A 72,089-nucleotide genomic window follows, 5' to 3' on the forward strand; every position below is an offset into this window, starting at 1 on the left:
GAACATTTGAGAACGGAGCCGTGCTTCTGAGACACGTCCCGGCAGGGCAAGGGAGGCAGTGACACCAGATGCAAGAACAGAGCCCCAGTATCACCCAGTTCAGAAAGATGGGGTGCTGCGCCCCCAGGCCCCACAAACGTGTACCATGAACTTGGTTATTTTTACCTCTGGCTTATTCCCACTCTGGCCTCCCTTCCAACTATTAGTACCAGAACATTCTTCGGGTAATTTTTCCTTATAAAGGAGATACTACTCTTACAAAAAAGGTCAACTAGCTAAAAATATTTTGCTTGATTTTCCATGTGCTTTTCTGCATGATTTCTTTGCTTCAAGTCCTGCCTCAGAGAAACTACTAAAACATTTTCCATACGCAGGGAGTCATTTTCCAGTCATTTTCCAGTGCCAAATGTCTCTTGTCCTTCTTCCTTCCCTCTTCACCCCCTTCGGTCTTCTCCGTAACTTCCAGAAGAACCAAAAGAAAGATTTTATTTTTAAAGGAAGAGAGAAACATTCCTTTGACCTTTAAAACCACAGGGCCAAAGTTCCTTTTTAGTAAATCCCTTTATAACAGCAAGGGCAGGGCGCTGTTGCATGCGGGCTGTGGAAATGAGCATTTCCCTTGGGGCAGGGTCTCCAGATGCCCGTGCACCTGACCCCCCGAGGGTAGACATAGCAGCTGAGCGCCCCATTGAGTGATTTGAGGGGGACCCCCAAATAGTACCTGGAGTCCCTACCAGCGGAATTACTTGCTTGAGCCAAGACATGGAAGAACCCCATTCAAAGTTCTCCTCCTCGAATATTCTTGCCTCTGTGTCTCTACTTGGCAAAATTCTGCCCCTTCTTTAGTACACAGCTCAGTTTACCTGCTCAGGGTAAATGCTCCTGTCTTCTGGATTCCCACAGCAGCTGATTCCAACCACCGTTACAGCTCTTAACTTGCCATTTACTTGTTTGCACGCCTGTCTTCCCGTGGAACACTCCCTCTCCCTGTTAGATCCATAAGCACTTCCATCCAAGCTGGGAGCTGTCTCAGCATTTCCATAAAAATAAGACCTGGGACCCAAGGTGTGCTGTTAAGGAGAACATTATTCGGATGCTTGTTAAAATGGTATGAAAGCTTTTCTTTTTCCCCAAGACTATTGCAGAAGGGAGAGCGAGACTGGGCTCCACTCTGAATAAGGCAAGGACACATGAGGATTTATACCCAAGGAAGGAGGGCGGAGGGGAGGGGTGGGTCGATATTACTCAGAGGACATGTCAAGATGAGGGCACTCTTGCCAGATGACCTCGCAGGATTCTTTGCTAAGTCTGGGCTGGGAAGGCCAAATCCAGGAAGGGGGCCAATCTGGAGGCCTAGTCGAAAAGAGGGCTCCGAGGAGCCTAACTGAAGTTTGGTCAAGGTCAGCCTTGGCAGTAAAGGGTGTACAGAGTAAAAGAAGCTAATTGCAGAGAGTAACTCATTCTTGTCATTCAACTCAATTCACATTATTCTTTCTGTAAACCACTGCTGGCCATTTGACAGAAGTTCTCTTGGACCAAACTCAAGTCCAGGTTCTCCTGAACTCTCTTCTCAACTAGGCTTTGACGTTTGGGCTTCTGTGTTTGTCTCTGCACCGTCCAAGTTCAGCAAGAATCCTCCGAAGTCCATGAAGCCAGACCCCACCCCCCCATCCTCATATATTTTCTCCTAAACTACTTGAGGGCAGATTGTACGCATTACGTCCCTTTACCCCCGAGGACACCAGTGTTGGCCCGAGAACAAAGCTACCCTCTTAGGTAACCACAGCGGTTGTCAAATTCAAGAAACTTCCATTGATAGGATACTGTTATCTAAATCTACGGCTCATAACATATGTCTCTAATGGATCCCCAAGGTCTTAGTGCAGCTTTAAGCTGTTTAGTGTTTGTAATAAAACAGAGAAAAATGTTCTGTGCACCTACCGCGGAGACCATTCCTGAGGAACTTTCTACCAGTTTACACTAAAAACAAATGATTTGCTCCGTAAACTATTTATTGATCCAGCTCTGTGTAGTTTGCTTCTTGCCTAGCGTTTGAAGGCCCCTAAATACCTATTTGTAAATCCACGAAGATATTCTAACAATCCCGCTGGTATCGAGTTCATTTGAAAGATCTGATATTTCATTATAAATGCAATTAATCAGTAGGGACGTTGATGAGACAAAATACAGCCTGTAAAATTTTAGCGGGATTTGGGCTTCTGGGGGCACACAAGAATGAAAGTGTTGACTTGAAATGTTCTTTATGAAAGTTACCCCAGGCCCCACAAGACCAGAAAATGCACAGTCAACAGGCATATCAGGGGCCCCCAGAGAGATCACTGAACTAAGCAAGACCCAACCCAAGCTCCAAGGCTCTTCCTTCTTAAAGGCAAAGAGATTGCCATTCTCCACTAGGAGGGTGTGTCTGGTGATTTCCTAATAAGGTGATACAGATATTGTATCAACAGTACCTACTTGCCTGCAGACACACACAGTCTTCTATCCCTTTCTTCCATATCATTGCAAGAGACACCTTATAAGGCCAATGCTTTCTCCCTCTCCCACCATGTGCGACCTTCTAAAGGCTATCTCCTCTCTTTCCTGCTTTCCTTTGAGACTTTGCCCCAACAATCCCTCTCCCTCCCTCCTTTTGTCTCTCTCTCCCTCCCTTCTCTCTCTCTCTCTCCTTCTCTCTCCTCCTTTCCTCTCCCTCCCTCTCTCTCTTTCCTTCTGTCTCTCTCCCTCCTTCCCTCCCCCTCTCCTTCTCTTTCCCTCCTTCTCTGCCTCTCCTTTCTCTCAATCTCTCTTCCTCTCTCCTCTCTCTCTCCTTCTCTCTCCCTCTCTCTCCTCCATTTCTCTCTCTGCCTCCCTTCCTCCCTCTCTCCCTTTCTTTCTCTCTCCCTCCCTTCTTTATCAAGTCTCTTTGGTCCCTTTATCAAGTTCTTTGGTCCCTTGTTCCCGCTCCTGTGTGTCTGACACCCTCCCAGCACGGCACCCAACACTGTAGCCTATGGGCTACACTCTCCCCCTCCCTCACTCTCCCTCCCTCCATCCCCGGCTCTGTCTCTCTTATCTTTCCCTCCTTCTCCGTTGGCTTTTCCCCTATAACTCAGAGCCTACTCAAGTGCCTCAAGACCAAGTCCGGGCACAGCTCCCCTCACCCCATAGGCTACAGTGTTGGGTGCCGTGCTTGGAGGGTGTCAGACACACAGGAGCGGGAACAAGGGACCAAAGAACTTGATAAAGGGACCACAGGGACTTGATAAAGAAGCTACACATGAGGAGAGAGTAAGATGAGGCCTTTAGTTCCAGAAAGTGAGAGTCTGGGGTGAGGGGTTAAAACCAATTTTAGAAAAATCCCGATGGGTGGAGAGACAGGATAAGGACAGAAGGAACGTAAAATGCTGGCCGCTAATAACTACTTACGAAGTGTCTTTTGTTTAAAATAAACCCTCACAGACGAGAGCCTACTTTTACTTATTTGCAACACCTTGGGCCCCAAGTCGTGTCCGGGTGAGAGCTATTACAGACAATTCCCATCCGGCAGTCCCTCCCCCGGCTAACGAACTTCAGAAAAAAGGAAGGGAAAAGCCACGAGGGGATTTCAGTTTTCCAGTTCTCGGCAAAAACTGCCAGGTCGGGGTCAATTGGTTTCACCTCCGTCTGACTGTCTCCTTTGCATGGGAGGTAATTGGGCAGATTGGGTTTTAAGAAGTCCTTCCCCAGAGCCAGCCCAGGTGGCCGCTTTTCTCTTAAGGACAGTTCAGGCTGCCTCTCCTGCTAATGTAGAAAGCAGAGAGTGGAGGGGCTCCTGGGCAACCGCACTAACACAGCAACTCAAGAGGAAAAAAATACCCCAGCAGCAGGATTATCTCTGCCGTGGGCCCTTAGGGCTGTGCGGGCTCAGGGGGTCCCACGGGCCCGCACAGCCCATCGATGTCTCTGGAAAACGGGGCTGTGCAAGCTGCGGACGCTGGCCAGGTGCACAGCTTTCCCAGCTACATCTGTAGCCGTGGTTTATTCCCAGAGCACAGTCCCTTTTCGAGGCCTGAACTCGTCCCCCGGACAAGAACTAGTCCCCAACGAGGTACCTTGAAATCGTTTCACACGTGCGGAAACTGAGGTTCTGAGATAGGAAGTCATTTTCCCAAGACCATACGCTAAGTGACAAAGATATGAAGTCATTTTCCCAAGATCATACGCTAAGTGGCCAAACTAGGAGGGACGCGGTGGAGGGTTTGGACCCAAAGCCCTCGCTTTTGTCATCCAGTAGCTAGAAGCAGACACAGGAAGGATGGGAAGGCGCCAGGACCCCACCCCTCTCCTCCCCTCTCATTGCAGATGGGCTTTTACAGCCGTTCTCAGAACGTTTCCATGGCTCCCTCTGCCTAGAGGATACAATTCAAGTTCATGGGCCCAGTTCAGGGCTCTTCCGTGTGGTGTCCACTAGCCTCCCAGCCCTACCTTCTGCTGCCTCCTGCTTCCCCCGCACCTGTCTGCAACTCTCTTGCACATCCCGATCGCCACCTGGGTTTCCACTCTTCTTCCCCCTGCACTATCCGTGTGCATCCTTTTCCTCCTCGCGAAGCCGCCCCTGACCTTCCCAGCCCCTGGCAACGCTGTGACATTTAGCCTGCCCCCCTCACTTGACATTTGCCAGATGCAACCTTGAATTTTACATGAAGGTCCCATTGAATATGAGTAGGTCACGGAGAGTAAATGCCAGCCAGGGGACTGGGGACAGGGAAGCCCCAGAAGGACATACAAGTTAGGAAGTGCCTGACATGCATCTGGCAAACGTGACATCGTCAGGCCCAGAAGGCACCCACGGCCAGAGACCGGGAGGAGGACCAGGAATCGGAAGGTCAGCATATATCGGAAGCCAGCAAGGAGCGGCACGGGGTGGTGGGGATCAAAAACTTAGGTTAAGACTCAGATATTAAAACTCTACTTCATATTTAGTGTGATTGAGGCAGACATCTTTGGGATGAGCACAGCAGGTAAAAAAAAACTTTTTTATTTAAGTTCTGTTTTTATTTTTGAGAGCGGATGCGTGAGTGGGCGAGGGGCAGAGACAGAGGGAGAATCCCACGAAGGGCAGAGAATCCCATGCAGGCTCCACACCGTCAGCATGGAGCCCCGACCGGGGGGCTGGAACCCACACCCCTCGAGATCATGACCTGAGCCCAAGTCGGATGCTTAACCTACGGAGCCACCCAGGCGCCCCCCACCAGGTAGAAATTTAAAAATGTTTGGAAGTGCTTTCCAGAAGACCACAGAGTCAGCTAGTGAGATTTCTTCTTATTGCCCTAGACACGTTTCAGAACATTCACGGCAACGAGGCAAAGCCAAATAGGGTTCTTAGAGCTTTGCAAAGTCCTTATTTAATATGCTTGTGTGAGTTGTGACTCTGCAAGTCAGGAATACAGAGGCAAAGTTTTATCACTTACTTGTCCAGGGAATTCTTTTTCTCAAGAGCCTCTCCCAATTAGCGATGTTTGGAACACACTTAATAAATGCTATTTATATTTACGTGAAACCCATGTTTCCTTGTGGCTCAAAAAACTGCAAGACTGGGAATTGGGCCTTATTTCACCAAAGTTTTACTGTATGAAAAGCCCAAGTTATAAGAGACGACCAGAAGGGGGGAGGGGAAGGGGGGGAAAAAAAGTTACAGAGAGGGAGGGGGGCAAACCACAAGAGACTCTTAAATATACTGAGGACAAACTGAGGGTTGATGGAGGGGGGGGTTGGGGAGAGGGGAAAATGGGTGATGGGTATTGAGGAGGGCACCTGTTGAGATGAGCACTGGGTGTTGTATGGAAACCAATTTGACAATAAATTACATATTAAATAAATAAATAAATAAATAAATAAATAAATAAATAAATATTTTTTAAAAGCCCAAGTTATTGGTAGCTTTGGACAAAAGAAGTCCAGGCTGAATTATCCACAGCCAAGATAACTACAGAACTCTTTTTGAGGTACACATCCAAAAACTGGAACCTTCCCAAATGATTTGATGTATTTCTGAAGTGGACATCGGATATTTTCTAATAATAAAGACACTAAATGGATAGTTAAGAAAAAAATTCTTAGTTATTTCTAGCTTGATCGTTCTCATTTCAGCATATGGAAGAAGCCCTGATCCTATGACAGAACCTGTTTCTTTCTCTTTTTTTCTAAGTTTATTTTATTTATTTTGGGGGGGGGGGGGAGAGAATGCATGCCCATGAGAGCAGGGGAGCGGGCAGAGAGAGAAGGAGAGAGAGAATCCCAAGCAGGCTCCACACTCAGTGCAGAGCCTGACACGGGGCTCCTCGAACTCATGAGCCGTGAGATCGTGACCTGAGCTGAAATCAAGAGTTAGACGCTTAACCAACTGAGCCATCCAGGCACCCCCATGACAAAACCTATTTCAAGGGCTTATTTTGTAAACTTTTGGGGGCTATTCTTTTGCCAAAAAAATCTTATCTTCTTGATCCATCTCAATTCTGTATTCTGCATGTAAAGAAATCCTTTGACACTGGACCACTTCTGCTCCCCTTCCAGAGACGGCAGCGAGTGAAGACAATTGATGTACATTTGAGAAAGAAACGCTTTAAGAGATAAAATATTTGTAAAGTGGTGCAAATTTCAATGTCAGGCAAAAATTCCTTGGGACTTATTCACTGATTTATGATCTCTGCCTCTTGTTTCCTCCCATGTGAAGGAGCTGACAGAATGTTGAGCCTATCTTTATTTATGGGCACTGTTGTAATCTAAATTTTGGTTCGAGCTTTTCATAATTTTCCCAACGCAATTTCAAATGCCACAAACGGATTCCTGATGTCACGGGTGGATATGTTTTCACTTAATCCTGATTCGTGCTGTCGACTCTTCCTATCAGAGCCAACGAGCCCGCTGCTGACATCCTGCAGGCCCTGATCTAAGGATGTCCCTGGAGCACGGATGTCCCTACTTCCCATCCCTATGATACCCAAACTACACCTTTGTCTTTGTGTCTCTTTTGAACGCAAAATGTCTAGGCAGACTCAATGTTTTGCTTTGACGTGGCAACTTTCCCAGTCCAGGTAATTTGTGGCGTGCAATGAACCCGTTAAGGTGAATCAAGAATCTTTGACAATCACGCCACTTTATTTATGAAAGTCATGGCCTGCTTGGTTGAGCTAACTCTTGGGAAAGCCTTAGTTAAAGATGGCGGCACGTCTACTGACATGAGCGTTCTATCAACACTGGTGTGTGAGTCTTAGGACTAAACACATTCATCGCAAGGGAGATATTTCTGATGGAAGAGAACAGGTTAACTCCCCAATAAGGTCTCGAGTAAACACATATGGGCCTTCTGCATCCTTTCTTAAAATGTCTTAAGCCAAAGCATTGTGGAAGAAGAATGAGCTAGTCGTGGGTTATCCAAGAAGTAATCAGTTTTCAAGGGGATCTCTTTGGGCCTCTGAGGATTACCTGACTCCAGGCAATGAGGATGCTGTGGCCATTCCCAGTCTGCTCTTATCAGCATTTGTCCAAAGAGCTGCCCATAAAATACCTGTGTTTATTCAGGTAAATGGCTTTGACTTAAAAAAAAAAAAATAAGAAGAAGAAGAAGACATTTAAAAAAATTAAAGCATTTTATCTTTTCCTCAAATAAGAGCAAATTATGAGGATAAAGTGAGATCACAGGTGTGAAAAATGGTTTCAGAGTAAAAGTTGAATATCAACATTATTATAAAGCTTACCCTAGGGGCACCTGGGTGGCTCAGTCGGTTGAGCGTCTGACTTCAGCTCAGGTCATGATCTTGAGGTTCATGAGTTCGGGCCCCATGCTGGGCTCTGTGCTGACAGCTCAGAGTCTGAAGCCTGCTTCGGATTCTGTGTCTCCCTCTCCCTGGCCCTCCCCCACTTATGCTCTCTCTCTCTCTCAAAAGTTAGTAAATAAACATCAAAAAAAATGTTTTAAAGATTATCTTATTAATAATAAGGGTTTACGTATTTCCTCCAAATACTTGTAAAAAAATGTTATACTTCAGGTTTAAAAATTTCTTTTTTACAAATGTTTTTTATTTTTATTTATTTATTTATTTTTTATTTTTTTAAATTAATTAATTTATTTTTTTAATGTTTATTTATTTTTGAGACCGAGAAAGACAAAGCATGAACTGGGGAGGGTCAGAGAGAGAGGGAGACGCAGAATCTGAAGCAGGCTCCAGACTCTGAGCTGTCAGCACAGAGCCCGACGCGGGGCTCAAACCCACGGACCGTGAGATCATGACCTGAGCCGAAGTCGGACGCTCAACCGACTGAGCCACCCAAGGCGCCCCGACAAATGTTTTTTATTTTGAGAGAGAGTGCACATGGGCGGGCAGAGGAGGGGCAGAGAGAGAAGATCCCAAGCAGGCTCCCCAGCATGAAGAGCCCGATGCAGGGCTTGATTCCATGAACTGCGAGATCATGAGCTGAGCCAAATTCAAGAGCCAGACGCCTAACTGCCTGAACCACCCAGGTGCCTCTAGATTTGAAAATTTCATCCCTTCTCATTCATCTTGCAAAAAGCCTCCCAAGTTAAACAAGCTCCAAATAAGAAATCTAAAGATGAACTAAAGCTTGGAACTACAACAGATATGATATGGCAAATGTCAAATTCGTGATTCCAAAGTCATCTGGGTCCGTGAAAGTCCGCGAATGATGGATCTATACTGATGCTGTCCCCTTGAAAGTTTCAACCTGCATTTAAGAGAAGACAACAGAAGCTGATCTGTTTCCAGAAGAAACTGGCATAGAGAGATGGGGCCTCATGTGCACAAGGGGTCAGAACTGGGGAGAAGTCCCAGATCTGATCCCTTCCCAGTCAGTCAACATGCACAGAGCTTTCCAAAGTCCCAAGTCTCTCAAAAATGTCCCTCCCTCAGCCCTACATCTCCCACCATCTCTGTCCCTCCTCCTGTTTGCGGCATCAAAGATAACACAAGTGTCTTGTATCCCAAGTTGGGCTCACCCACCAACGCCAATTCCCCTGGAAAAAAAATAAGCAAAGGGAAGGGGAGAAGTGTCTTTTTATGAAAATCTGGTTGGTACCTTCTCTGGTCGCTGAAGTTCAGTCTCGACTTCTCAAGGACTCTGAGCGCAGGGGCATGTTTCTCTGCATGGCTTCTGCAGACCACCCTGTGTAAGGAGGCTTTTTTTTTTTTTTTAAAATATAATTTATTGTCAAATGGGCTAACATAACAGTGTGTAAAGCGTGCTCTTGGTTTGAGGGGTAGATTCCCGTGGTTCACCGCTTCCCTACGACGCCCAGTGCTCATTCCGACAAGGGCCCTCCTCAGTGCCCGTCGCCCATGTTCCCCTCTCCCCTACCTCCCCTCCATCAACCCTCAGTTCCTTTTCTGTATTTAAGAGTCTCTTACGGTTTGCCTCCCTCCCTCTGTGCTCTTAAGGTCTGAAACTCTAGAGCTGAAAAGACCGACACTTCCCTGAGTTTGAACTACAGGCTGTCTCTGCAGAACAATAAACAAAGCCACGAACCCCCGCTCACAACAGGATCTGAGGGCTCTGGGCACAGCTGACAGGAGAGTCACAGCCATCGCCGGGGCGGGGGGGGGGGGGGGGGGGGGGGGGGATTTAATTTATGTTGGCTGCTTTGGCTTCCTCATCTTGTACGTATTTGGTTTGCGGAATGCAAGGAATTTGCTTGCTGGGCAAGTTTAGCCATTCTTTCTTTCTTTCTTTTTTTTTTTTTTTTTCTTCCTAACCAGGCTCTTTGCTACTGAGGTATGTTTCTGAAAAATTCCCTCAGCAGATTGCTGCCAAAGCAGCACACGGTTCCGTGGGACAGTTTAAACGTGAAGGAAGCCCTCTCTGGAAATGCCCTGTGTGTTGTACGCAAACTTTGAAACACATAGCTAGCCGGGCTTACTACCAAAACTCAGCACAAAGTCTAGAAGGACATCCCCTTCCTTGTGCACTCAGTACACAAGAGGGAGAAGCCAATGGCACAGAGTGTCTGCTGAGCACCCATCATGTGCAACATGAGAGAACTAAAGGTCACAGAAGTGAAAACCCTTGGCCAAGTTCAAATACTAAATGGCAGAGCAGGAATTTTAAACCCAGTCTCATGATACAAGGCCCATAGCGTTACGCTGGTGTATTTGCTTTTTTTTTTTTTTTTTTCCAACAAGTTGACCAACCCTGTAACTCTTACTACAATATTGGCTATTAGATTAAAAAAAAAAAAAAACATTTTGTGTTAAGAGTCAGAATAACAAATTTGAGAAAAATACATAAATCAAGGTCCAGACTGATGACTTACCAAAATCGTACAATTAATGTGCTTTTCTGATTTGCAAATAATCCCTGAACGCGATCTTAAACGTTCTCTGGCAAGTTAAATTGGTTGGCGATAACCTGTAGCTCTTGATTGTTCTCATATTTAATTTCCTCACGCGTATTTTTTTCGGAAACAATGAACATCAGATGTATCCTACGGAAAGGAATCCAAAAGCGCCCGTGGAGTTTGCAGGTAATGGCGAAGACAAAAGCAGGGAAAATAAGATAGAACCACTGCGCCACCTAGTGATGAAACTCTCGCTGCGCAAGAAAACCAACTGATGGGATTCCATTTTGCAAATCCGTCCCCAGGATTCTCTGAGCCTGAAAGCTCTTCACAAAACTGGCCGAAAGAAAGATATCTGATAACAACGAATAATGGAGAAATTAATGGCAGATCAACAAGCACAGTGGAATGGGGAAGATTCTTCTGTTAAGATTCCCTTAGAAGCTGGAGGTGAACCCAAATTCTACTCCTCAAAGATCTGTCAACAGGTCCCGCTAAACTTTCTCCCTGTACCTTAAAACCAATTAACAAGGGTTCAACTTTAAAATATCGGTGGCATTAAGTACCTATTCAGTAAGTCTGGGCTAGTCTTCCTCCACAAGTGTGACCCCGACCCATTCTCTGTCATGGAGCTCAGTGCCATAACTGAGCATCCTTCCCCCAGGTTAGCTTTCCTTCTGCTCTTGTTCTGCACCCATGGCAATAAATCTGAAACTGACATTTCCTCTTCCATGCTTGGTAAATAGCAAAATTCCCAAAGATAGTTTACCCATTTATAAAAATACTTCAAGAGCCAAAGATAATAGAATCAAAATGAAAATGTCTTGTATTTTTGGAGACAGAGAGAGAGAGAGAGAGAGAAAGAGAGCACGAGTGGGGGAGAGGGAAGGGGGAGGAGAGAGAAAGAAAGCGAGAGAGAGAGAGAGAGAGACAGAGAAAGAGAGAGAGAGAGAGAGAGAATCCCAAGCAGGCTCCATGCTCCACACAGAGCCCAACATGCGGCTCGATCCCAGGAACCCTGAGCCGAAATCAAGACTTGGCTGCTCAACGGACTGAGTCACCCAAGCGCCCTGAAAATGCCTTTTTAATCTCAAGATTTATACTTAGCTCAAGAACTTTTTTAAGACGGAAGGGAATAATAATTTTATAATTCTTATGGTTGAATGAAAAAGCGATCTAGAAAAAAAGTACATTTCAATTCAGTAATTACATGAATATCTTGGTGTACGTGAAAAAGTTCACCTCCACTTTGCTTGCACAGTTTTTAAATTTTTTTTCAACGCTTATTTATTTTTGAGAGAGAGAGACAGAGCACGAGCGGGGAAGGGGCAGAGAGAGAGGGAGACACAGAATCCGAAGCAGGCTCCAGGCTCTGTCAGCACAGAGCAGGACTCGAACCCATGAACCATAAGATCATGACCTGAGCCGAAGTCGGATGCTTAACCGACTGAGCCACCCAGGCGCCCCTGCTGGCATAGTTTTTCAAGTTAGCTAGCTGTTACTCCCGCGGGGCTCGTAACAATTACAGCGACTGGCTCTGTTGGTCCCGATCTTTTCTCAGGCAGGAGAACAGATGAGCCTAATTGGGTACCTAGCCCTCGCCCCTAGAAATCCCTAACAAAAATTCAAAATATTCATTACATTTGATGATACAAATCCTGAGTCGATAATTTTTCAAATCCCCAGAATGCCATCTGGTCTTGGTCAAGAATGAGATTTTATCTTACTACAGGTAGGAGCTCCCAGAATGCTCTGTAGAAACCGATATAGCACAGTGCAGAAACTATGGGTAATAGAGTAAGAAAACCCCAGCACAGCATTTTTAGCTGTGCGACCTTGAGAAGTTTCTCAAATGCTTTGTCTGTGAAGGACTACCATAGCAAACCTTAGTAATCCACTTAAAGAATCCCCGGAAAGTGTTAAAGAATGAACGTGAAGTATCTGAAGCCATAATAAGCACTCAGTAAGTGGTAGCCATTTATTAACAAAAGCAATAGTGTGCCTTTCAAGACAATCGTTCTTAGACGAAGATGTTTATGTGGCCTCCAACTGGTCCTAGGCAAAACTGTAAAGTCAGCCGAGTTTGTCTTTAGGACCTCTCGCTTACTTTTCGGTGCCCCTCCAAAACCCGCACGCAGAACCGGCCCAGAAGAACTGACAGGAGGGTACGAGAAAACATTCGTGACTACAGGGAGTGAGTTGAAAAGCTCTGTCATCAGCAGTCAAACGCCCCATAAAGCTTTTAAAGACAGGTTTATTTATATATAAGTGCATGAAATTGAATACAGAAATTTTATTAAAATACTGTATATTACAAATTTTTAACCCAGTAAGTTTCATGTAATGACAACACTGAAGTTCTGGAGTTGCTTTTAACAGTTGTTTCATGTGTGTGTCGGGAAAGGGTTCGCCCTGTCGATTACAAAGAGGAGAGACACATGGGCCTCGGAAACGGTCCTGTGATTAGACAGTGGATGATATCAATTGTGCATCTTTTCTTGAAAGCAATGGGCTGGAACCTCGGTCTTGTCTTTGCAGACCAACTTTCTATCGTCACAAATAACTCACATGTTAAGTTTATTGCTGCCCTTTGAAGAAAATGAGTGGTGAGAAAGAATTTAAAACCAAGACCGACATCTCTAAGGCTAACCTGATGCTTACCACAATTGAGATAATTCAAGTTCGCTGCAAAATTTGTGTTGTCCAGGAAATTACGCTATGTACACAATGAGATTTATACATGAATTGGGAAATAAAAAAATTGCTTATATAAAATTAAAAATCAATAGTATACAATATTTACAGCTTGTTAGGTATTATACATAAACACAGTCTTGAAAATAATCCTTCAAAATTAAATGTATTATGTAAACATGCACAATACAAACACATACTCATACAGTGTAGTTTACAGTCTTAACAGAAGGGGGAGACCGTGTTCACATAATGTAGGGTACTTCATCACGTATGCCTTTGTTTTTGCGCGTTACCCCGTTCAACATGTATCCTTCCCGTCTTTGAACTTCACAGTACATTAAGTATTTCTATAGTAAAAATAAATCCCTGATGGTAAACGTATGCCTAAAGGTTACATAAAGTGTCTGCCCTTGAACTACAGTATAAAACTGACACTGCTCACACCAGAATTTCGAGTTTCCAACAAAACTAAATTTTAAAATCCCACGTTAACTTGTCTGGACTACATTTTTCTCCAGCTCAAGCTTTCTTGTAAAAAAGAAAAAGATACAGACCAATAGCACATCACGAAAGCGTAATGAGAAGAACTGTCATCTGTCAGAGTCAACGGCAAAATGGCTGATCTTTACAAACCACGAGGAGTAATTTCGATTACGCCGTCCCTAACCTCTAAGCCTCCAGTGACAGTGTGCCAATCCTGAATCCTGCCACATTCACTTTGCAAACGTGTCTTAACTGCAAGGCACTAACGCATCATTTAGCTTTTAAAAACTGGACCGTTTTGCTAAATGATTCATCGGTGGTCTGAGACTTAACACAATTTGAAAGTGAGTTTTTAATACCTCTCGGGTAAACTATATTTTTGCTATTTAAATCAAGACAGTTTTGTTGGTTAACGTGAAGTTGATCCCCTTGTCCTAGAATGACTAGAGTCAGGGGTTAATACTTCATGGTAGAATCCTACAAATTTTACCAAGTTATAGGACTAAAATGAAAAATACTGTGCACTTTTGTTTGTTCATCTAAATATACAGAGCTCGTGTGTGTGTGTGTGTGTGTGTGTGTGTGTGTGTTGAGAGCCAAAACTGTAAAAAAAAACTCCCCATCGTAGATGCATCTGATATCACAAATACCAAGAAAGTGTAGACCATCAACTCATCCAGTATTGAAAGTAAATCACTTTTAATTACTTTTCCAACAAGTGCCTCTATTTTGCTCTCCGTGGAGAAAACTTTTAAATGTTCCTTCCCCCAAGATACTTAGTGATGATGTGCAAATATTTTCATCTAAAAACAAGAGTAACTTGGCAGCAGCAATACTACCAAGTTCATATTCATTCGTACAGGGCTCTAAAACGAGAGATGATCTTTAGCAATTATCAGTATGTATTTAGGAGAGAACGTGTTACGGTTATGGTAAGTGTGAATTATAGTTCCTCCTTCTATATGTATGTGTGACACTGCTTTCTAGTTTCAGTTGCACACCTAAAGACGTTCCCCAAGAGGGGACAGTTATGTTACCACTGAAGGAACATCTACATAGGTGCAGAGTGTAATCTAAAACAACATGTAAGAGGTTCATGCTCTCTTGGCTTGCCTGTAGCATTTATTTTTCGGTAAGGTTACAGCTGCATACCTACCCATAAGGTGTTAAGAACATTTTCTTCTAAACCAGCGCTTTTGAGTCTATGAACACACCGTACGTATGTTTAAACTACAACACATGACATCTGTATGGAACGGACAGGGAGGTTTTTAAGAAACTCAAAATTAGTTCTCAAAATCCAGAAAGCGTTATTATGTAAGTTCAACATACGTGCAATGGCCGCAAAGAATGTAAAAGTGAGGCCTCTAAACGCGGGAGAGAAGACAGTTACAGCTCAGAGCTCAGTTCACTCAAAGAATGTGGGCGTTCCTGTCCATTAATAAAATATTAACTGGTACATCCCCACATTTACTGAAAATCCTTTATATATTAATCACTACTTCCCCAAACAAATTCACAGATATGTTTTTAGATAACTATTTCAGCAGCCTCCTCAAAAACACTGTATTGCCTACACCGAACAGAGACCCTTTCATGAGAAAGGAAAACCTACCACACACACACACACACACACACACACACACACACACACACACAAATGTACTAGGATTTCAAATGCTCTGTGGCCAGTTAAGCCTCACAAATAAACAGCATGTTTCAACGTGCAGGAGACAGACTCACACAGTGTAGTTTACGACCCTAACACAAGGGGGAGCTGTGTTCACATCACCTAGGGGCCTTCAGCGCGCGCACCCAGGCTTTCCTGCGTTACCTCCCAGCTTTTCTTCCCATCTTTAAACACCCCGCTGCTACAAAATGCTGCCACGTGCTTGAAAAACTTTCTCATCTTTAATCAAATAATGTCCTTTTGCACCTGAAGAGTCTCCCTGCAAGACGTTATAAGAAGGACTGGGAGTTCGGGGACGTTATGAGCCACCTGGTCTGACGGATGACCAGCCAACTGTCAGCACCGAGAGTCTCACCTCCGGTTCTTAGAAGGAACAACTGATGCAGCTGCCCAGCAAGTTTATTGCCAACTTCCCCGTAATTTGGGCCTACCAGAATTTCTTCCTAACTTTCCATGTTCTTCACATCTTACAAGCAGGTAAGGACTCTCTGAAGAGATTCTGATTAAGACTTTTCTGAGAGGAAAGCATTTTAGTAGCAAGAGTGAAGTCGTTTGAGAATATTTCAGACAATATTCTTAGCATCTTGTGACTTCCTGAATTATAAAGTGGACATAAATGAAAAACAGCAGTATTTCCTTGAAGTTGGAAACAAACAGGCTGGGCGTGAGCACCTTTGGTCCGTGGGAGGAAGGACTTGGTGGGCACTGAGGCCCAGTTCTCTTTCCGACACAGGAAGCCCAAAGGCCAGGGCGGCAGCTTGGAAAGATGGGACTCCTAAAGGACACCCTTTCCCGTCCCTACCAGGACAGTAAGCTGCAGGTGGGAGAGATTCAGTGAATGTTGCCTGAATGATCCAAGGGAAGTGAGCAGGATAAGGCAAAGGAGTCAACGCCGGTTACCTCACCCTTTTCCTCTTTTAACTAGTGGTGAACACGACTGGCAATTTAACCCTGCTGGTCCTGGCCATTTCCACCACCACCAACTCCCAGAAGTGGTCTTAGAGGAGTATCTGCTGATTTTCAAAATCAAGAGGGGGAGAGGGGGGTGACTGGGGGACTCAGTTAAGCATCCAACTCTTGGTTTCGGCTCAGGTCATGACCTCGCGGTTTGTGAGTTCGGGCCCCGCATTGGGCCGTGCTGACAGTGTGGAGCCTGCTTGGAATTCTCTCTCTCTGTCTGCCCCTCCCCTGTTCACTCTCTCTGTCTCTCTCTCTCTCTCTCAAAATAAATAAACTTTAAAAACTTTTAAAGAGAGAGAGATGGAGAGGAGGCAAAGGAAGCAAGATTATTAAGAGACACTTTTTAGTTTCCTTCTTAAAGTATATGCATGGAAAAGGTGGAAATTGAAGAAAATAGATGAATTTTATAAAACAACGTATTCAGTTGGTATTAAAAAATGTAATTAAAAAATTCTAATGACTATCTATTGGTCATTTACTACCAGACATGTACTGTTTCGCGTTCACAAACAAAACATCAACAAGTGCTGAGCCCTGGATTCAAATCGATGTTGCTGGCTTGGAGTCTAGTATTCTCTCCACTCTGCCCCAGTAATGAGATCTCAGTTGCAGATATTTCCTTTCGTGGATAAGCTGGGAAAAACAGAATTTGAGGGGAGGGAACAGGACTTGAGCTCTCGAACCGAAACTCGGGAAGCCAAGTGTCCCAACCTTTTTAGGATTTGTAATCATCTTGCCGGCTCTTGGAGGACTCAAGGGCAGGATCCGTCTCGGTCAGCCCTGTACTTACTACAGGAAATACTCAGCACAGCACTTTGAAGATAGCAGATCCACCAAAAAACATTTACAAAATTGAGTCAGTTGGTGAGTGTCGGCTTCACATGGCGGCCCCGCTCATGTCTTCATTAGATGTTCTCTAACAAAGACCTTTTGGACAACACTGATTTTAACTTACCCCTCTTCCTTATATCACAAATGCATGCTATACAGGGCAGCTCATCTCCTTAGCTCTCACTTCAAGTACAAACAGACCCTTACTTTGGGCCGTGGAAACCTACGTTGCAAATACTAAGAAAGTATACTGGGTAATAAACCGTAACACTGGCTAGTATCCACTGAGATCCAGAGTAAGAGAGACTAAGCCGCAAACACCGAACAGGGCCGCCGTCTAGAAATCTCCTCCTCCTAGCAACCAGTGGAGTCACCCCTCAGTGCAGATTCCTTGCACCTCTCGCATTTAAAAGGGTGACTTATTACTTACTAGCTTAGATGGCTCCGCCCCCCGACTAATTCTGCTCTATGGACAGTTCTCATCAGTCTGTTAAATAAGAATTTGTTTGGGCACTGGGCCAGAGGTCTCTTCTTTGGGGAACTGATTTCCCTGTCAGTGGTATTTTAATAAACATTTTTTTTTTAAATAAGGAGTGTAAACGCTGAAGGATTTCCCCCTTCCTTCCCGCATATGTCACATAGAAAGTTTACTGCTAGATCACACATAAATTTTAAGAAGGTGTCACCCAAATACATCAATAAGGGCTTCTGTCATATCACAAACAAGGGTCTCCAGCATGACTAAACCAAGAAAAATTTCCCCAAATTCAAAAATCTCACACATCCTTACCTATTTAAAAGATCACTCAACTGAACAAACATACAAAATTCTCCACTAGAACATGAAAAGCGTTCACTGAACAAAAGCTTCCCAATTAGACTATATTCATATATAGCAGCTTTAGATATATGTATGTAATGATATATACGTGTGTGTAGATACATATCATCAAGCGTCTATTGTCTCTGTAGGAAAACCACCGATTAAAAAAAAATCTCGCCATAGAAATAGCTATTAAGACAATTTCATCAATTCACTCTATTCAGCTGCATTTCAAAACATCAAGAGAGGGACAGTTGCACAAAATCCCAGTGGAAAGAACTAAAAACAGCAAAGAAACCAAAAACTCCCCTAATGTTTCAAAGTACACACACACACACACACACACACACACACACACACTTCATCACGTGAAGCAACCTGATGGGGCAGCTGCAGACTAATTATTCTCCATCCAATTATACTTCCATTCCAGAGTAAAAACAGGAGTTAAAATCTCTTTGGTCCACACCTTGATGGATTTAATGTGGCTAATTTTGGATTCCAAACCATGAGCTCCCTATTCCCTTACCATGATAACTTTCCTAAATCATGAAATAACCATATGTTGAAATAAATACCCATTTTGTAGATAGATCTGAAACAATGTAAACACATTATCAGTAATTCCTCTCAAAGAATATGAACACTTGAAATTATTGACAGAATAGGCAAAGTAAAGAACACAATTCAAGTCTGAAAGAAACGGAGAAATCAAACCGACTTGGGAAATGTATGCCTACATTTAATTTGGGAAAACATCAGGAATAGAAAGAACACATGAACATAATTCTAGGCTTGTACATAATAAAAAGAATCAATTTTAAGATCTACTCCAAAGATCTCTAGGGATGCATAGTTGCTTATTGGTTTTTTTTTTTAAAACAGATTTCCAAGCCACAGCATTAGTAAACCCCCCAAATTGGCCTCCATACTGGTAAAAGTATCCCCTACCCCAACTCCTTACTGGTAAATCATGCATACATATTCTGCTTTTTGGTGGACAGAAGTAGTGTGGGCAATGAAGCTCTTACATTTGAACAGGACCTAATAGAAAACTACTTTTTACCAAATCATTTATAAAACAGTGAGGCTAGAGTATGCAGATTATTTTCTGGATTGCCCTTAAGATATTTTCTGCAGTGGCTTTTTGAGTTAGTACATTTGTAAGAATACCTGGTATTTTTAAAAATCTCAGTAGGAGACAAATTCAACCAGGCTCTGTGTTTTCCCTTATTCCTGTACTCTTAAAAACAATTACATCTTGCCAGAATCTCTTAAAGTGTTGTATGCTCAGGGCTTTTTCATTCTAGTAAATGTAAATAATAGCATAAAACAAGAACTGAACAACAGAATCACTCTACTACATGCTCAGGACTGTACTGATATGCTGAGATTAACTGCCAAATTTTAAAATTATGTACTATATACCCCAATTTTTACTTAGCGAAATCATGTTACCACATGCCCAAAGTAAGATAGTTTGTTACTCTTCGTATATAACTTACTTGTTACTTATCTACAAATGAGGCTTTTTGTTTTCACAGCCTAATTTAGGCCACTCTTTAAATATAGTTAATACTCCAGAATGAAAGATTAAAGATTGTGTATGTTTTGTCAAAAATCAAGATATGTGCAACAAGTAATATAATCCCACCAAGATACTAGTTATAAAGATGTTTTCTCCATGATTCACATGGCAAAAACTTTCTTTAGAAGGGTCAAAGAATGCAACATGCATTTCAGACTTCTTTTCTTACAAAGGTTATAAGAAAATTTCCAAATTATATTTTCATGACACACAAACTACAATCAACGTGTGTGACCCATAAAGTTTCTGAATTCATATCAACAGAATAGTTTCGTAGGAGGGAAACTATTAAAAGAGTGTTATTTAAGTGACTGGAAAGGATGCACCCTACAGGTCTACTTTGAGTCCTTAAAAGAGTTTAGCTAGTTTTCCATTAAGTATTATTTTCCACATAAATTAAAGTAAATAACAATAATGCCTAAACATATTAAAGCCCTAAATCCCAGAAACGCTCAACGTGAAAAATCAAGTAATTTCCCTATCATATTAAATGATCCGGTATTCAGCACTCATACGGGATTTAGCGTTACACGACAAAAATCTCACTAGTTACCTGAATTCATGTCGGATGTGGTTCACAGCACTCGTCTACATCTACACTTGCAAATTGTCACATGATCAATGTTAAAAAACAAAAAAAGAAGAAGAGGAGTTTGGCACATATATCAATTCCTCCAAACGTCCCTGTAACTTAACACGACACTGTTAACAACGATGATTCAACACCAGTGTTAACCTGATTGGCAGCTAAACAAGGTGCTTCCTCTCGTAGCTTCCGGTAGTGTAATGCGCCTGGCCCGGGACGGAGGCACGTAAGGTGCAGTGCGGTAGTGCAATCACTTGAACACCAGAGGGCGATCTTTGCACACAGCTCAAGGCCTTCCTTCGCTTGTGACCCGGCTCCTTCCACGTTCGGGTACCATTTCACTCCCGCTCGTTAACAACGCCGTTTTCTGAGAAGCTGTACATCTGTTTCCTTCGGTGATGTGAGACATTCCCACCGAAACCTCAGAGTGTGGCGAGGATCCTTGAAAAGGAGATGATTAATGTCAATACAGTCTGTCCCACGCCCCACACCAGCGCTTCCAGGGGGGCCATGTTCTTCCCTGCTACTCTGTAGATGCCGGCGACGGCTGCACCTGGAAGAGAGAGGGGCAGAGAAACAAGATCACACACGCATTCCCTCCGTGACCCCCTGCTCCGAGGCGACGTCGGTGTTTGCATTTCAGCAATCGATCATTCTCATTTTGTGAGCCGTCCGCGGAAGTTTCCCGGGGATGGGTAAAAGTCACGCTTTACCACGTCACGTAACTGCAAGACAGGCCTCTTATTTTCCTATTCAACTGTAAATACGTATTTATAGTACACGCTGTCACTAGGCACCGAACAGGTTCATAGAAAAGGAATAATTTGCTATTGGAATCTCTCACCTGGGCGTTGAACTGGCCAGACATCACCACTTTTATCAACATACAATGCAATATATTAATAATTATTAGTGAAAAGAGAAAATTACAAAACTTAATCAAAATTCTAAATTAACTAAGAAATTTTTTAAAAAATTAATTCTTAGGTGTCATATAAGATAATCAGAATAGCAGACTGCTACATTTCAGAATCTACCATATAAAGTAGTTTATTGCAGTTCTTAATAAAGCATACACCTGTAAAGTTATTTAGAGACTAGTATCTTGACATCTAATAAAAATGGAAGATGAACTCAACACCTGTTCTGGGAGAAATGTTTAGATGATGCACACTTCTGAGAATGAAAGAATCCCAGAGGTTCTCCAGGAGAATTCCTGAGAGAACTCCCAGGAGTCGCAGAGCCCATATGATTGAATACTTCACCTTATTAATATAGTACATATAATGAAACATTTAAGTTACAGTATGCCTTCTTACAGATTGAGATGGCCTTAAAACCTTCCTCTAGAAAAAAACCGTCTCTCTATCCTAGAATGACCAAACAAAAAGCAAGACCAGAAGTAGAGGATTCAGAGACACTGAAATGACAATGATTTGAGATAGAAATCTGTTCATAAAAATTAGCTAAGAATTATCTCTGTACTTCTCTTAAAATCTCCCAAATAAAAGGAACCGTATTTCTCTAAAGCGATACACAAGGGAAAAACAAATTATTAATCTAAGCCAAGGACTTTATATGCACATTTTTAAATGTTTGCTTATTTTGAGAGGGAGAGAGAGAGAGAGAGACTAAGCTGGGGAGGGGCAGAGAGAGAGGGAGAGAGAAATCCCACGCAGGCTCTGCACTGTCAGCATAATGCCCGACGCGGGGCTGGAACTCACGAACTGTGAGATCATGACCTGAGCCGAAACCAAGAGTCGGATACTTAACTGACTGAGCCACCCAGGCGCCCCTAGACACATTTTTTAAGAAGGACATTAAAATGTATATCATATTTCCTACATACTATGTTTCTTGATAGTGCCTTTACAAATATTACCTGGTTTAAATATCCACACCACTCCAGAGTATTATTACCTAAAGACAGAAAACAGAGGTTCACAGAGGCTCAGTTACTAGCCCGTGGAAATACTAAGTACAAGAGCTGGAATTTCAATCTAGGTGAGTCTGGCTGTAAATCCCCAAAGCATTTTATCATTTCACATTGACACTGTTTGAAAAAGAGAACAAGGAATTCAGAAAATCATAAAGTGAATAATTATCATCTCAACATTAAATAAAACTTCTAATGGCACCTGCATTTGCTTAATCAAGTAACAAATTTCACTAGTGTAATTGGTGATATGCTCAAATTTTAGAATTGGATAACAGTCTTTAAAAATTGTAAAGATCTGGGGCACCTGGGTGGCTCAGTCGGTTAAGCGTCCGACTTTGGCTCAGGTCATGATCTCACGGTTGGTGCGTTCAAGCCCCGCGTGGGGCTCTGTGCTGCCAGCTCAGAGCCTGGGGCCTGCTTCGGATTCTGTGTCTCCCTCTCTCTCGGCCCCTCCCCCGCTCGTGCTCTGCATCTCAATAATAAACAAACGTTAAAAAATTGTCAAGATCTTATGCTTTCTCTGTTATCAGAAATTATATTAAACCTGAGAAATACTCTGCTTTTATGAGGATTTACCCCAGATTTCCAAGACTATCGTCAATTTTAAAAACACCATTTGGCCTCCATCCTTCCAGCATGAAGTTTTCAAAAATGATCCAAAGGAGAGGAAACACTGAGCACTCAACTAGCTCCAGCGGCCTAGGGAATGGGAAGCAAATCTGTCAAGTCAAACTTCTTCACACCTTTACATGGTGCGAAGAGCATGGGTTCTGGAGCTAGACCTGTGGATTAAAGTCTGCAATCCACCACCTTCCAAATGTGCTACCCACGGCAATCACTTCCCCTCTTGTGTGCCCTGTTTCCTCAGCTGTAAAATGGGCGCGTGTGAAGACGGACAGGTGATGCTTGGTAAGTCTTGGGAGAGTGACCGGTCCTAGGATGCGCTCTCAACTTTGGCTGGTAGTTGCCACAGTAGTGGATGAGACAGGTGTTTCCCATGGGGCATTCGGCATTCGGCAGATGGTGCCGGAACACGTGGCTGCCACCGGACGCCATAAATCTAGGTCCCTACTTCAAACCGCTCCCCAGGATAAATTTCAGATGGGTTAAAGAACAAAATGTTAAAAACGAAACTACGAATGTAAATTTTAAAGTATAAGAGAATATGGGGCGCCTGGGTGGCTCGGTCGGTTGGGTGTCCGACTTCGGCTCAGGTCATGATCTCACAGTCCATGGGTTCAGGCCCCACGTCGGGCTCTGTGCTGACCGTGTAGAGCCTGGAGCTGCTTTGGATTCTGTGTCTCCCTCTCTCTCCCCCTCCCCCGCTCATGTTCTCCCTCTCTCTCTCTTTCTCTCTCTCTCTCAAAAAATAAATAAAAATGCTAAAAAAATTTAAATATAAGAGAATATATTTATGATCTTAGGAAAAGAGGACTGCTGAAAGACTACACAAAAATAAGCAGAACCCATCAAGGGACAGACTAGAACACTTGATTAATATACTTGATTAATGTCCAGAATACAGACACACATATACACACACAAACACACATAGAATAACCGAGGCAGTACTTTTTGTAAAAGCAAACACAACAAAACAAACAAAAAACCAAACAAAAACACAAACAAAAAACCCTAAAACTCCACAAAGTCAAAAGCAAGAACCCAAGTCCATCAGCCTGGAGTGGTTAAACTATACCAAGTCCACACCACGAAACCCATACAATTTCAAAGGAAAAATATAAACTTTATGAACCAACTCAGAAAAGACCTAAGACATGTCATTTATGCAACAAAGACAATGGAACACAAGACTATATATTCTCCACTAGTACATACACCCGCATGTAAGTGCACCTATTATGTAAACATGTCTATAGGAAAATACAAACAAATGTGATAAGTAAATAGAAATCTGGGGAGATACATACCAAACTGAAAGTAGGGATTACGACTGAGCAGAGCACTGATTTGGGGGTGTCGTCAAAAGAGTGTTATGCAGAGAATAAAACAAATGAGAATATAAATTTTCATTTTCTTTCCTGTGGATAATCAGCTAGGGACCAGTTTGGAAGTTACCACCTCGCTCCAAAAGAAGCAGATGTGCAGAAGTCCTGTATGATTTCACACCCAGAAGCACTGGTCAGAAAAGACTGCGTCAGTGGAATTCTCGATCTGAAAGATCTGCAGGCAAACAATTTCGTGTGCCTCTTAAATGGACTTGGGAACACTGCTATTGAATAGTGAGCAGATAGGAAACAGTATTTATAAAACTACGTGTAGGTTATAAAATAACAAATTCCCAAGTACTGTTATCCAGCTGAAGAAAAGAACGTCTCTATTTCCTTTGAAGTTCCCGTGGACTCTGCTCAGTCACGTCCCATTCCCTCCCTGTATTTGTTTTTGTTTTTTATCATTCCTTTGCTTTTCTTTGGCTTTACCACCTTCCTGTGTCCTAAAAATATATATGACTTAGCTTTCTGAATAAACTAATTTTTTGTAAACGGATACTGTATACCTTACAGGTCTGAAAGGTATCGTGCGTGTGGTGTAGGTATAATTCATGCATTTTCGCTACTGCATAGAATTCGACACATGAATATACCACAATTGATCCATTCCACTGCCAATGACCTTTGTTTCCAATACTGAGCAATGACAAACACTGCTTCTGTGAACATCCTTGCGTGCAACCCTTGGCACACATAAGCAGTCAAAAGTTTCTCTTCATCACATGGGTGAAAGTAGGACTGCTCCGTCTCATGTTACGGGCATTTTCAACTTGGCTAAGGTGATGCTAAACTGTCTCCCAAAGAAGTTGTACCAATTTATATTCTAGTTACTCTGGATCTTCAGAAGCAGTTGGTACCTTTTTTTTTTTTTTTTTAAAATCTCTGTCAGTCTGATGGGTAAAAGGTATCTCTGTGATTAATTTGCATTTCCCTGATAATAATTAATGTGACTGAGCTCTTCTTCACGTATCAATGGCCAGTAGGGTTTTCTACTTTTACAAAATGTTTGTCACATCTTTTTTTTTTCTAATTTTTTAAATTACGTTTCTTTCTTTTTGAGAGGCAGAGAGGGACAGACAGAGTGTGAGTGGGGGAGGGGTAGAGAGAGAGAGGGAGACACAGAATCTGAAGCAGGCTCCAGGCTCTGAGCTGTCAGCACAGAGCCTGATGGGGGGCTCAAACTCATGAACCGTGAGATCATGGCCTGAGCCGAAGCCAGACGCTCAACTGACTGAGCCACCTAATCGCCCCATAAAACATTTGTCAAATCTTTTGTCCTTTTTTCTACTGAGTTGTCCTTTTCTTACTTGATTCGTAGGGTTTCTAGAATATAGTTTGGATATTAATCTTTCTATATTTATATATGCTAACAAAGGTCCTCCCCCCAATTTGAGCTTTAGTTTTTTTACTCTCTTTAAGGTCTATTTGGCTGAACACTAGCCAGTTGAAAGAATACAAATATTATGGTCTTTATTTTCTTGGGGAAATACAAGGCTGAGTTATGCAAGAATGAAGAAGACACAAGTAAAACAGGATGTTTGAAGTAAATGATACATGTTCGGAACTGCCCCTCCCAACAATGGCAGACAGAATCAATTAGAAATAAGGAAAGACCCCATGAGGACCAAGGGACTAGCGAAGGCTGGCAGAGTGAGGATGAAGTGGGGAGAGCAATGCTGCGATGGTGTGGAGGCCAGTGAGAGATATGAACCTACAAGGACAGGAGAGACTAGACGAAGAGCCACCAGTGGACAGAAGATGTCAATATCCAACAACACAAAGGGCCCACGGCGCCACACCAGTGAAAGTGATTCGGGTCGCCCTCCATAGTTCCTGAGAGAGAGAGTGGACGTGAAGGCCAAGGCAGATTTGGTTTTAACAGCGTGGGTTCCGTCAGCTTGTGCGGTCGGATGAGGGGCTGGCAAGCGGTGGTCCGTAGGTCCAGCCTGCACCCCGCATCACATGGACGCGGCATGGGAGCTAGGAATGGTTTTTACATTTTTTAATGGTTTTGAAAAAGTCAAAAGAAGAATATTGCATGATGCATGAAAATTACACAAAATTTAAATTTCAGTTTCCATAAATCGTGTTTTCCTGGCATACAGCCATAGTCATTTGTGATCCCAAATTATCTCTGCATTCCTAGGATAACGCTCACGAGGTAAATGAGCCCATACCCTCCTATTCTTGTGCACTCTTTATGCTGCTTACCCAGATTACTTCGGCCTCAGCAAATAAGCTGTGCACAGCTTTTTCTCTTTCCGTTTCTGCAATAATTTGGATAAAACAGGAACTAAACCGTCAAAATTTGGTAGAACTCCTCTGTGAGCCCCATTTGAGCCTGGAGTTCCTTTGGGAGGAGAAAGTCTTCAACATGTCAATTGTTTAAATATACTGATTGTCCCATTCATATTTTCTTTCTTCTTATGCCAATTTTGACAGTTTATATTTAGGAATATATCTCTGTTCAAAAAGCTTTTATATTTCTTTATTCTACATTATTGAGTCTGTAGTTATTTATTCTATTTTGTTCTATATTTTACTTTTCTGCCTTCAACTTATTTAAATTAGTTTGCCAGCAATCTATTCATCTTAGTATCTGTCCAAAGAGCCAGTTTTTTGCTTTGTTAATCTTTCGGTTAATTCAGAAAACCTGAACGGTGTTGGAACGCCTGGGTGGCTCAGTCAGTTAAGCGTCTGACTTTGGCTCAGGTCATGATCTCATAGTTTGTGAGTTCGAGCCCCCCCCCCCCCCCCCCCCCCCCCCCGTCAGACTCTGTGCTGACAGCTTGGAGCCTGGAGCCTGCTTCTGATGCTGTGTCTCCTTCTCTCTCTGCCTCTCCATGTTCACGCTCTGTCTCTCTCTCTCTAAAGTAAGTGAATATTTTAAAAAATTAAAAAAAAAAAAAAAGAAAACGGAACGGTGTTTCTCTACACCAATAAAACTAAGCAATGTCCTCAAAAGATACCAAGCACAACCACCATAATATAGGAAGAGTCTGAGAATTAAGTTCACCAAAAGTATTCAACCCCCTTGTTAAGAAAAACATTTTTAAACTCTAACAAAAGACTAGAAGATGACCTAAATAAATGGAAATCCATTAGATGTTCTTGGGTGGAACAGTTTAATATGCCAGTTCTTCCCAAAGCAACCTCTCCATTCAATTAAATCCCAATAAAAACCATAATTATACTTTTTGAGCAACTGAGTAGACATATTCTAACATTTATATGAAAGAATAAAAGCCCATAAATAGCTATGCCGACTTTGAGAAGGAAAAGAAATGAGCGGAATCTAGCCTTACCAGATGCAAAATGCCACAAAACCATAGCGATAAAGAAAATGTGACCTTGCTGTAAGAACGCATAAAAAGACTAACAAATCAGAACAGGGTTCAGAGACAGACCCTTGTACCTTGAACATAATACGCAAACAAGGTGAATCAGTGTGGAAATGATGCATTTTTTTCCAGTGGGTGGTGTGGTAGAAACAGACTTACTATGTGGGAGGAAATACCTGGAATGCTGTCTAATACCAAACCCAAAATGAGACTCACCATGACCCAAGTCGGGAATTGATGAAATTATGTCTGAATGCCAGGCACCTGTTTTTGTAAATAAAGTTTTACTGGAAAAAGCCATGCCTATTCATTTACACAAGTCTATACGTGCTCTCACACTACAATGGCAGGGCCGAAGAGCTGTCACAGAGACCACCTGGCTTGCAAAGTTTAAAATATTTCTTATCCAGGGGCGCCTGGGTGGCTCAGTCAGTTAAGCGTCTGACTCTTGATGTCAGCTCAGGTCATGATCTCACAGTTCATGAGTTCAAGCCCCGCATCGGCTGACAGGTAGAGCCTTCTTGGGATTCTCTCTCTCTCTCTCTCTCTCTCTCTCTCTCTCTCTGCCGCACCCTCCCCCCCCCCCACTCGCAGGTGCTCCAAATAAATAAACAAGCAAACATTAAAAAAATATTTCCTATCTAGCCCTTTAAGAAAATGTTTACTGACTCTTGTTTTAGATGAAGTAAAGATCTTTATATCAGAGGTAAAATTATAAAATTAATGTTAGAAAATATATCAGCATATATTTTGACCTTGGTGTGGGGGAGAACTTCTTAAATTAAATCATAGACCATAAGGCAAAACGCTCTTTGAGCTGATCACATGGAAATTAAGGATTTCTAGAGGAAGGTAACTGATAAAGGACTGAGAAGTTCCTTGCGAAATCCAAAACCAACAAGGGACCCGTATCTCAAGTGTGTAAGAAACACCTGTAGTTTAATGAGAAGAAAAGAAGAACCCCCAAGAAAAGTAAACACATAACTTAAGGAAGCAATCTGCAGGAAAAGAATTCTAAATATACAAGCATGGGAAGAGAAGTTCAAACTCATTAGTGATCAGAACAAAGACATGTCACTTTATACCTTCAGATTTGCTAAAATTAGCTCTACACTGCCAGCTGATGGCATTATATGGAAACCCAGTTTCTCCCAACTCTCATTAATACCAACTAAGATGAGGGGCGCCTGGGTGGCTCAGTCGGCTGAGTGTCCGACTTCGGCTCAGGTCATGATGTCACCATTCGTGCGTTCAAGCCCCACATCAGGCTCTGTGCTGACTCAGAGCCTGGAGCCTGTTTCGGATTCTCTGTCTCCCTCTCTCTCTGCCCTTCCCCTGCTCACACTGTGTGTGTGTCTCTCTCTCTCAAAAATAAATAAACATTAAAAAAATACCAACTAAAATGAAAGATCACTGTATTCAGAATAAAATCTAAGAAGTAGCAAAATTTAATAGATGTATCTATATTCAGCCAATTTTCCCATTCAGAATAGATATTAATCAATCGTCTGCAGACCTGAATATACAGCTATGAGTGCACAGACACAAACATTGAGAACATAAATATAGTTAAAATATTCACACTTGGGCTAGTTTTCTTAATTCAAGTATCTCCAGGTCAAGAGATTAGCCAGAAGAAATTTAAATGTTTTATTGGTAACCTGGAATCTTTACTTGAAATTATGCCAGACTATTTATGTTTTTAAGGGCGTAAAATATAAGACTGCCGTCTCTAAAATCATTGGCTTATTTTATTCTTGGATGAACTGCAAGTAGGTAATACACACACAGATGCATCATCAGAGATAAATGGAAATAGAAGGACATTTCTCCTGCTCTCTAACCTTTTACAATAATTTATGCCAGTAAACACACGTATATCCACACACTACTTACAACCTCTGAACAAGCTATCCCTTCTTCCCTCCTCTGGTGGTGGGTCCACAATTATAACAGTGGTGCACAGGACTGGCAGTCCCTTTCAAGCCTCTCTGTATGACACCACAGTGAATAAAACCAACTCAGACTTTTTCCCTTTGCCGTTGTCCATAGGTCATCTCCAACCACAGCTAGTTTAGATCCCAGGCTCAAGTTCAGATCGCAGTCAATGCCTCTCAATCCCTCTTCCTTCCCCTTGCTTCTCCCTTCTTCTCTCCCCCGTTTCTTCCTCTCTTCCCTCTGCACTTCCTCCCCTACTCCATCTATCCCCCCAACCAGTATTTTCTGAGTATCTATTATGATCCGGGTACCCTTTTATTGTTGTTGGGAATCCAGTGGGGACGAAGGTGCTTTCAGAGCGCTCTCTCGGTCCTTTACACATATCATCTATTAAAACAAATTTTTCCACTGGACTGCTTTGTCCCTTGCCGACCCCATTCAAGACTCTTGTTTTCCATGCCCTGCAGGAAAAAAAGGCCCAAATTTTCTGGCTCACCTTCCAAGATCCTCTAGGATTTGGCTCTACTGGGTCTTTCCAGCTGAATCTCTACTCCTTTACTATGCATATCCTGTGCTTCAGCTAAATTGGAGTACTTGTTTTAAAGCCTCTTAGTGGCAGGGGTGCCTGAGTGGCTCAGTTGGGTGTGTCCAACTCTTGATTTCAGCTCAGGTCATGATCTCACAGTTTGTGGGTTCGAGCCCCACATCAGGCTCTGTGCTCACGGTGCAGAGCCTGCTTCGGATCCTCTGTCTCCTTCTTTCTGGCCCTCTCCCACACATGCTCTCCCTCTCTCTCTCAAAAATAAATAAGCATTAAAAATGTTTTAATAATCATAAGGCCTCTCTGTGGCAAAATGGACGACATGCCATATGATAAAGTTATAGGCTGCGGGCAGCAACGACGAAAACCTAATACAGAATAACACAGAAAAACCAGACGGTAAATGAAGGATGAAAAAACAACTATTTCATGATTGTCATATCAGTGCCATGGGACAGAGGCAGAGACATGGAAACAGGGCTCTCCTCCCAGGGTGCGAGGTATGCCGGTCACTCTGGGAAAAGGTGACGGTGGGCTACAAAAGGAGGCCTTCGAACTACAGAAGGAAAGGACTCACTCTTCTCTCCAGGGCTAAGAACCAACCAGAGAGTTCAACATCCTTCTTGTGGCAGCAGTGAGCCGCCCCAGAGGGACGGATGGAGGCCGGAAACTAAGGGCAACGGGAGCCCCCACTATTCACTGGTTGTGACAGAAACCAACGGCAGCAGAGCCCAGCAGCCACTGTCTGCAGGGCCCTGTCCTGGCAGCGGCTTCAGTGTCCTCCGGTCCCAACAGGATGCAGCTGAGTCCTGGCTCGACCGGTGCAGGAGCTAGAACTCGCTGAACCAAAGGCAGAGGCTGGGGCCTCCGTCCAGTGTTAAGAAACGGCCGGAGGGGAGGCACCTGAGGGCTTGTAGGAAATGCACACGGGGCGGTGCACTAGCAAAGTTGTACGCGGCCAGGGGACCTTCTCAAGGGGCCAATTTCTACTAGGTCAGGGGACATTCGTGTCATAATAACTTGTGCTTCAGAAGAAAGTGCGGTTTTATTTTGTAGTCACAGGCAGAAAACGTGAAGGAACTATGGGCTATATTTTCACTTTTTTTTTATGACAATTACCAAAGTCAAATTTGTGTGCCTACCTCTCTCCCTTACTAGACGGGGAGTTCCTTTAAAGCAAAAACTACATCCACTAGACGAGAAATTTTCCTGTGAATTTCTTCACCCCTTGCCAACGTTTACAAGTTTTTCTATTTCCCACCAAACCTTGTGTAACGAGTCTTCACCCAGAAGCACAAAAACTATCTGTTCGATGAATAAATGAACTGATCTTTCCTTCCAAAAGTGTGATCAGGGCTGAAAATATCCCACACGAAGATTACACTACCGTCACATGTATCATAAGAACAGAGTTACTAGAACCGTTAGGTGCACATACAATTAGGTCCTTGAACAAAACAAAATCAACTTACTAGTGATCATCGCTCCAGTTACAGAAGCCAGAAATCCGATGCTGACTGCAATGACAGAGATTACTCTCCCCTGCCTATGTCTCTGCAGCATTACAAACATCAACACTCCTGCAGCACCGTGGACAAACAGAGAGGAGAAGAGAGCCCAGAGAAAGATCCAGTACCACATCTCTGAAAGGAAAAGCAGAGTGTTAATAATTCAGTTGAAAACACCCGGGAAAATTCGGTTTAACAAACGGTGAGCCCCCACGGTCTGGAGGAGGGTTAAGTGAGGTAACAGGTATAAAAGCGCCCAGTACAGTACCTCATACGTAGTATCACTAAATACTAATACTAACCACTGCTTGGCAGTTATCATCGTCACTAATGCTTGCTGGGGAAATAGTTCCAGGACTTCAGAAGGTTAAGGCTACATTCTAATTTCCTCTAAATGTCTCCATCATCGAGCTATAATCCATCAATGTGTCTGACGAACCCCTGATATATTTGCAGAGCTCTTGGAACAAAGTTAACGAATTGCTGTTTGACATGTCATTTTCTATGTTCTACACTAAATAACAGTGTTAAGACATTTCTGAAATCTACTCCTTAATTCAAATCGTTCCAGAAATCAGTCAGTGATTCTCTTTTATGATTTGAAGAATTTCAGGCAATTCCCCTCTTGGCTTTCAACTTTATATACTAAAGCATCACTCGGAATTTTTTTTTTTAATTCTTTGCCTCAGATCATTTTAACGGTCCTTACCCAGACCTTTCCAAGCACCACTGTCCTTTCTTCAATGTGTCCTCGGTTGCTATCCATTTTAGGTTACGGTTGATAAGCACACCTTTCATTCTGTCTCTCTGCTCATTCCCTTTCTTTCTGGCTACCTGCTGCCTCCCAGTCAATCCACACATCTCCTGATGGCTTTGCCGGGTCCTCGCGTTGACTCCGTCTCCCTCACCAAGTCTGTCGTGAAGAACATCATGGCAGGCAACTGGTCCCGGCTGGGCCAATCGTTCCCTTCCCCCAGGAATTCTGGATTGGGACCACGGCAGCATCTCAGTCATTGGGCGGCCGAAGGTTTTGTGAACAGCCATTTCATCAGCACGTGAGGAAAGCCGCGATACAGGATGGAAGGATGGAGGATCCCTCAACGAGATAGCCGGTCCCTTACTCCCGTGATTTCCAAAGCCTGCCACATCACTACCCTTAGATTCAAGGTAGCACCTCCGTTTCCTTGTAATCAAATGCCTTTTTTACTTAAACTGGTTCAGGTAAGGTTTCTGTTACTCATACCGGAAAGAGCGGGCATCAAAATGCTTGGATGACACCTTGAGGATCATCCTTGGTGGGCAAACGTTCTATAATGCAAAATATCTGCTATTTGTGCTAGCGTTCACTAGCAAATGTGAAGGAAAGGCCAACAAAACAGTCATGAAATAAAGGGAACAGAAATGGAAGAATTAAAACTTGTTCATCCCAACATCACTCAAGTACAGATATACAGTGCCGATGGGAACGTAAAATGGTGCAGCTGCTATGGAAAAAGGACGGTGGTTCCTCAAAAATTTTAAAAAAGGACTACCATATGATCCAGTAATTCCACTTCTGGGTATGTATCCAAAAGAATCTAAAGCAGGATCACACCCGTGTTCATAGCAGTGTTATTCACAACAGCCAGGAAGTGGAAGCAGCTCGAATGTCCACCAGTGAACGAATGAATGAACAGTAAGTGGGCTGCATGTGCACACAGAATATCATTCAGCCTTAAAAAGGAAAGTACTCCTTTCCTGGGGCGTTGCTGTTTAATGGGTACAGAGTTGCAGTTTTATGAGATGAAAAAGATATGAAGATCTGTTATACGTCGATGTGAATGTACGTAACACTACTCAGGGGTACACTTAAAATAGCTAAGATGATCGGGGTGCCTGGGTGGCTCAGTGGGTTGAGTGTCCGGATTCGGCTCAGGTCATGATCTCGCGGTGCGTGAGTTTGGGCCCCGCGTCGGGCTCTGTGCTGACAGCTCAGAGCCTGGAGCCTGCTTTGGATTCTGTGTCTCTTCCTCTCTCTCTGCTCCTCTCCTGCTCATGCTCTGTCTCTCTCTCAAGAATAAATAAATTTAAAAAAATGTTTTTTAAAAATAGCTAAGATGATTAAATTTTATGTTTTCACCACACTAAAAAACTAAATAAGTTTTTTTAAGTGGCTATAAATTTAAAAGATGATTCTTTTGGGGCGCCTGGGTGGCTCAGTCAGTTGAGCGTCCGACTTCAGCTCAGGTCACGATCTTGCGGTCTGTGAGTCCGAGCCCTGCGTCGGGCTCTGGGCTGATGGCTTGGAGCCTGGAGCCTGCTTCTGATTCTGTGTCTCCCTCTCTCTGCCCCTCCCCTGCTCACACTGTCTCTCTCTCTTCCTCAAAAACAAATAAATTAAAAAAAAAAGTTAAAAAAAAAATTAAAAAAAAAAAGATGATTCTTTTAAGTCATGCCCACAAATGACTAGAAACAAGCAAAAAGCTCGTTAAGGAAGGAAGGTGTGGATGTAAGAAACTAATACTAGGGACCTTTGTGGCAATGGAACTATTCTGAATTTTGACTGCAGTGGTGGATACATACACAAGGGATAAAGCTGTACAAAAATATGTAATACACACACACATAAGTAAGTACACATATACACGTAATCCTGGTGAAATGTGAATGAGGTTCATGGATGAATGTCAGTATCATGGTTTTGAAATTACACCGTGGTTTGCCAAGATGTTCCCATTGTGTAAACTGGATAAAAGGTACACGTGTTTTCTCCGTATTATTTTTTACAAATGCATGTGAATCTATAATTTTCTCAAAGTAAAAAGTTTAATTTTTTTTAAAAAAGGATACACAGAAAACAGATTTTAAAAATAAAATCATTTCCACCCTGCCAAATTCTTAAGAATCAACACTCAGAATGGACTCAGATAATGTGAAATCATTTGGAGAAAAAGACAGCAGGTGTATTTTCCAGTGTGTGGTGAATTGCCGGGCCTGCTTCTCAACGGCCTAAGAGACAGATGCTGGTCATTAAGGAAAAGTGGACAAAGCCTGCCTTTTAAGGTTTTTCTCTGCCAGCTTTCAGGGAAAGCGTGCTTCTGGACTGTCACTCCCAAACAAACGGCTTCAGCTGATAATAAATGCTTTAAGGACACAAAGGCTTCACCTGCTCAGAAGGCATTTCTATTTTAAAATATATAATTTTCCGAAGTGAACCTAATAAAGCGGGAAGAGAAAGGAATAATAATATGGAGCGGGGCATTTTCATCAAGGGAGCTCAGAGATAAGGAAAGGTTCTACAGCAGCAGGCACATACTCTTAAACAGAAGTCAATAATCAGCCTCAGATCCCAACCCCCGTTCGGACAGCTTACCAGATCTATGTTGTTCTTGAAATACAAACAGAACGAAAAATTTCTTGACTATATTTAACAGTATGAGTGAGGGATTATTTGACATTACAAGTAATGGTGTCTGCCTAGTGACTATACAGTTCTCGGCCTCAACCATAAATTGACCTAATCATTGGGGAATGTAAATTTAATGGTCTATAAAGCCCCAAGATATCAAAGACATTATACAGCTAAAATAGAACCTCAAATGGTCCTCTCATGACCAGTCCAGGGTTATCGCTTAGGCAGACTGAGCACAAACTATATAAACTCAAACTTATTTTCACATTTCTCACTCTTTTTTAAAAACCTTATTATTCACCGTGGAAAACACTGAACTCCGCTGAGAATATCTACAACTAACCTAGGTTTCAGGTTACTACTATTCTTGTCAATTCCCCGCTAGATGCACACAACCCGGTCAGCGGACAGGACCTAAGACCTTGATCTACTCTGCATAAGGCAAGTCTGTCTAAGGCCCCTGCTCACTATTGGCAAACTCAGGAAACCTACTGGGCTAGTTCAGGCAAAGAGAACTGCAGTATCCTAAGAGCAGAGCAAGAACATACATCCGCGAGGCCTAGAGGGAGGACAGGTACTAAGAGGACAGGTGTGGCATATCGCCACCTTTTCTGAAACTGCCCGGGTCGCACAGCTAACGTAGACATCCACGGGCCCACTGGTCCATCTGCCGCATCCAACCTTCTAGAAAGTGAGCAACAGTGGAAAGAGGATGCCAGAGGGAGCCTTGGCTGGTGCTAAGCAAGATGCACAACAAAATTTTAAAAATACAATGCACAAAACAGAAAACTCTGAAGCATGCCATTGTACAAATCACCTTAATTCACTGGAAGGAAATATTCCTTCTTCCTGGGCACACCTCCTGAAGTCCTCTCGTTATTTTTTCCCAGTCAAGGCTACCATAAGCTTCAGCCTAGACGAATTTTGCCTGGATTGTTGCACTGTGTTTGTTGCCGGAGAACTGTGATGTGTCCCGGCCTCCAAACGAGACTAGAAATAGCCCTGCTCCCAATCTCTGTCTCTCATCAGCCCCCGTTGCCAAGTTGCTCAAAATTATCTTCTGTGCTTTTGTTTTGAATCCTTGGACAAAATTATTTATGAGAAATGGTTTTCTCTAGATGTTTAAAATATACTAGCTGACTAAAAACAAGTCAAAGAATGATACCTACTGTATGATCTTATTTGCTGAAGGATGTTTGTATATGCCCAGAAAAATACACCAACAGAAAACAGTGGCTATCTTTTAGAGATAAGAGATGGGTTATATTATTGTATACATTATTTTTAGCACCTGCCTGTATATACATATATATATACATATATATGTACATATATATATATGTACATATATATGTATATATATATGTACATATATACAAATTTTGCTGCAAACATACTGTCTTTAAAAAAATAGTTTTGATTCTAAAATTCATCAACGAAGACGCCCCACTAGGCCAAAGGTTCTCAACCCAGGCTGCTCGCAAAACTTAACCTATAGAAAAGGAAAGCAGCCTCTGGAGGTAGGACGTAAACAGCAACACTGCCGTCAGCTCTATCAATCACAACACGAGACAGAGACAGAAATCACTACTCTAGGCTAAAGTTACTTAAGAGAAATTTATTAAAACATCCAAAAGTCCTACAAACAACAAAACCATCTCATTAGACAAATACTAAACACATTTTTTAATCCTCTAGAGGATATTTGACCGTTCTAATAAAATCATTAACCAACAGATACCGAGCCCTAACTGTGTACTCAACATAGTCTATGCCCCAAGCTGAAAATACCATACCAGTAAGCCCATAGTTTGAAACTGTTCGTGGTTTCTACCTTCTTTATAGAAATGGTGCACATTATATGTTTAAACAGTCTGTGTTCACATTAGGTTATCTCAAGCTTTGTTCTCATTCCAGCAAACCTAAGGTGTGGAATCCACAGCCCTTAGTTTCTAACATCAGTGACTTCTCAGTTTGGGGATATGTCCCATATAGGTGGCTGATTAGACTCTCTGGGGGATGATGCATTTAAAAGTTGAAAAAGTCCCCTCAATCAGATGTCAGCAAAGTATGGTCCATGAGCCATAGCTGGCCCACCACCTGTTTCTGTATAGCCTGTGCGCTAAGAATAGTTTTTACATTTCAAAGTGGTTAAAAAAAATCAAAAGAACAGTACATCACGACACATCAAAATTAATCCGAATTTGAATTTCAGCGTCCATAAAGTTTTACCGAAACACAGTCATACTCATCCATACTGCCTATGGCTACTTTCATGCTATAAAAGCAAGCTGAGTAGCTATGACAGAGATAATATGGTCTGCAAAGCTGAAAATATTTACTGCAGTACTTTAATTAACTTTGTACAGTACTTTCATATATTAGCAAGAGCTGACACTTTGAATCATTAGTTAATGGTACTTCAATGGGATATATTCTAATACCTTGGGCTCTTCAGGGCACAATAGGTAGTCGATCTTATGGGAAACAGAGGCCTGAACAAGAAGAACAATGGCAAGAAAGGCCCCAGGAGAATTCACTGCCATGTCTGAATTAAAAAAAATAAATTTAATTTAACCAAATGATAAACATACTGGAGATAGAATGAGGGTAAATAAGAAAAACAATCTACTGTCAAGAAATAAAGCAATCAACAGAACCAGACTCAGCAATGATCCAGATTTTACAACAATCAGAAAGGGATGTTGAAATGACTGTAATTTACACGTTAAAGGCTCTCATGGAGAAGGCTGCAAACTCATATAAATACATGGGGAATTTTAGCAGAAAAATGGAAATTCCAAGAAAAAGGCAAATGGAAATGCTGGAAATTAAAAAAAATCATCATCAACAACAACAAAAATCATGATATCTGAGATGAAAATTCCTTAACTGGTCTCATCAACAGACTTGACACAGTTAAGCAAAGAATCGGTGAACTTAACAATGGACCAATAGGAATTATTCAAATTGTGGTAAGAGAGAAAAAAGAATAGGACCAGAGGAGGAGGAGGAGGGAAAAGAGGAACCATCCATCTAAGAGCTATGGAATGATTTCAAATGGTTTAACATAATGTGAAACTGGAGTCCCAGAAGGAGAAGAAAAAGAGAATGGAGAAGAAAAATATTTGAAGGGATAGTGGCTGAAAATTTTCTAAAAATAATGAAAGATACCAAACTGCAAATCTAAGACTCTCAGAGAATCTCAAGCAAAGATAAAGACTTCCCAAAATAACCAAAACAAAATAAAATAAAAATAAGCGCCCCCCCCCCCCACACCTAGATACATCACAGTGAAATGAATAAAAACCAAAGATAAAGGGAAAATATTGAAAGTAGTGAGAGGGGAAAAAACACATGACATACAGAGGAAAATAGATAAAAAGTACAGCAAACATCCCGTCAGAAACTATCAAACAAAAACAATAAAGCGACATTGTTCAAAGACCGAAAGAGGAAAAAATATAAACCTGTAAAGCCAGATACCTATATTCAGAAGGAAAAGCTTTCAGAAATGAAGACTTTTTTTCAGAAAGAAAAAAAGCTGGGAGAATGAACCACCTGAGCACCTCCATGACCTATTAGAGGAAGCTCTTCAGACAGAAGGAATATGATACTAGATGGAAGCTTAACTCTACACAAAGAAACGAACAAAAAAGGTTAAAACATAGAATATATTTTCCTTATTTTTAATCATCTCTTTTTTTAATTTGGCAGTGATGTTTTTATTTTACTATTTTTTTCAAATAGAATTTATTGTCAAGTTAGCTAAACATACAGTATATACAGTGTACTCTTGGCTTCAGGAGTAGATTCCCGGGATTCACTGCTGACATACCACACCCAGTACTCATCCCAACAAGTGCCCTCCTCAATGCCCATCACCCCGCCCCATCTCCCCCACCTCCCCCATCAACCCTCCCTTTGTTCTCTGTATTTAAGAGTCTCTTATGGTTTGCCTCCCTCTCTGTTTGAAACTATTTTTTCCCCTTCCCTTCCCCATGGTCTAAAGTTTCTCAAATTTCACATATGAGTGAAAACACAGATCTGTTTCTCTGACTTATTTCACTTCTCATTAATACCCTCCAGTTCCATCCATGTTGTTGCAAATGGCAACTGCATTTCATTCTTTCTCATTGCCAAGTAGTATTCCATTGTGTATAAACCACATCTTCTTTATCCATTCATCAGTTGATGGTCATTTGGGTTCTTTCCGTAACTTGGCTATTGTTGATAGTGCTGCTATAAACACTGGGGTACATGTGCCCCTTTGAAATAGCACACCTGTATCCTTTGGATAAATTCCTAGTAGTGCTATTGTTGGGTCTTTGGGTAATTCTATTTTTAATTTTTGAGGAACCTCCACACTGTTTTCCAGAGCGGCCACACCAGTTTGCATTCCCACCAACAGTGCAAGAGGGTTCCTGTTTCTCCACACCCTCGCCAACATCTGTTGTTTCCTGAGTTGTTGATTTTAGCCACTCTGACCTGGATGACATGGTATCTCAATGAGGTTTTGATGTGTGTTTCCCTGATGATGAGCGATGTTGAGTATCTTTTCATGTGTCTGGTTGGCCATCTATTTTTAATCACTCTTAACATATTAACCAGACTTAAAAATAAGCTGCTGCATTTGTCCACTCGAAACCTCATTTAACACAGAAGTTACATCTACTGTAAATATTTAATAGCTGTCTGCTTCTGCTTCTTAAAGAAAGCAAAAACACTAGTTTTTAAATTTAATTGTGACACCTTCAAGAGCTGCTTTAATATATCGCCCTTCTCAAAGCTTATGGCAACACTTGTGTTATTACCCACTTCTACGAAATTACCCTTTTTCCAGCTAATTATATAATTTCAAACTGTAAATTATAGTACTTATCATTGAATACTAAAAGAAATTTCTTAGAAAAGCAAGTTCTTAATTTAAAACAATCAGAGTATCATTGCTTTAAAGAAATCAGGTTAAGGCTATTTAAAATAGTTAAAAAACTGCTCTATATTCAAGTCATAGCACTGTCTTCCTAAAAGATGTCATTCAATTTGTTCTTCCTCATAATTGATTAGCTACTCAGTTACAAAAGTGTAAGAATTAAGTGTCAAAATCTGAATCTATTATGAAATTATAACACAGCATTTCACAATGGTTTTAATTGTCATCACTTGTGGGTCCTCAAGTATCTTAAATTATACATGCCACACCAAAAAAGAGAGAAAAAAAGTCAGTAACAACATGTTTGTTTGAATCAGTTACTGATCTAAAACGTCTTCTCAGCAATTGTCAAAATGCTTTACAATCTCATGATACAGTATTTCCAAGGGATATTGACACTGAACACTGAAAAATGAACTTTTTACATCAACGAGCGTATAATGAAATTCTCAATATAGACAAATTCCTAAAGTTAAATCTAAATAAAGGACCAAATGAGTGACAGCTCAGAAATAAAAGCACAACCAGGAAAATTCAGCAAGTAAGTAATGGACGTGCATGGTCAGGACCGTCACACTGTGGCTATCACTGACAGTGATCCTGAGGAAGCAGTCATACTGCACAAGGATAAACAAAACAAAATAAAACAAAGACATAATTCCAGAACTAGAAGGGATCTTCCGATCCCGAATCCAGAGTTTCCTAAACCAAGTTTTAAGAAGGCCTAATTTGGGGTGGCTGGGTGGCTCGGTCGGTTAAGCGTCTGACTTCGGCTCAGGTCATGATCTCACGGTCTGTGAGTTCAAGCCCCGCGTCGGGCTCTGTGCTGACAGCTCAGAGCCTGGAGCCCCGCTTTGGATTCTGTGTCTCCCTCTCTCTCTGCCCCTCCCCTGTTCACACTCGGGGCCTCTCTTTCTCTCTCTCAAAAATAAACATTAAAAAATTTTTTTTTAAAAAAGGCCTAATTCTATCACTTACGTAAAACACCCAGTGCTCATCCCAACAAGTGCCCTCTGTAAATTCTACTCCTGAAACCATTAGTACATAATTTGTTAACTAGCATGAATTTCAATAAAATTTAAATTAGTTAGGTAATTAATTAAATAAAATACTCCAGACTCTCCCCTCCCCTATGAAAGAGAAAAAGTGAATCAAGATTAGCCACATTTTAATAACTGCTGAAAGGGGATGATGAGTATGTAGGTCTTAGGATTCCCATAATAAAAAATTCTTTATAAGGTAGTTGGAAAAAAAAGATAAAATTATCACCAAAATGACACAGTAAATGTCTAAGAATGAACTTAAAAACAAAACAAAAAAAAAGGCCTAATTCTAAGAGTTCTTAAATGATGTTCCAAGAACAAAGAATTTCTAGGTCCTAAACCTCACCCTATTAAAGGCCTGAAGAAGCTCTGAAGAAATTTAAAAATCTCTTAATTTTAAAGATTAAAGAAACAAGTTTATATGCAAATGGTAAGTGTTTCTCTTAGCTCATAGTTACTAAACTTTTCTCTCAGAACTTTCTAATTTTTAAATCAGCCTTCTCTTAACATCAACATGAAAACTGCCAACATCAGACTGTATTACCAATGAAGAAACCAAGGTCTGGGAAATAATGTGGCTTGTCTAAAGTACAAAAACCAATCTGTAGCATTTAAGGATAAAACCAAGTTTCTTGACCCATAAATTTCGAGATTCTATTGCTTCTTTAGACTCTATTTGCATACAAAAATCTAACAGAACCCCACTTATTCTGTAGGGGAAATTCCAATAACATTATCTAAGTGTTTACATAAATCTTGTTAATGTTTAATTCTCTCATATACTTCAGATGTAACATACCTAAACCACCTCGAATTTTCAAAATCCTATCATTTAACAGGAATCATTCTCTATCGCTAGTACATATAAAGAAAACATCACTAAAACAGTAAAATATTATTAATAATTAATAATATTAAAAGATAGTCACTTTTTAAAAACTGGGTTTCAGCAACCTCTTGGAAATAAATGAGTCATTTATATTGAAAGTTTAATAAGTCTTTAGTTATACTAAATACTCCATATTAATTTGCTTTATATATCACAACACAGCTACAAACTGATCACAATGAAACTTAATTTTTAAAAATCGGATGTCCCCCATCCTTGAGCTCTCAATAACAAAATCACCAGAAGGGCTAGCTATAAATGTAGTTTCAGATTTAAAAATATAGGATTGTTCCCCAAATCCCAATTCCATAAATATGGACTGGGATCCTGGATCTGTACCTTTAACCAGACCCAGGTGATTGTGATAGGCAGCAAGGTTCAGAAACTATGTTGTATCAAAGTAATCGACCGTAGGAAATGGGAGAAGGGAGGAATTTTATCATGAAAATCCAGTGTCACAACCCTGACAAAAACATCTTAGCTAGACACTTTTAGGCAAGAGTAGTTAGTATACAGGTATCCCCTGCTTTTCAAAAGCTTCCATTATACCACTTCACTTTTACAAAAGACCTCCTAGATCATATCCCAAGATTTATAAGAATGCATTCAACTGGACCCATGTAAAAGTTTGGTTCTTCCTACTTGTACCAAGTTTGGTGAAAAATCTCCTTTTCAAGTGTAATCTATTTACCTAAGGTTACTGGAATTTGAGAGTCTAATGAGATCTTTTTCAAATGGTTCCACTGCCACTGTTTATTCTATGACCAACTTTTATTGCCGGAATACTTAGTCACTAAAAACACAACTAGCCTATGGTACCTGATCTAATCGTATACATTTAATAAAGCGGCAAGCTACGAGGCCACTTCAATTATAAGAAAAGAGATGCGTGCAAAATGCTTTGCACAGTATTGGGCCTGCAGTGAATATTCAATGAACACAACTATTTAAGACTTCTGGAATTTATTAGAATTTTTCATCTGATACTACGGTAAATTCAACACGCTGTATTGGGGCGGGGGGGGGGGGTTCTCTTCTTACATCTGACTCTTAACTGAAGTGTTGTTGACACACAATGTTAATTTCAGGTGCACAACACAGTGACTGGACAAGTCTATACGTTATGCTGTGCTCCCCCCAACTGTAGCCACCATCTGTCCCCATACGATGCTACTAGAATACCATTGGCTATACTCCCTCTTCTATACCTTTTGGCTGGTGACTTACTCATGCCACAACCCGAGGCCTGTATTTCTCGCTCCCCTTTACCCATTTGTCCATCCCTCCATCCTCCTCCCCTCTGGCAACCATCAGACTGTTCTCTACATTTACGAGCCTGTTTCTTTTTGTTCATTTATTGGTTTGTTTTGGTTTTAGATTCCACATGTAAGTGAAATCACATGGCACTTGTCTTTCTCAGTCTGACTTATTTCACTCAGCGTAATACCCTCGAGGTCCATCCATGTTACCACAAATGACAAGATCTCACCCTATTTTTATGGCTAAGGAATATTCCACTGTATACATACACACCTTCTACATCCATTCATCAGTCAGTCCATCAGTCGGACAATGGACACATGGGTTGCTTCCACATCTTGCCTATTGTAAATAAATGTTGTAAATGATGCTGCAGTAACAGTAGGGGTGCGTGTATCTTTTTGAATTAGCATTTTCATTTTCTTCAGATAAATACCCAGTAGTAGAATTACTAGATCATCCAGCATTTCTATTCTTAATTTTTTGAGGAAACTCCACAGTTTTCCGCAGTGGTTGCACTCATTTACTTCCTACCAACAATGCCTGAGGGTTCCTTTTTATTCACGTCCTCACCAACATTTGTTATTTCTTGTCTTTTTGATTCTACCATTCTGACAGATGTAAGGTGATGTCATTGTAGTTATGATTTGCATTTCCCTGATGATGAGTGATGTTGAGCATCTTTCCATGAGTCTGTTGGCCATCTGGATGTCTTCCTTGGAAAAAATGTCTGTTTAGGCCTTCTGCCCATTTTTTAATTGGATTATTCATTCTTCTTATTTATTATGTTCCTTATATATTTTGGGTATGAATCCTTTAACAGGTAGATCGTATGCAAATGTCTTCTTCCATTCGATAGGTTGCTGTTTCGTTTTGTCGATGGTTTCATTTGCCGTACAGATGCTTTTTATTTTGGTGTAGTCCCAACAGCTTGATTTTGCTTTTGTTTCCCTTGCCCAAGGAGACATAGTTAACATGTTGCTACAGCCCATGTCAAAAAGATTACTGCCTCTGTTTTCTCCAGGAGTTTTATAGTTTACATCTAACTATTCTTAATCCCAATTTCCTTTCCTGGCTCCAGTGACTCCTCCCCATCCCCGACCCATCCTTCCTCCTCTGTTTAGGCTTCCTTTCTACAAGAAAAAATAGCTCTGGTCATTTTGACTCCTCCTCGTGAATTATCTTACTTTTCCAGTCCTTCCTTTCAATTACTAAACAAAGCACAGATAAGTTTATATTCTGGTAGTTAGCTACGAGTCACAATTACAGCTTACCCAGTCCTAAATCTTGTCCTGAAATTGCTTTAGGTTTAAGAAATGTCACCTGGATGTCAGACTTGGTATTGCCAGAGGATACAGATGCATGAGTCAAAGATAATGAGATGGAAATTAAGAAAGAACCTGAAGATGACAATTCCAGTTTTTGAAAAATTACAGTAGCTTCTTTCTCAATAAGATACACAGGCAAAATTTCCAAAGAGCAAAATCCTATAAAGTACGAATCATACCACCACTAATTTACTGGCTCTGTACCACAAAAGAGTAAGGAATTTTTCACCTATATTTCAGGAAAAACCTCCTATAGTAGAGCATTTAGGAAGAACTTAACCCAATGAGAAGCTGGGGCACAGAGCACCCCAGAAGATGCATACCTACTTGGGAACATACTGAGGGTGCTGGCTATACATGTGAGTGTGAACCATTCCAACTACGTACAGTAGATACAAACTACCCCCCCCCTTTATTTTTTTGCTGACAGTCAGTATTAACACTACAGTAGCTTAGCAACTATAAAATCTAAAAGGGAACTTACTGTAAGTGTATGTTTAACAGAAAAATGAGCACATATATATTTTATACACAAAGACATCTGACCTTCTTTCCAGTTTGAATCCCCAGCTTCTCAATGTTTGTACCAACAGAAAGAGAGGAGCACCCGCCCTACATCTGCAGCTGGCAGTGAGAAAGGAGATGAGCCTGAGGCCAGCCTGTGCCTTTTTTCTCAGGGACCAGTTATCCCTCTCCCAATACCAGCCTGGCTCTGTGTTTACCCACGGGCTTAGGGATCCTGCCTTGTGGTAAGCAAAAAATTCTCCTCTAAACTCTTAGCAACCAAATTTGGGTCAGAACACAAAGTTGGAAGCCAAAGTAGATGAAGAAAATAAAAGTAAAGCAGAGGAATGCATTTCATTGTAGATTATTTTTTTAAGTCAAATTACCCATAAAATGGAAAGAGTACATTCATAGACTATAATTTTAGATCGGGGGTGGGGGGGTTAGAACATATGGAGAGAATGAAAAACTATTTCATAGGGGAAGGCATTTATCTCTACTTTGGTAAGCTGAAGAAGCATCTAACCTACACACAGTTAACAATTTTGGAATCTTGTGAATTACACGGTTTGGGAAGTGGTGAATACAGAACTTTAGCAATGGCGATTAACTGAAGGGATGGGGTCTCCAGATATGAATCTGTTCTACAGGCAATCCCTATACTAGGTCTTCAGGAAGGAGAAAAAATAAATAGACCAAATTTGGTAGGATTTCTAAAACTGGATATATAATAAACATGGATCACTAACTTTTACACCAGCAATCGTAACTTCAAGTTTGGGGAAAGCATTATTATTCAATCATATCTTCCATATTCCAGTATCTTTTATTTGCTGGCCAAAACTTAGTTGCATTCACACACTCTTAGGCTCACTGGGGCGAATACTGCCAGGCTATTCTTAAGTATATTAAGATTTATCATCAGACGCGCCAGAGTTAAGAATCTATGTGGAATCAAGCGAGAGGGACAGAACTAAAAGTCAGTGAACACCATCCCAAGGCCTGTCTCTGTCACTAACTGCCCCAGCCATGTCACTTCCATGATGATGTGTCACTATTTCTAAAATGAAGTAGTCAAACTACATAACTTCTAGCTCTAAAGTTAGTTCTAATTTCTGGTTCTTATTATCACTTTTTTTTTTTATTATCACTTTTTAAAAATTTTATTTCTATCAAAGTAATACATACACAAGACTATTTTCTAAAGGTCTCTAAGAAAAATAAAAGTCAATACAAAAAAGGCGTCCCTGCTGGGGCGCCTGGGTGGCTCAGTCAGTTGGGCGTCCAACTTCAGCTCAGGTCATGATCTCACAGTTTGTGAGTTTGAGCCACACATCGGACTCTGTGCTGACAGCTCGGAGCCTGCAGCTGCTTCGGATTCTGTGTCTCTCTTTCTCTGTCCCTCCTCCATTCACATTCTCTCCCTCAAAAAAGAAAAAAAAAACATAAAAAAAAAAACTTCCCTGCTTCATGTCTGGGATAAAATACAAACATAAGAATAAATAACACCTGTTGGTTTGTGTAAAGAAAAGAAATAGAAATGAGAATACATTCTCCTTTTGTTTTTTGTTTTTAATTAACCAGAATTCCTACTAACCAGATTTCTATAAGTCTTTCACACAGTCACTTCTTAAATCCAAATCAGTCTGGTTCTACACTACGCTTTTTTCTGTATTAGCCATCTCAGCTCCAACTTTATATGCCTTCTGAGTTAATGTGTTACCATAATCTGAAAAAAGGTAATTATTTTTCACATATTAGCTATCAGAGCTAACCAAATTATTCTTGGCTTCAATGTCTGAATCCATAAAATAAGGATAAACAATCATCTTTCTCCAGATTACTAAAAAGATTAAATAAAATATAAGAACACATGGTAACTAGCCCCAAAAAGTGCATTTAATAGGCATATGTGTGGTTTAAAGGTATGGCCACCAATCCATAAAAGCTGCTTAAACGACTCATTTCCTGATTAACAGCACATTCACTCCAACAGACGTGTCTGGAAAATAATGCAACTAGAATGTTTAAAGCATGCAACTGTTAAGTATTATTTTGGAACTGCAATTCAAAAAACATGCATTGAGTATTTTTATATGTACTAGGTAGAATGCTAAAATTCCAGAATTCCATTGATTATGACAATGACTCACCCTCCAAAAGCTCACAGTCTAGTAGACACAAAAATTATAATATAACTGAACAATATAATAATAAAGGCATATACATGGAGCAGAAGTAGCAGGGGGAAGCAAGTAACTCATTCTGCCTGAAGAAAGTAAAGAGGAAGAGTAAAAGTCACGTGAAAAAGCGGAAAGAGTAATTCTGCGGACAAAGCCTGGGGTTGAAATCCTAGTTCAGCCACTTATTAGCAACAGGATTTGGGGCAATTTAATTTCCTTCTCTGGGCCTCTCTGTAATTCTACTTTGGAAAGTTATTAAGATTAGAAATCATATATATGTTAAGTGACATATATATATATGATAGACAGCAGGCACTCACTAAGTGGTGGCTGTCTTGTTCTAGGAGGTGTATTTGTTTTTAGGAGACCAAATTCTAAATGGCACTGTAGGGAGCATCTCTCGACTAATGACCAAGCTACATAAGGGATCACTAAGGTCACCAGCATGAAAAGGCCATAAGGAACCACATCACAATATTGCCACTTTTAGAATCCACTTTTTTCGACGTGAAGTGATTCCTAACATGTGGTATGCCGACCTGCTGGCAAAGAAGACTTCTAATCTATTATCTCCCTCCGTTTTTATCCTCACAAACTGAATTTTGCACATTGAGACTCATTATTTAGGAAGTAAAAGAGGTCCCCGTGTTCCTCAGGCCGACCTGAGGAACTAGTTTTGGATGTTCAGCATATCTTGCATGAAACGGCAAAGTCTGATGAGAAAATGATTATTGAGATGATATTAGGGGGAAATGAGAGCTAATCCTGGGTTGAAACTGCTATTATCAACCTAATGGGGGACTTGAAGAACTGGAAGCCACTATAATGACTGGAATCTTATTAAACATTTTAAAAATATTGGCAAATCTGGCCAAGTGGGAAGTTACATTTACACTACTCTGACTCCCCAAACTAATTTTCTCTAAATAAATGATGAGTTAAGCCAGTCCTTAACATATACAAATACAAACTCTTAAGTTCTTTTCACTTCACTCCTACAAACGCTATCAATACAATATTTGAGAAATGAATGGTGGATAAATACAAGCAGAGCCAGAAGTAAGAGAACGTAAGGTATCTCTAAACTCAACTGAATCATGAAATGGTCTTCATGTCGATGTATTTTTTTTTTTTTTTTTTTTTTTTTTTTTTTTGGAAATAAAAACGTATTTCTGACCCTCAACCATCATGTAAGGTCAGTTTGCTCCAAAGCAAATAACCACATATTCAAAGTGAGGACACCATGAATCAATCCAGAACCGATGTTAATTTTATAGTTGCCACATTCAAGAAAATCAGTGTCAAGAAAATCAGTGCTCAAGAAAATCTGTGGTATAAAATTCCATCAATTTTCTTTTCTACAAATATCTGAGAAATATACATATACAAGACAATATACATAATTCACACGTGTGTACCTTGTCAGGACAGGTTATATTTGTAAAATACTCTCCACACTCTTAACCACTTTGACGTAATGGATTTTAAAATACTAATGCTCTACCAAAATTAGCCTTATATGTTTTCAAGAATTAAATCCTGAGTATGTTTCTAAGTTTTTTCTCTGAGAAGCAGAGAACTGAGGAGTCGCCAAATTGCAACCGAATTTCCTTCTTGTAAACACTCATCTTTAAAGGGTATTTTTAAAACTCAGAACTCAGAGTGTAAGAATCTCCACCTTAACAAACCTGGAAGTTTCTTCACAAAGCAAACCTACAGATGCGATAAAAATCTATGGGCATTACTGCTCACTTTTGCAACTACAATTTAGGTTATTATAATGTAGTGAAGTCCAATTCCCTCCTGACAGCCTTGACGAATGAAGGGAAATACAAAAAATGATAATAAATAAGTAAATAAATAAATAATCAAATGTCACAGAAGCGGCAGCTTGAGGCCAGAGGGAGAGAGACAGACAGACAAAAGGAAATAGGAACTAGGAGGGAGGAGATAATGCGGTCAAAGCTGAAATGCTTAGAATGCACTAGACCTTGGCCCAGTCTCTGGCCCACTACACCCTACTTCATTAGTCATCTACAGCAACAAAAATTTAACAGGTGAGGCAAACTGATCTGATCGTTGTGAATACAGAATTTAAGCCCTGTATCCGGTCTGAGATGTATCAGAAAGAAACAGACCTAAGCATCAAGAAGCGGAGTGTGCGTGCGTGTGTCTATGTGCGTGCGCGCGTGGATGGGGGGCTGGTAAATCCACGCGAACTGTGCCCGAGACTCGCACTAACGCTATTCGGCGCGTACTACACTAGGCAGCGCCGTCGGGAGCCCTCCCCGAGCCGGGCAGGAGGCGGGGGTCGGGGATTCTCCGCCCGCGATCCAGACCCTCGCAGCGCCCCGGGGACCGGCGCGAAGTGCACCCAGTTAACACCTTCCTCTCTGGGACCAGGGGCCGCGAGCCGGAGAGCGGGGCGCGCACGGGGGTGGGGCGGCTGAAGCGCGGCCCCTCTTCGGGAGGGAGAAAGGAGGCAGGGGGCGGCACCGCATCCCCGTCCCCACCCCGGGCGCATCAATTACCCGTGAGGTTCCTCAGCACCGTCCCGTGGGCCCAGAGGCTCAGGACCTGCTGCACCGACAGGTTGATCATGGAGTGATCGCCCCCTTCCGCCTTCATCTTCCCCGGGGGGCGCCCGCCGCCCTCTCCTCGGGCGCCGGGTGGCGGCGGCGGCTGCGAGGCTCCGGGGGCGGCGGCGGGTGCGCGGCTCCTCCAGGCCGCCGCCGCCGCCGCCGGGGAAGGCTGCGGGGCGCCGGGCCGGGCGCTGCTGCTGCCGCCGACGGGCCTCCGGGGGGGGCAGCTCAGCGCGTCTCCCAGGCAGCCCCCTCCCCGCCGGGGAGACATTGAGGACGGCGGACGGGGGAGGGGAGGGGGCCGGGCGCTCTCCCCGCGCGGCCCCCGAGCGAAGACTCGGGGCGGAAGAGGCCGCTGTCGCTCCCTCTCAGGGGCAGCCCCGCGCCGCGGGGGCCGGGCACGCGAGGAGGCCGAGGTCACGCAGGGAGGCCCGGGGTGATGGGCAGACGGCAGGTGCAGCCCCCGACGGAGCCCAGCTCATCACCGCCGGAGGACGAAGAGACCCGAGGCCCGGAGGAGTCTGCGGCGGCGGCCGCGGCGGCACCTGCCGCCAGCCTGCCCACCCTCCGGCCGCCGACACTCGAGGAACCGCCCCCTCCACCCGCGGCCGCCGGCGGGCCGCTCGTGCGCGCGCGCACAGGTCCCCACCTCCCCCGCCGTCCCCGGAGCCGCTGCGCATGCTCACTCTCCCCCTTCTCGCGACCCGCCGCCCTCCGACTGCCGGCCGGCCCCCAAAGCCCTCCTCCTCCCCCTTCCCCGCGCGCGCGCGAGCTCGCGCGGCTGACGGCGCCCGGCGTCGGCCCGCAGTGGGGCGGAGGGAAGCGCGGCCTACGTCACTAGCGCCACCGCCCGGCCCCACTGCTGATTGGGTGCTCCGAGGGAACCGCCTCCACTCCCTCCCCGCCCCCAGGCCCCGGGGGCGCGCCTGGTGAGAGCTGGGGGCGCGCCTGGTGAGAGCTGGAGTCGTAGCCCGGGGAAAGCGAGGCACCGAGATGCTGCGAGATGCTGGAGCCCCAGCTTGAGGGGCAGCCCGACCCACCTTGCGGTGGTGTGAGGGGTGCTCAAATCCGTGTGATGGATTCTGTGGCATTTCAGATCTTCGGCCTCGAATAAAATGCTTTTGATAAAGATGTTTGCGTACAAGTTACTATTTTTTTTTAAAGGGCGTAAATATCTCAACATTTTAGATTCATTTATTTGCGGGTTTTTTTTTTTTTTTAAGTAAGTCAGGTGGTCTGGATAGGTCACTACCTGCGGAATGCATTTTTAAGCCACTAAAACAGAAATAGACCCGTTTTATCTTCATCCAGTTCTTCCCTCAGCAAGAACTTGGGCCTCCCGTCGCTCTAGCATCTGAAATCACCGATTGATACGAGGCTTGGCAGGTGTCCTACTCCTCCACGCCATCCCCTGATCTAGTTTTTTTTTTTTTTTTTCTCCCATTGCGGTATTCTTTTTATCTAAATTGTGAAAGTCTCCCGTTATTTTTTTCCCCCTACCACTGAAACTAGATAGACTCTCTTCCCAGGGTTTGCTGCCTTTCTCTGTATCCAATATTAGCCGGAGGAGCTAAATTACAACCACAGCGAACTAAACTCCTCCTTGATGTTTGAAACCTTTTAACTTGCAAAATAAAAGCTCAGTTTTGGCGATAGCATAAATATGCACAAGGCAGCTCTCTGCACCCCTCCTTTTTCAACCCCTCCGTTGTACACATGTATGCACTACCTGCCTGATATCACAAGAAAGGGAAATTTTTGCATCATGATTTGGAATTGAGCCAAAATTCATAATGTGGAGTTTATCTTCCTCTACAATTTAGAAGTATTAGATGTTAATCAATTTAATATCATAGAATATGACACTTAAAAGAGGCTTTAACATTTTTCTAATTCATTTCACTTTACAGGTAGAGAACTCATCCTGCAGAATTAAGTGATTTGACGTAGGTGACGCCACTTCAGAGCCTAGTTTCTGAAATTCCTAGTCTATGAATTCTTTCTTGCTATGACATTACCTTTCTCAACTCACTAATTAACTCCATAATTTAAGGTGCTGAATGGGGACGTGCAGGTTACCTGGTGGCAACATTAAAAGATTTGGCATTATTTGATTAGTGATATTAGAGAATGTGATCACGTTCTGTGAAGGGTTTATAGCAACAGCTCATTAAATTCTCACATCAGGAACTTTTAGTCAGTTAACACGGAATCAATTAGGGTTCTTATGGTTACACACTATTATATACACATAGTAGCATTCATTAAATACATATATTTAAAATATTCAGAACTTGGGGCAGTGCCTAGCACATGATGTTCAATAAATATTTGCTGAATGAATAATTGAACGAACATAGAAAAGTCAGCATTTTTTTGTTCCATATATTTTTTTTTTAATTTTTTTTTTCAACTTTTTTTTTTTTTTTTTTTTTTTTTGGGACAGAGAGAGACAGAGCATGAACAGGGGAGGGGCAGAGAGAGAGGGAGACACAGAATCGGGAACAGGCTCCAGGCTCCGAGCCATCAGCCCAGAGCCTGACGCGGGGCTCAAACTCACAGACCGCGAGATCGTGACCTGGCTGAAGTCGGACGCTTAACCGACTGCGCCACCCAGGCGCCACTCCATTTATTTTTTTAAAACTAAATCTAAGTGACTTCAGGAATTGAGAAAGTAAGACGCAGCAATGAAGCCTCAAGTTGTGCTTTCATAACTTGACAATTTTCCCACTGCTTTTCAGCTCAATTTAATAAGCATTTATTTGGCACCTACTATCCATAATGTTCTATGCTAAGCAGAATCTATAGGATTCTAAGGAGACTAAGGTCATTACTCTAGGCTAATGCATTGCATTTTACTTGTCTTTGCCTTGATAAAGGTAATGATACCTACTGTATTGGAAGCCTATGTTCTTGAGAGAATTGAACATTTCCCCAATAGCCAGAGTTATGAAACTCAAAACTGAGTTAATGCAAGTAGAGGTTGTATAATTTCTTTCCTTGCAGATTTTTGATATTGAGTAAATATAACAATCAAGGAATGGCTGAGTCACATTCCTGCCAGAAGTCAGAGAACACACGAAACAAACCCTGGAGGTGTCTTTCAATCTTGTGCTCTTGAGTGTGAAATAAACAGTTCTTGGTTTATTTTTTACGTTCAGATAAGGGAACATCCATAAGTCTTAGGCATCCTATTAATTGTCCAAAGAGGGCTCAGAAGAAAGCTCTCAAAATCAATTGGAATATAAAATGATATTGATCCTTGGAGAAAAACATTATTGAGGGTTTTTTCCCTTCACTTTATTATCGTCCTTTCTTGCTATCCAGGACTATAGCACAGAGTCACATTATGTAGGCAACCTAATTTCATGTTCTTACACATTTCACTGGGTTCTAAACCCTGAGTGGTGGGGTAGGTTCAATAGATTGATTACCTGGAAAATATGGCTTGAACACTGGCTCCAGCACCTACCTACTAGCTTTAAAATGGGAATAATGATAGTATCTCTCTCTTGAAATTTTTGGTGTCCTTTAAGTAACAATAACACAGACCTCCTTCCTTAGGCTAGGCCCCGTGTCAAATTAAAACTATAGATTCAATTGTCACAAGGATGAGTTGAAATTTCTCAACACTATTAGACTATTTTATTTTCACAATCCATATACAAGGCTGTGCAAATCTTTGTACACACACAGAAATGAGAGCACTGTTGGTTATTTTTTGAAGAAAAGAAAATTCAATTGGAAGAAATGACAGAAACAAAAGGAAGAAGCAGTCATAATTATTATTCTAAAATAACTACTGCACTGAAATTTACATGTTGCAATGTTTCTCAGCATACCTATTAAAGTCAAGAGACATTTTCCATCACAGTAAATCAGAGAAACAAAGTACAAGACTATTTCCTTCTCAAAAAGCTCTAATTCTAAAAACAATGCCGCAAAATGACATTGTGGAAATTCACGTTCTAAATGTAGTTAGTCTACCTACTAAAATTGTATCATTCCAATTTGCCCACCTTGGGAATTTAAAAAGCTGAAATTTCTGGGACCAGGAAATACAAAGGTGTGTCCTGTTTTATTTCCCCAGTAAGATACGACACACTTAGGATGTCAAGCTACTTTATGGGGCTGCCCAGAAAAGGAAAAGCTGATCCATATTGGCAATGGATATGACCTCCATCCACAGTCATGAAGGGTGAGGGGCATGTTTGAGATGGCAGGACAGACAGATAACTGCCAATGCTTCCAGTCCTATTTTCCACCTTATTTTTGTGCCCTCCCTCTACCACCTTATTTATTATCCCAAGTCTTAGAAAGAGAATACATAATAATATTTGGACTCCGAGAATTCATACTCTGAAGGTTAATATGAGCATAAGAAGAAAAATACTGCTAAAATCACACACACACACACACACACACACACACACACACACACACACACTTCTGCATTTACAACATATGAGATGCAGTTTTCACCCTAAAAATCAGTGTCTACAAATTACCCTGCATATACCCTGGTCATATTATAGATGAAAGGCCAAATATTTTTTTAAAAAAACATAAAATAATGTGTTAACTAAACAGCATCTGTAGATTTGTGATACATAATCTACACTACATTTCAGTTCTTAAATTATTTCACTATTGAGCTAAACATCACAAAGCATTGTATACCAAGATCAAAATGGTGAAAATGGTATTTCGCTGTATTTTAATTAACATTTTTCTGATTTTCAGTAAGGTTACACATTTTTTTTACGTGTATAGGAACTTTTGGATTACCTTTTCTAGGGACTTTCACCCGTTTTCCTTTCACATAATTTATCTTTTAAAAACTATATGTAAGGGCTTTTATACATTTAACAAATTAATCTTTGGGATATGCATTTCATTTATTGTTTCCAAAAAGTTTGTCAATTTCTTTTAATTTTAATAATTTTTTTTGTCATACAGAAATTTCTGATATTTACATTGTCAGGCTTTCATTTTATGGTATCTTCACTCATGCTTTAAAAAGTCTTCCTCTTGGGGCGCCTGGGTGGCTTAGTCAGTTAAGTGTCCAACTTCTGCTCAGGTCATGATCTCAGAGTTCATGAGTTTGAGCCCTGCCTTGGGCTCTGTGGTGAAAGCTAGAGCCTGGTTTGGCTTCCGGATCTCCCTCCCAATTTCTCTCTTTCTCTCTCTCTCTTTCTCTCTCTCTCAAAAATAAACAAACATTAAAAGAGAAAATCTTTCTCAGATTTTATTTTTAAACCTTCTTATATGTTTTCTAAATATTTTATGGGTGTTTTTGTTTACAACTTTGGTCCACTTGGAATTTTTTTAATGTAAGGAGTTTGGTAAAAATCCAATTTTTTTTTTTCCAGATGGGTACCGTTGTCCCCAAATCCATCATTTTCCCACCTAAATACCTAAAATATGTAACTACCTAAAATTCCAGCTATATCGTGTATCAAATTCTTTATATACTTGGATTTATTTTCGGGTTTTCATTGTTTTATCTATTCGTCTGTTCATGTGTCAGTACTACCCTGTTTTTATTTTCTTTAACAGTAGAATTTCCTTCAAAACCTGAAATAGTTCCCTTTTGTCTATTACTCATTTTCAATTTTTTTCTGATTAATCTTGAATGTGTATTATCCCAGGGAAACTTTAAAATCAGCTTCCTAAAAAGTAAAGTAAAATAAAATAAAATAAAATAAAATAAAATAAAATAAAATAAGGTAAAATAAAATAAGCTTCCTAATTCTAAAAATGTTACTGGTTATATTTTTAGTGGAATCATGTCTAATTTACAAATGAGAGTAGTGTAAATTGAGAAATCTTGATCTCTTATTTTAAGAATTTTGATTTTGAAAAGTTGTTGAAAATGTCTGTTCAGCATCTATAGATATGACCATGTGATTCTTCCTTTGGTTGTAAGTACACGGTGAATGATATTAATGTATTTCCTAATATATTCTCTTTGTGTTCTTGGAATAAATGCCACTTGGTCATGGCCACGGTGTGGAAGTTCCTCAAAAAATTAAAAATAGATCTACCTTATGACCCAGCAATAGCACTGCTAGGAATTTACCCAAGGGATAGAGGAGTGCTGATGCATAGGGGCACTTGTACCCCAATGTTTATAGCAGCACTTTCAACAATAGCCAAATTATGGAAAGTGCCTATTTATTTATTTTGAGAGAGACAGAGAGAGCGCAAGCTGGGGTGGGGCAAAAAGTGAGGGGGTACAGATCTGAAGCAGGCTTCATGCAGACAGTAGAGAGCCAACGCGGGACTCGAACTCACCAACTGTGAGATCATGACCTGAGCTGAAACCAAGAGTCAGATGCTTAACTGACTGAGCCACCCAGGCACCCCTTCCCATTCCTTTAATATGCTACTCAATTCTGCATCTTAATCTTTTATTAGAATTGCACCATTGATATAAGTGAGATTGATCTGCAGTTCTGTTTAGAGACATGTTTGATTTAGGGGTTTTTTTGTTCGTTTGTTTTCTAATTAATTTTGTATTGGCTTTATACAAAATACTTAGAAACTGTCCTTATGTGGGCTTCTCTTTTTCTTAAATGTTTGGAGCAATTCAACCATAAAACTGCTCTCCATGCTTTGGGGAAGCAGTTCTTTTGTCAACTTTTTACTTTTATTATTTTTACTTTTTACTTTTTATTATTTTTCCTAGGTCAATCAATATACTTGGATATTTTTTCTCTTCTTGATCCTTTTTCCTATATATTTTTTTATTTTGGTCTATTTTTAGCTCTCTGACACCATTTTGAAAAATAATTTTCAGAGTTAACCAACGCCTCCTGTAATTCCTTTAATTTCTCCAACACATTGCTCATTTTGTGACTTTACACTTTCCCTCACTTTATCTCAATTATATTTGCTGTTCATTTTATATTTTTTCCAGTTAACTGGGTCTTAGAGATATTTGTCAGTCCTTCATGTATCTATATACTCATTCACATTTTTTTGAATTTTATCATTATCAGTTTCTGCTGCTTTCCTTTGCATTGTTTTGTTGTTTTCTATAAATTTTATGTTAGCTGTTTGATTCATTTACTTTTATTCTTACTTGTTTCTTAGGAAGTACAAGTATTTTAAGTTTGTTCACTGAGTGCTACTTCAGGTCTATCCTGTGGCTTTCAAGATATGATGTTCCATTAACATTTTCTATTGTTACCTTCCAGAAATTCTGCCACTTTCGTTTTGATGTCTACTTTAAAATTACTTCAAAGAGAGACTCCCTTCTCATTTTTGACTTTTAGGGGAGGAGGTTTTATATTTATTAGCAGTTCATAATGCTTTTACAGTGTGGTCGAAGAATGTTATCTATACTATTTTCTACTTTGGGGAATTTATTCACGTTTTCTTTATGAGCCAGTGTATGGTTAACTTTGGTAAGTGAGTATGTACACAAAAAGGTGTATTCCATTTTTAGGGAATAGTGTGGTATATACATGAGTAAGATCTACTATATTTATTGTGTTACTAACAGTCTTCGCCATCTTACTTTTATGTGCTAAATCTACATAGGCTGTACCTTAGATTTTCACTAGCCCATGCTGCGTAACAAACAAACTCAAATTTTCATTGGCTCAACAATACATCTCGTTTCTTGTCTGTGGTGCGTGAGAACTGAAGATCAGTTGCTGTTCCCTGGTACCTGCTTGCTCTGGCTCAGTCCAGCTCCGGGCCTTTTCATTTCAGATGCAGAACTGGAGAAGAAGCCACCCTTTGGGTTCAGGCTGTGCTCATGGTCTAGGGCAGGAACTAGGGTCACAACCAGGGCTCTTGCCTTGGATACAAATTTTAAGAGGACTCCAAAAACTCAGGGATCAAGATAAATGCCATTCTCACTCAATATTTTTAACATCAATATTAAGACAAAAATCCATGTTGAACAACATGTCAAAATGTTTACACGAAACAGAGTCTCACCCTGAACTTTCATGATCCTACCTCACCCACCTCACCCTGATCCCAGTGCTGGAGGGAACGAGTTTGTCAGTTCCAGGCTAAGCAGGTGCACTTAAAGTTTATGAACAGATATGGTCCATGCACATACTCCCATTCCTTCGGCCAAAGCACGTTGCATGATCAAGACCGAAGTGAATAGGAGAAAGAAATATATTCTACCTACAAGTAAAGAGGGGAAGGATGGGTGTGTAGAAGCAACAAATAATTGAAACAGATGAGACAGTCCAATACAGGCTGAGTGAGGTCAGTCTCCTACCGATACTCTAATTGTACATATTTCTCCTATTTTTATGGTTTGACCTTTATGAATTTCGATTCTATATTTTTCAAGTCTATTAGAGTCTGATTATGATTTTTTCTTTTGTGAAAATTAATAAAGAGAAACGTCACTAAAATGGAGTCGGGGGGTTGGATCAGGGGAGCCCTGGGGCCCTACTACTTGTCATCAGACGGACCTTGCACATGGACACTGCTTTATTATCCCAGCAGGAGGAAGAAAGGTTTTCCTCCTAACCTGGCAACAGCCCAGCCAATGAGGATCCACTACACTTAAAACTCCCAGTTTACTCCAATGGAATTTTTGTTTATATCAGCCTCCCCTCTGCTCTATAAAGAGCATTCCTCTCCTTTATTCAGCCCACTTGCCTTTGGTTTTTGCCTAAGTTTGCTTAACAGCTAATTCCCAAACAAAGCCGTTTTTGCTGGTAAAATAACTGGAAGTTTTATTTTTAAGGTTAACACCTTGTAATTAAAAATGTCTTAATTTGTAGTATAGACGTTTTTAAATTTAATTTAATCTTATCTAATATTAAGGTTCTGGCTCTAACAGAAATGTTTTTTGCTTGTATTTGCCAAGCATAATTAAAAAAAAAATTTAATGTTTATTTATTTTTCAGAGAGAGAGACAGAATGTGAGCATGGGAAGGGCAGAGAGAGAGGGAGACACAGAATCTGAAGCAGGCTCCAGGCTCTGAGCTGTCAGCGCAGAGCTTGACGCAGGGCTTGAACCCACAAACCACAAGATCATGACGTGAGCCCAAGTCGCACACTTAACCGACTGAGCCATCCAGGCACCATTGCCAAGCATAATTTTGTCTTTTCTTTTTCAACTTTCTGAATAACTTTCTGAACAACTTTCAGGGATTCTGTTGTTGAGTTTGACTTTATGATTGATATGCCATGAGACTTTTTAAAAATATTTTAACAGTATTGGTAATACTTTATTTATTTTTAAAATACAATTTATTGTCAAGTTAGCTAATGTACAGTATATACAGTGTGCTCTTGTCTTCGGGAGTAGATTCTCATGATTCATCACTTACATACAACACCCAGGGCTCATCCCAACAAGTGCTCTCCTCAATACCCATCGTCCATTTTGCCCTCCCCTGCACCCACATATCAACCCTCAGTTTGTTCTCTGTGTTCAAGAGTCTGTTATGGCTTACCTCCCTCTCTGTTTGAAACTATGTTTTCCCCTTCCCTTCCCCCATGGTCTTCTGTTAAGTTTCTCAAATTCCACACATGAGTGAAAATATATGATACTTGTCTTTCTCTGCCTGATTTCACATAGCATAATACAGTCCAGTTCCATCCATGTTGTGCAAATGGCAAGTTTTTATTCTTTTCATTGCCAAGTAGTATTCCATTGTGTGCGTGTGTGTGTGTGTGTGTGTGTGTGTGTGTGTGTACCACATCTTCTTTATCCATCCATCAGTTGATGGATATTTGGGCTCTTTCCATAGTTTGTCTATTGTCGATACCGCTGCTATAAACACTGGGGTACATGTGCCGCTATGAATCAACACTCCTGTATCTTTTGAATAAATTCCTAGTAGTGCTATTGCTGGGTTGTAGGATAATTCTATTTTTAATTTTTTGAAGAACCTCCACACTGTTTTCAGGAGTGGCTGCATCAGTTTCCCACCAGCAGGACAAGAGGGTTCCCATTTCTCCATATCCTCCCCACCATCTGTTGTTTCCTGAGTTATTAATTTTAGCCACTCTGATCAGTGTGAGGTGGTATCTCAATGTGGCTTTGATTTGTATTTCCCTGATGATGAGCAATGTCGAGCATCTTTTCATGTGTCTGTTGGCCATCTGGATGTCTTCTTTGGAAAAGTGTCTATTCATGTCTTCTGCCCATTTCTTCACTGGGTTACTTGTTTTTTGGGTGTTGAGTTTGGTAAGTTCTTTATAGATTTTGGATACTAATCCTTTATCTGATACGTCATTTGCAAATATCTTTTCCCATTCCTTCGGTTGCCTTTCAGTTTTGTTGATTGTTTCTTTTGCAGTGCAGAAGCTTTTTATCTTGATGAGGTCCCCCAAGTTCGTTTTTGCTTCAATTTCCCTTGCATGAGGCTATTTTAATAGAGGAATCTAAACCATTTCTATTTGTTGTTATAAAAGGTATGTGGTATTAGTTGTATCACAGTTATGTTATGATTTCTATTTTTGTTGCTTTTTAAAACAATGTATTTAATTAGTATAGTTTGTATTTCTTTTGCTTTGTCTGTGCATTCCTTATAATTTAAAAGGGTAAATTCTGTTTTTATTTTTTATGATAATCTCTATCACCATCACTGATATATATGCACATCATCTTCTGTTTGGAATGTATTTATTGACCCACTCCACACAATCCTAAAACTACTTACCTCCATTTCTTTACATATGTTTTCCCTCCTCTTCCCCATTAGATTATAGCAGATTGTATGTTTTTTCCACTGTTTACTTCTACTGCTAAACTACCCGGGTCTAATCCTACTTTGACTGTTTTTCCAGATGTGAACATTTAATGTTAGGCAAATTACTTAACCTCTCTAATCTCCAATTTCCTCATACAATGGGAAATACATGTATATTTATTTATACTCTTCATTTATATATTACATATTTTATTTTAATATTTCCTTGGGCTAATGTGAGTGTCAGATAAGCACTCAGAATGGAGTCTGAGAGCTATAAATACTCAATTAATGCTAGCTTTTTACTATTAGTGTATTTAAATATTAATAGATTTTTATAAAACCATATGGAAATGCCAGCTTTCTGAACAATATTTCTTCTAAAGAATATGCAAGAAGGACTTGTAAAGAATTCTCTCTTTTTTTAATTAATTAATTAATTTGTTTTTGAGAAAGATCACAAGCAGGGCAGGTGTCAGAGAGAGAGAAGGAGACACAGAACCCGAAGCAGGCTCCAGGCTCCAAGCTGTCAGCACAGAGCCTGACATGGGGCTCGAACCCACAAACCATGAGACCATGACCTGAGCCAAAGTCGGACACTTAACCGACTGAGCCACCCAGGTGCCTCAAGGATTCTCTTGATGGGCAAGCATCTACTTCTATTTCTTCTCGTCCCTTTTTTTAATGTATACATTCCCATGGCTGAAAACTCTCATCATGTGAAACGTATTCAGTGAAAAGTCTTCTTGAACCCTGTTCCCAAGTACCACTTGGTACCCCTCAGGCAACCACTGGTATTAGCTCTTCTGTAGATTCTTTCTAAATCTTAACCACCTTAAATATCATTTCAACCCAGCTACAAAAGGTGAGGAAATCTGAGTACTTAAGCATTCCCTTCCCCCTCTTTCCCTCCCAACTCTATACGTTTTCATACTATTCTTTCATCATTGACATTGAGAATGTTTATGGAGGTGCCCGAGTGACTCAGACGGTTGAGCGTTTGACTCTTAATTTCAGCTCAGGTCGTGATCCCAGAGTCGTGGGATCGAGCCCCTCATGTCAGGCTCCACGCTGAGGGTGGAGACTGCTTAAAATTTTCTCTGTCTCTCCCTCTGCCACTCTTCCCAGAGCATGTACTCCATTTCTCTAAAATAAAATAAAATAAAATAAAATAAAATAAAATAAAATAAAATAAAATAAAAGAATGTTTATGGAAGGGGTGCTTGGGTGGCCCAGTCAGTTGAGTGTCCACCTCTTGACTTTGGCTCATGACCCTGGGGCTCAGGATTTGAAGTGCCATCGGACAGACCATTAGTGTCCTATATTTGGCTCCTCTCGTGTTCCCTGGCCCAGGCTTGGGACAGCACAGAACTTGGACGGGGACATAGGCATCAACGGAGAGAACATCAAGGAAAGTCCTCTGGCTGTGGTTTGAAGAGCAGGAGAAAGAGCCCCCCCAGCTTCTTCACTTGATTGGATGAGGCCCATGCACATTAGTGTAGGCAACCTGCTTTACTCAGTCTACCTTAATCTCATCTGGAAACACCCTCACAGAAACGCCCAGAATAACGTTTGACCAAATATCTGTGCACCTCATGGCCCAGTCAAGTTGACACATAAAATGAACCCTCACAAAGGTAACCCAAGAAATTCAGGAGATCTGAAGACGCCTGGGTTATACAACATATTCAGCAGAAGGGACATCCCTCATATTACTGAAAGCAGCTCTGAAATGAAAAGAGGAAGTGTTACAAACAGCTTAAAAGCTACTATTTAACACTCTCTGTCTTCCATGGGCTGGACTATGACCCTCACAACACTCTTTGAAGGTTCTGCTGTAATTCTACTTTTCGAATGAGTGAAGTGTAGCTCTGAGCAGCCAGTAACCTGCCAAGGTCACCTAGCCTAATGCCATTTGACTTCAGCTCCCTGAAACTTAACTGCTACTCCCCAAAACGACTTATTTTAGTAAGATTTCCGAGACTTGAAATTTACAGAAACCATAGAATCAGACCTGTTTGTTGTATGACCTTTGTGGCATAGACATCTGCTATTCACTGAATTCTCTTTTTCTCATCCTCCGAAGGCATGCAGTGAGATGCGTTCTTCAGACTTCCTCAGCGTTAGGGACAGCCATGAAATGTGCCCAGCTGTGATGTGTGCCCCTTCCTGGCCTGGCGTATAATAACCTCCCAGAGGTTATTATAGCCTCTTATTATAAATAACCTCCCTTTACACTCTTTCATTTTTCTGACCCATTGGGCTGGTGATACCCAAGCAGCTTGGAAAGCCACAGGTTGAAGACATCAAAGCGGCCATCAGCTCGGGTTCTTGAAAGAGTGCACAGAACAGGGCACAGAGCACCCCTGTTGATCTGGAACCTACTTTGAACTTTCTCAGTGCTGAGCTATAGTGTTGTGGGAGTTTTGTTTTATCAGTTTAGCTAACCTAATTAATACTCCAATACTGTTCCTATTAGGAGTGCCTTCGTTTGTACTTGATGTTTCCAGTGACTTTATTTCCTGGCATTTACTGGTGAACTCAGTTTAATAATCAAATCTAGGTGATCCAAATTTTCTATCAGTCCAAAACAATCTGAGTTTATCACAGAATGCTGCTAACTCATCCAGGCCAGCATCCTCTACCCATTCCAACTGCCTAATTTTTTGTATCGCCTACAGAATGAAGGTTACCCTGCTACGTCATGCCCTGTTAAAGTTCCATCTGATTAAGTTACCATAGTAGATTAAATTCAACTGGAAATATCTTGCTGCATTAAAGAAAAGCAAGAACTCTGAACATAAATTTTTCAGTGGCCATTTTTTTATGCCATCTTAGATAATATAACTGTTTCAAGTTCATATAGTAAATATCTGGGGCAATTGGGAACATAATGAGAATATTGGGCCCATTGTAAAAGCACAAGTTTGAACCCAAGTTAATAGTTTTCATAATTTTCTTTCATTATTTTAATTATAATCCTTTTTCAAAGAAGCCATTTTTCCTACCCTTGAAGACCTCGGCATAGGTTTAAGGGAGAATAATACATTAGAAACAATAAAAAACCGGTGAAAAACAACCTGTGACTGAGTATACACTAACATTATATATAAAATATACATATATAATATATGCATATTAAATACACATATAAAGGGGCGCCTGGGTGATTCAGTCAGTTAAGTATTTGAGTTCGGATCAGTATTGAGATCTCACGGTTCGTGAGTTTGAGCCCCACCTAGAGCTCTATGCTGACAGCTCAGAGCCTGGAGCCTGCTTCAGATTCTGTGTCTCCCTCTCTCTTTGCCCCTCCCCCACTCAGGCTCTGTCTCTGTCTCTCAAAAATAAACAAACATTCCAAAAAATTTAGGGGCGCCTGGATGGCTGAGCCGGTTAAGTGTCTGACATCAGCTCAGGTCACAGTCTCAAGGTTCGTGAGTTTGAGCCCTGCATCGGGCTCTGTGCTGACATCTCAGAGCCTAGAGCCTGCTTCAGATTCTGTGTCTCCCTCTCTCTCTGCCCCTCCCCTTCTCATGCTCTGTCTCTCTCTCTCTCTCTCGAAAATAAATAAACATTAAAAAAATAAAAGAAATAAATAAAAACAAAAATAAAATTTAAACACACATATCTAACCTGTATTATCATACATTTATATATGATATACAATCAAATTATTATTTACGTATAAAGGTATGTATATGTATATGATTATATATATATTGTATATAATATGCACAGTAATATATATAATCATATACATATATGTATTACACATAATGTGAATAATATCTATTATATATTTTATGTATTACATAATATATAAATATATAAAAATGTAAGTGTACATGTATATACACATACATATTGCATAAATGCTGAGGGAATTATAAGAGTGGGATAGGATAAATCAGTGCTCTCCTTACAGCCCAGGTCACGTGACTCAATTCCAAGTATGAGAAAATGTTGTATCAACTAGGGCATTCAGTTCCGCCTCTTAATTTATTGTTACCAACGACCAAAGGAAAGGAAGACCGTGTCTTAAAAATCAAATGAACAGATTTTGATTGAGCAAGGCACTGTGTTTGGGCAACAGTTGAATTGGTGGCATCTCTCAGAATTAGGCCAAGGGTTGTGTGTAAGCAATAAATTGCACAATAAAATGCAACTTCCTCTGAGCAACCAGGGAGCATTTCTTGTTTCTCAAGGTCTGGCTTCCAAGGGAACCTCCTCTTTTATTTCAACCTCCTTGTATTCATCCTGGATTTCCAAGCTTAAATAAAGTGCAGTTTAGTATTTCACCGTGAAACATGATGCACAAAATGCAGAAGGATAAATAAGCATTTTCATTTACTCCAGAAGGAAGATCAGCAGTGAAAAATTTATGGTCCATGTGTACTAAGAGGAGTATTTAAAAAGATCTCATTTCAAACAAAGTGACGTTTTTTGTAATGATAATTTGGGGGTTTTTTTGTTTTGTTTTGCTTTGATTTTGGGGTTTTGTTTTTGTTTTTGTTTTTTTTTGGTATGGAAACTCTGGGGAAGTTACTTAAAGTGGGGGCAAATGAAAGACCCTTTTTCCTTTTGCTTGTCCTTCATTTCTAAAAGTCTGAACACTGGTGCACCTGGGTGGCTCAGTTGGTTAAGCGTCTAACTTCGGTTCAGGTCATGATCTCACAGTCTGTGGGTTCGAGCCCCGCATCGGGCTCTGTGCTGACAGCTCAGAGCCTGGAGCCTGCTTGGGATTCTGTGTCTCCCTCTCCCTCTGCCCCTTCCCTGTTCACTCTTTGTCTCAAAAATGAATAAAACATTAAAAAAAATTTTTTTAATAAAAGTCTGAACATGATGTGAATAGATTATGAAGCATTTTGAAATCGTTATTTATTCCTTTCTATTTTTTGTAAGACTTTGAAAAATAGGGCCATTTCCTTCTCATACATACTGAGGGCTAATGGATGAGAAGGAAGGAATAAATGCATGTATTTAAATTGGTCAGTTACTTTGAAATTGCTGAGTTGACCTCAGTTGGAAATACATCCCTGAAAATTTTGTCATTGCTTCAGTAAAAGTAGCCAGTCAGGGATAACTACTTAAGAATCTGGGAAAAGACTGACATATACTTTTAAAAAGTTATGTGAAAAAGCTTTCTTGGTTTGAAGTCAAGCATTTATGCCCATAAGGTTGCTTTTCTATTTGGAATCAGAATGTTTTTCTTCATATTTGGGTATTTAAGGCTAACTTTAATAAACAGCACTCTTTTTAAAAATGCCGCATCAATGGTGCTAATGTTTGCCATTTGAGGCTGGATTTGTCATTTGGAAATAATCAGAAGTTACTTGGTATAATGTCAGTTGAGTGACCAGCCTGGGAAAATCTTATGATGTTAAAAGTGAGGTGTAACGTAAGTGGTGACACTTTTGTCTGCATAGTTCATAACTTGGTTTGGAAGAAAATTAAAAAGTATTTTAAGTAATGACAATGTCATTAGAATAAGAATCTAGCTTTCCAGAGTATCTTCTCTTGAAGGGTAATATAAATGATAGTAAATCTTTGAAGTATGTGGTCTGGAAGACGTTAATGAGAGAAATTGAAAAAGACACAGATAAATGGTAAGATATGGCATACTCATGGATTGAAGAGTATTTTTCAAATACCCATGTGACCCAAAGTCATCTACAGATTCAATGCAATCCCTATAAAAAATTCTCATGGCATTTCCCCTCAAAATAGAACACCCCCCCCCAACTTGTATGAAACCACAAAAGACTCTGAAGAGCCAAAGCAATCTTGAGAAAGAACAAAGCTGGAGGCCTTGCTCTCCCTGATTTCAAACCATATGACAAAGCTATAATAATCAAGACGGTACGGCATAAAGACAAACACATAGACCGACCAGACAGGACAGAGAGCCCAGAAACAAATCCACACATATGTGGTCAATTAATATATGACAAAAGAGCCAAAAACATACCATGGGGAAAGGACAGTCTCTTTAATAAACGATGTTAGGAAAACTAGACAGCTGCACGCAAAAGAATGAAACTAAACCACTATATTTGCAGTGACACGGCCCCAGTCCATGACCTCACTGCTTCATGGAAGGATTACTACAGCAATGCCCTAGTTAGCCTGCCAGGCTCCAGTCTCCACCCTTCCCATGCATCTTTCATGGCCTTTGTGCAGCTAATCTCCCCACCCCCGATTTTCACCCTGTTATTTCTCTGCTCAGCAATTCCCTATGCTCCTTATATTTAAAATCCTCCGACTTCGGGGCACCTGGGTGGCTCAGTCGGTTGAGCGTCCGACTTCAGCTCAGGTCACGATCTCATGGTTCGTGAGTTCGAGCCCCGCGTCAGGCTCTGGGCTGATGGCTCAGAGCCTGGAGCCTGCTTCCGATTCTGTGTCTCCCTCTCTCTCTGCCCCTCCCCCGTTCATGCTCTGTCTCTCTCTGTCTCAAAAATAAATAAACATTAAAAAAATTTAAAAAAATAAAATAAAATAAAATAAAATCCTCTGACTTCTCTTTAGCCAGCATGTTCACCCACTCTTGTTTCCTATGGCTTCCAACATGCACTTATGCTCTAGTAAAATTAACTGCTTCTCCGCAAAACTGAGTGGATCCTTATCTCCATACTTGGGCGTATATTGTCCACTTGGCAATTTATCCTTTCAAATCCTGTCTCCTCCTTCAGGCCCCACCTCCAATCCCACTTTTCTAGAAAGTTCTCTCTGACCATTGAAGTTTTAGGTCATTGTGGTTAAGCCCCAAGAAAGGAATGACAGAAGAATTGTCAGAAATACAAAATGTGTACTCTCTCTCTCTCTGTGTCTTCTGTACTGAGCTTCTATGTTTACTTTTTCCCATCTCTCTCCTCAGAACTTTTAAAAATCAGCATATATATCCCTCTGCACTGTTTTATTACTGTTGCTTTATATCTCTTCCCATCTACTTTACCAGACAGAGGGCAAAGTCCATATCTCACAGAGAGGGATGGTTTCTTATAACATTTACACCACCTAGCACTATGTGGATTATTTATTGGTAAGTATTTTTTGTTTGATTACCTTCATTTAATTAAGTTTCACAACAGTTTGAGAGTGAAGAGAAACCAAGTCTCTAAAATCAAATATGCTCTGCAAACTCGCTTTCTTAGCTAAAAGTGTTTCGCCCAGGGCAGACGGAGTCTGCAACACGAATTGTAAAGATAATTTTCCAAGCCCTGTGAGGAAAACCTATCAGGACACTTTAGGGTTGTGTTAATTCTCTACTGTCTTTGGTTTTCTAGACATGGCCTTAGAACTACACTAACCAATAAAAATGATGTTGGTCAGGTGAGCCCAGACTGGAAGGGGATGGGTAGCTTGGAATCCAGCCTTCTTGTGAGACACCTGGGGTGATCCTGAGTCTACTGCTATCTGGAACCAACAAAAATAAAAAACAATTATATTGGTAACACTGGAAAAAATTTTATTTAGCAAGGTGAGTGAATGTCATCTTTGCGTTTGCCTGAGTCACTAAAAATACGTCAATTTGTGCTTCAGCCAAGGCAAAATTTCTGAAGAGAAAACTTACTGCCATTCGGAGGCCAAAAAAAGTCAGGTGCTTCGTCCCCAAAGTATTAAAATTATTAAAATTAAAATTATTGACTACCTCAGAAATACTTACTGGTAATACTTACCAGGCAAACAAAACTTGATTGCCTTTCTGGGAACAGCACAAAGAGATTCAAATTAAAAACTAATCCGAAGGAGTCACGGAATATCAAATCCTGTGCATTTTCTGACAACGTACTCTCTCACTTCTGGAAAATACACATCGAAGTTTGACACTGAAGCTGCAAAAGAGCAGAGGTGATCTGAGCGACTCTATACTCAGCATCTTAGTGAGTGAGCAGGGAGGAGGCATACAAGTAGTGAGTGGCAAGGAACATATTAGTAAGTCAGGGCCATGTAAGTAGTGAGTAAGGAAACGTGGGGGCATATAAGTCGTGGCTAGCAAGGGGCACTATAAAGCTAACATGAACCTTTGAGGAAATAGATCAGAAAAGGGCCCTCTTCCATGGGCCAAGCCAAAGACTGTCATAATCATGAACAGGGTTGGTGGACGAAACCTCCCATAATCCATATTTAGTTTTGTATTATTGGGGCCTCTTTAGCAGAAACGCAGTGTGACAAAAACAACTGGGGACTTGGGTATTGCAATAATTTGGGGGTTTCAAAGAACCCCAAGTCAGAAACGCCACTGGCATTCTGGAAGGAAGTGAAACCAGCAACTGACAGCTGACAGAATCCAGGAAATGCTCTTGGTCCATAACTGTTGCTTCTTTCTGCATTTCCTCCTGCTTCTTTCTCTCTAAAGACCGCCTCACTCCGGTCTCCAGTCCACAAAGTGGGTTATAATTGTGAGCCACATAAAGAGGCAAGCTTTACTCTGGGCTTAATTTTGAAATTCCTGGGTGAGAGTATAATTGGCCCATTTTATTCATGTTGCCAGCAATTTATAGTCAACTGTGGTCTTAGAACAGGTTATCTACTGTAAATCTGGCTGCCTAGAGACTGCTTCTGTGTTTTTTCTTGTGACAGGATATTAAATTTAATTTTGAAATGCTCAGTTTGTGACCTTCCCTAAATTTCATCAGGGACAAGAGAAGAACTAAGCAGACAAAATCAATTTAAAGTTTAAATTTAAAACAAAATTTGTCCCATGATCACTTCTCTGAGCCATGCTTGTTCAACAGCAAAGTTACATTGTGTGTAGGTGATTGTGAAATGGGCAGTTTCCAGAAAAGAAGAGTCATTATGGATCTAACATATACTCCAGAAATAGATGTCCTTTGGAAGAGTAATTGGGGTATAGCTTGCAGTTAAAAAAATTTTTTTTTTACATTTATTTATTGTTGAGAGACAGAGCATGAGCAGAGGTGGGGCAGAGAGAGAGGAAGACACATAATCTGAAGCAGGCTCCAGGCTCTGAGCTGTCAGCACAGAGCCTGACGCAGAGCTCGGACCCATGGACCGTGAGATCATGACCTGAACCAAAGTCGGATGCTTAACTGACTGAACCACCCAGGCACCCCGAGCTTGCAGTTAAAATTTATGTCTTCAGAAAATGCAATTATAAATGTCATGAAAATATGTTGAAATGAAAGTTATTATTGTCACATTACGTGCAAACAAAAATAATACACTCTTAAGGAGTCCTGAATAAAAGAAAATCACATGGAAAACAATATTAGGTTGCAAATGCTTTATACACATTTTATGACATTATATATAGAAGATTAGAAGGACGACCTCAAAATGTCTGGATTGTGTGATCATGGGTCATTTTTTTTTTTTTTTTTACTTTATACTTTAAAATCGGAACTTTCGTTAATGAAAAAACTATTGCTGTTGTAACTTAAAAAGGTTATTTTTATAAAAAGATAAAGAATAGTCCTGCAGTGGGAATCTTACTATGATGGTGGAAATAGTGCTTTGATTAGCTGATATCACATTACTAATGTGTAAGTAGAAAAGGATAATACATCGGATTAGTATATTAGACAAGAGCAACACTAAAAGAAAATTCAGGTTCTCTTTGGGCAAACATTTGTCACTTGAATATCCAATTATTCCAGTACCTTTCATTGAGAAGATTTTCCTTGCCCTCTTGTACTGCCTTGGTGACTTCACTGAAAATTGATTGATTATATGAGTGTGAGTCTGTTTTTCAGTTCTGTATTCTATTCCATTGGTATTTGTTAGTCTTTATGCCAGCATCACACTGTCTTGATTAATGTAGCTTTAGTAAATTTTAAATTCAGGTAGTATAAATCCTCCAGCCCTTTTCTTATTTTTCAAATTTACCTGAGTCTTCTAGTCGTTAAACATGGTATATATCTCCACTTGTTTGGATTAGCAATGTTTTATAATTTTTAGTGGAGAGGTCTTACATGTTTTTAATTTATTTCTAAGTATTTTATGTTTTTCTTATTGTTATCACAAATGGAATTTTAAATTTTTACTAGCAGCAAATCAATATTATATAAAAAAATTACTTTAGGATATTGTTCACATATCCTGCAATATTTAAAAATTTCTTTATCAGTTCTATAGTTGCTTATACATTCTCTAGAATTTTCTACCCAAACACATATTTGCTCTTTATTTCATTTTCTTGCCCTAGTCCACTGGCTGAAACCTCCATTACAACATTAAGAGGGGAAATCTTTGCCCTGTGTCCAGTCTTATAGGGAAAACACATAGTACCTCACCATTGAGCATTATATTAACTATATGATTTACATAAATATTTACATAAATATTCTCTATCAAATGAGGGAGGTAGCCTGCTATTTCCACTTAGACTCTTTTTTTTATATAAGAAATGAACTTTGTAATATGTCAAGTGATTTTTATGCACCTATTGAGAAGGTTCTATGGTGTTGTTCCTTTATTTTGCCAATATGATGAATAATATTGATTGACTTTTAAATGTGATACCAACTTTTAATTCCTGGGATAAACTACTTTGTTGGGTGTATCATTCTTTTAATATATTGCTAGATTTCACTTGCCAATATTTTGTTAAAGAGTTTGATAAAGAGTTTGTTTTTGTTAAGGTTATAAAGGATTTTTTTGTAATTTTCTTTTTTATTTGGTAATTTTCTTAAAAAACAAAATTCACATTTTATTTAGATTAAAATACATTGTTCAAAATTTGTTTTTCTCACCAAATATAACACAATAATTACCATACTATTTTTATGAAAACAACAAATTTCTATTTTCCCCGGGTAATTTTTATAAACCAAGACAAGGTAGGGGATATGGTTATGGAAAGGAAACAAATATATGGTCATTTATCTTAGCCTCTGACCATGATACAAAAGCGTTCAATGTACACCTGTTAGAAAAATTTTTATGACTCCTTAAGGTATAAATTGAACAAACGAATGTAAATAAGGATCAGATGTGAAACAACAGTGAATTGCTTTCTATTCAAACTTCATTTTTCTCTTTATACTCATTTAATGGAGACAAAATCTACCCAGAGATTTATTTCTAAATCTCTATTTGGTGATTTGGAGCTCACAATTCTACTTGTTGGTAATGCCCTTAACTTCCCATTAGAGACTTATAACAACATACTAAAACACCTATTAGTCAACGGTCGGTCCTGAGCTTTACCGTAATATTCTATAAAATATATTCCTTCTCCCCTTACCTCGCCAATATTTACTTCTTTACAGAACTGGAAACTAATGCCTGATGATTAGTACGTGGCAAAATAATGTTATGTTCAAAATGACTTCACTAAAATATCCCCAGAGTACCACCAACTGAAATCACACAGAAATGAAACATTCTTTCAGTGTTGTCTTCTGAAAAGAAAGGTCTTCAAAGAATGAGAGTTCAGACAGTGGCCACCTAACAGGAAGTTTATCGATGTTTGCTGAATTCAGGGGAAGGCCCAGGAGCAAATAGCTAGTGACCTACGTACCCATAACAGATATTTCTTCCAAATATCAAATATAAGGATAAAACTCTTTTCAAAACCTCTCTTAGGTATTTCTGGTGATTTTTTAAGTACTTGGAAGCTCTGACTTAAATGTATAACTTGATATATGTGTCTACCATTAAGTCAAGATCATATTTCATTTCAAGATTTTTGTTTTTAAAGGCTTATTTTTTTAATTTTTCCTTGAGAGAGAGAGCGAGAATGCAAGTGGGAGAGGGGGCAGAGAGAGACAGAGAGAAAGAGAGAGAGAGAGAATCTTAAGCAGGTGCCATGCTCAGTGTGTAGCCTGATGTGGGACTCGATCCCATGACCCTGGGATCAGGACCTGAGTCCAAATCAAGAGTCAGATGCTCAATGGACTGAGCCACCCAGGCACCCCTATTTCAGGATTTTTGTTAAGCAAAATTATTTGACCTCTGGTATGTTGAAGTATTTTTTAGATACGCTTAAGATGTTTCCATCTAAGTTCAGAGCTCTCCTTCTCAAACCTCATCGAGGAAGAAGATACAGGCTCTTCTGCAATACATAGA

General features: G+C 40.8%; 1 protein-coding gene across 1 annotated transcript; it reads right to left on the minus strand.

The window, feature by feature from the left end:
- Positions 1 to 12,563: 12,563 nt before the first annotated feature.
- On the minus strand, positions 12,564 to 49,648 carry TMEM170B (transmembrane protein 170B). Its single transcript, XM_019420116.2, has 3 exons — positions 49,327 to 49,648; positions 31,229 to 31,399; positions 12,564 to 20,538 (listed from the first exon to the last, which is right to left on the minus strand). The coding sequence occupies exons 1-3, from the start codon at positions 49,646 to 49,648 to the stop codon at positions 20,408 to 20,410; spliced, it is 624 nt and encodes a 207-aa protein (XP_019275661.1). The 3' UTR covers positions 12,564 to 20,407.
- Positions 49,649 to 72,089: the final 22,441 nt, after the last annotated feature.

Source organism: Panthera pardus, unplaced genomic scaffold (assembly GCF_024362965.1).
Source record: "Panthera pardus isolate Hobbes unplaced genomic scaffold, ASM2436296v1 HiC_scaffold_17, whole genome shotgun sequence".
Lineage (NCBI taxonomy): Eukaryota > Metazoa > Chordata > Mammalia > Carnivora > Felidae > Panthera > Panthera pardus.

Bases quoted from the DNA above. Each gene is read 5' to 3' on its own strand.
- TMEM170B (XM_019420116.2), bottom strand. From the start codon at position 49,648: ATGTCTCCCCGGCGGGGAGGGGGCTGCCTGGGAGACGCGCTGAGCTGC. The intron at 31,400-49,326 runs GTAATTGATGCG...TTTTCCTTTCAG, and splicing joins GGTGCTGAGGAACCTCACGG to AGATGTGGTACTGGATCTTT. The intron at 20,539-31,228 runs GTAAGTTGATTT...TCTCTCTTCCAG, and splicing joins AACTGGAGCGATGATCACTA to GTGCAGCCGTCGCCGGCATC.